Source organism: Etheostoma cragini, chromosome 16, assembly GCF_013103735.1.
Source record: "Etheostoma cragini isolate CJK2018 chromosome 16, CSU_Ecrag_1.0, whole genome shotgun sequence".
Classification (NCBI taxonomy): domain Eukaryota; kingdom Metazoa; phylum Chordata; class Actinopteri; order Perciformes; family Percidae; genus Etheostoma; species Etheostoma cragini.
In genome coordinates, this window is record NC_048422.1 from 17,438,643 (window position 1) to 17,510,731 (window position 72,089).

The 72,089-nt window shown below is 40.1% G+C and overlaps 3 protein-coding genes across 11 annotated transcripts in view; 2 read left to right on the plus strand and 1 right to left on the minus strand.

Moving 5' to 3' along the window:
• Positions 1-6,688: 6,688 nt before the first annotated feature.
• LOC117958898 (probable E3 ubiquitin-protein ligase HERC1) lies at positions 6,689-49,146 on the minus strand. Of its 7 annotated transcripts, none has more exons than XM_034895609.1 (80): positions 49,002-49,146; positions 45,199-46,201; positions 43,679-43,774; positions 43,390-43,572; positions 43,061-43,273; positions 42,633-42,731; positions 42,402-42,498; positions 42,141-42,284; positions 41,117-41,244; positions 40,784-40,928; positions 40,436-40,607; positions 40,079-40,213; positions 39,826-39,991; positions 39,443-39,568; positions 38,759-38,983; positions 38,116-38,268; positions 37,878-38,010; positions 37,170-37,373; positions 36,767-36,988; positions 36,220-36,393; positions 35,874-35,988; positions 35,619-35,736; positions 35,155-35,353; positions 34,668-34,962; positions 34,521-34,569; positions 34,399-34,444; positions 33,230-33,483; positions 32,895-33,092; positions 32,582-32,702; positions 32,209-32,449; positions 31,910-32,076; positions 31,600-31,752; positions 31,385-31,482; positions 31,157-31,252; positions 29,899-30,066; positions 29,566-29,805; positions 29,391-29,474; positions 28,913-29,138; positions 27,712-28,006; positions 26,653-27,365; positions 25,711-25,915; positions 24,851-25,020; positions 24,143-24,226; positions 23,298-23,484; positions 23,055-23,182; positions 22,629-22,852; positions 21,208-21,467; positions 21,011-21,063; positions 20,712-20,909; positions 19,470-19,635; positions 19,126-19,375; positions 18,260-18,488; positions 17,863-18,140; positions 17,449-17,576; positions 16,805-16,932; positions 16,371-16,598; positions 15,797-15,924; positions 15,435-15,634; positions 15,081-15,255; positions 14,810-14,941; positions 14,548-14,646; positions 14,099-14,272; positions 13,723-14,007; positions 13,537-13,602; positions 13,250-13,375; positions 12,995-13,133; positions 12,626-12,807; positions 12,351-12,506; positions 11,327-11,449; positions 11,022-11,124; positions 10,415-10,584; positions 10,027-10,165; positions 9,756-9,925; positions 9,409-9,572; positions 9,044-9,209; positions 8,860-8,936; positions 8,515-8,767; positions 8,099-8,251; positions 7,259-7,564; positions 6,689-7,155 (listed from the first exon to the last, which is right to left on the minus strand). In XM_034895609.1, exons 2-80 carry the CDS (start codon positions 46,168-46,170, stop codon positions 6,970-6,972), a joined length of 14,451 nt encoding a protein of 4,816 aa, XP_034751500.1. In that variant the 5' UTR covers positions 46,171-46,201; positions 49,002-49,146; the 3' UTR covers positions 6,689-6,969. The 7 variants fall into 7 exon arrangements, with proteins under 7 accessions (XP_034751500.1, XP_034751499.1, XP_034751502.1 ...); XM_034895608.1 differs by having other exon boundaries at positions 48,963-49,067; XM_034895611.1 differs by lacking the exon at positions 49,002-49,146 and having other exon boundaries at positions 22,629-22,834; positions 45,199-46,170.
• A 1,238-nt stretch (positions 49,147-50,384) lies between these two features.
• Positions 50,385-52,397, plus strand: esm1 (endothelial cell-specific molecule 1). Its single transcript, XM_034897156.1, has 3 exons — positions 50,385-51,001; positions 51,487-51,630; positions 51,779-52,397. The coding sequence occupies exons 1-3, from the start codon at positions 50,578-50,580 to the stop codon at positions 51,871-51,873; spliced, it is 663 nt and encodes a 220-aa protein (XP_034753047.1). The 5' UTR covers positions 50,385-50,577; the 3' UTR covers positions 51,874-52,397.
• A 6,127-nt stretch (positions 52,398-58,524) lies between these two features.
• arhgap24 (Rho GTPase activating protein 24) overlaps positions 58,525-72,089 on the plus strand; it is an 81,104-nt gene continuing 67,539 nt past the window's right edge. For 2 of the 3 annotated variants that reach the window (XM_034897129.1, XM_034897131.1), the window contains exon 1: positions 63,114-63,591. The gene's annotated coding sequence lies outside the window, so the exon portion shown is untranslated. Of the gene's footprint in view, positions 58,528-63,113; positions 63,592-72,089 lie in introns of those variants that run through there. The other variant, XM_034897130.1, reaches the window with a different exon arrangement.

Genomic DNA, 72,089 nt, shown 5'->3' on the forward strand with positions numbered 1-72,089 from the left:
TGTGACTTTGATACCGGTTTTTAAATGAGGCAAATTTTTTAAAACTAAAATAAACAAATCGTTTTATTCATTTTGCAACTCCTACTACGTGAGCCCCACCTCTGTGCTTAACATAGAGTTGTTCCTGCCTGCCTCTAGGACGTGTGATGTTAGACAGCTAATCACCAGCATTATTAGATTAGAAGCATGCTGTGTGCTTATTGGCTCACTGATGCCAATGAGATCTGCTCCTTAAGTATTGAAATTGGGTTTTGAATGACGAGGAATTTTTCGTAGAACACTATTTTTGATATAGTTTTAGTAAGGCATCTGCCCGGGTTGGATTTTTCCTGCAAAGTCACAGAAAGTAGACGGCGCTACAGACTACAGATATTTGTGTGACAGATGAAGGAAGAATAATATATTGCATGATCTTTAATAAAAATGTATTTTAACACATGATAGTGTAACAGGGAGATCTTATTCTCACTTTCACGCAATAAAAACTACACCGCTACAACTACTTCTTCAATGCAGTGCACTAAATTATTATGTGAACCCCCCTCTCTCTCTCTCTCTCTCTCTCCACAGTGCAGCCCACTCTACAACAAACAGGTCATACTATACAAAGAATTGTTCCTTATGATGCAGGTCAGGGATCATCCTGCAGTCTTAGCTTCACTAAGCCAAATTTCTGGGATTTTTTAATGTATGAAAAAAGCTGGATAAATTAGGAAAAAAACATGTGTCTCTTTGAACTGAGCAAACACATTTTTTTGTAAATTGCACCTGGGTTAACACAAACTTCGTAGGCCTAGTTACAGTGGGAACACACAAGCAGTTCCTGCATTTAAAAAAAGAAGTTCATGATGCAAACTAAGGCCAGCTGCACATATTTGGTCATAACTAGAACATCGCAATCCAAAGACATGCGTGTGTCGCTGACTCAATGCTCTCAAGTCTTATAAGGTGTACTATAATTTTACCACATACAGTCTGTCATCACTTTGTACATCAAATGATCTCGCTGGGAGAAAAAAGGTGACAGACTTTAGCTGACAGTGATGCACATCATTAGTTATACTAGATCTGTGCGTCCGTGCGTCCGTGCGTGCGTGAATAATGTCTGCTTTTTCTTAATGCTCTCTTGAACTTGCTTTGTGCAGCTGTACATATATGTGCAACAACCAGACTGGCCTCCTGTGGTAATAGGAAGCATTACAAATTCATGATCAGGTCTGTTCCCCCTTTGATAATGAAATCTAAAGCCAGTCTTACATTATGTCAACAGTATTGAGCTGCCTATCCTAATAACTATATTGTAAAGGTTTTCCAGCTGCAGTAATATTAAATGTATACAAAAAAAGGCATTTAAAGTAATTAACTTATGTGATTAATGAAGTGCTGCAGAGATTATAAGATGTTTCCTATCTACAGTGTGCCAGCAATTTTGCAGTGAATCTGAATGGGAAAAAGAGATGCAAAGAGGATTTACTTTTGTTCAAGTAAGCTGCAATTTATTCCTGAAATGTAACCCATAGTTGGTCTTTGTTCTTTATAATCTAGGCTAGAAAAAGTAATAACAGTGAAAGCAGAGAATTTAAAATTTCCTTTCAGGGTTAGAGAATCCCCAAAAAGGTCTAAACCAGACAAAATAATGTTTTTTTTTAAGCATATAATTCCAGCCAGGATGTTTTTGTTTGTGGCTGTATTTGTTAGAATATAATAAATATTTGCTGGGGATGTTTAAGGATGACGTGGCCAAGGCAGTGTTGTTTATGGTTGCAACGACGCTGCGCTAAACACTAAATACGGAAAGTTACCAATTTTCAACCCTTCTGAACCGAGTCATCCAGCAAACTCAGACTTAACACACTCCTAAGCCTGGATCAGGATTGACCGGTCGGGGTGTAGCCGCACTCTAAAGCATGCCCTGCTTTATCATCCATTCTAAAATAAATGGAACCATTATTTTCAAAATAAGCATCATGCTGTATTGAAAAAGACTTGAAACTAGCAATTGAGACATCATAGACATCTATAGCTACAGACTTCTGTCTGTAACCAGTGGAGTCGCCCCCTGCTGGAAATGAGATAGAATGCACGTTTAAAGGCACTTCCGCATCGGCTTCACTTTGTAGTGCCGGAAGCTTTCACCATTAATTTGAAAGTCTGGTGTCTACACACATTTGCAATAGGACTTATTATATTGTAACAGAATTTACACCTGCAGCAAAGTAGCAATAACTAGAAGACTCCTGTATAATTCAGTTGTACAAAATGTTTGAAAAGAAATTTTCTGATATTTTTTCTACCTTGTACACACAATTTAGACAGGAAATTGTGTGTACTTTCTATGTTGATAAATGGAAGTTATATTTATACCAAGGGCTCTCATGAAAGCGCCTCCCTCTCTCAGTTGCAGGGCTGCTGACTGCAGGTTGAATTCTGCGTTAGTGGCCACACAACACACAGGGAAACAGATGGGTAATAAGGTCACAGCAGACGTACCTCTCAGTAGCACAGACAAATTGCAGACACACCAGCTGCATGGACTCAGGACAACATTAGACTCTGGGGAATTGAATTAAGATCTCTTTTGTAATAGAAGAAGTAGATGTGTGTAAATAGAAATATAACAAAGAATGCCCTGAAAACATGTTTCCTCAATCAGCTTCTTTAATATGAAAGCAGCTTTTCAACATAAACACACTATTTTCTTCCAAAGTTAAACAACGTTTTTGTCAGAGAGGTGAAAGTGAACGTTTTCTCTTATTGAGTGAAGCATCTACTTGATGGATTGGCACCAAATGGTGTACAGACATCCATTGCTCCAGTCCCATCAAATACATTCTAATATTTCAACTAAACTAAAATGGGGAAAATGTTGCTGCCACACTTCCTAGCATCCTAGCATTATCATAGTGCATATGTTAGCATGGTCCCATTAGCATTTAGCTCAACGCATAGCAGTGTTTTAGATGATAGCATAGCTATAGACTCTTGTTGGCAAGACAATGTCTTAGCACATAATGTTAATAATGCAACATTCCTGAACAAAGGAGCATCTTCATTTTCTTTGAGACCTTTCTTTCCAATGTGTTTCTTCAACCAAATATCAACCAAATTTTTTCGTGTGTGGTACTTTTAGGTCATGTTAAGCACATAATCCCACATAGCTATACCTTTTCCGATAATTTTCCCTCACAAATTAGTGACTGCATCATATTTATCCTGAGGGGGCCTAATTTACTCTGGATGGTAGCTGAGAGATCTCGCGAGAGATGGCAGCTGATGAGGTCACGCGAGAATCGCGGGATCACATAATCCTCATCAACTTTGGGCATTGTAATAGGCTCATTCAAGATAAACTGCGTCTCGGCTGTAAAGTGGACGAGAGCAGGTGGCAGAAGCCCGGAGCGGGGACAAAAATGCGCTTGGAAACAGTTTCCAGCTGTTTCCAAGCAGCCTTCAGGCTGAACAGGAAGTCCCAGAAACACTTGCATCCGAGTCCAATTTATTAAAATGTTATCAGACCCATCACACAACTGGAGACACAGTCTCCAGTTGTTTTTAATATGACAGAGTGGCTGTCGAAATGCTCTACATGCAATCTGTTGCGGTCTTGCAGTCGGTGAAAAGCAACTTTGCTGCCTGCGTCTCAAACCCGCGTCCGCTTTGATCTCGTGAGGATCTATTTCGACCTCACTCAGACCATCACCAAGATCTTACCTTGAAGGATGCCATTCTTCAACCTATCCTCGAGACAATATGTCAACAAAGTCATGTGACTGACCAGGTGGCCACGCCTCTTCCTCTTGCCTGGGACGCCTCGACCGTTCTGAGCGACAAGAGATAGTGACGGTCATAGTTATGGTCATAACTTAGTACGTTCCCATTGCCCGCGTGTGCATGACGTCAGAGTAAGTAAGGATCAAGTCAGACACAAATCTAACCAGCATGCATTGGACGGCGATCGCCGGTGATTGATTCTGCACAGACCTAGGTCATCTCGAACAAGCCTATTTATTGGAAGTTGACTGACCACAACATCAGAAATAAGATTTCTAATTAGGTTTCTGCTCTTACTATAGACTTTGAACAGCACTTTCTGTAGTAAACGGTGGTGGATAATGGTACTCTAATCCTGTTAAAAAAGGTCTGCATTTTTGTCAGTGCTGAAAGCTATTTCACAAAAACTAGATAGCAGATTAAGCCGGGATTTCCCAGTTATCCTGGATGAGATAAACCTTGAATCAGTTTCACAAAAGCAGAGGCTCCTAAATTACCATGGAGAGTTATTCTTTGCAGCTATCATTGGTGCTTTTATATTAGTGTTAGAAGTTTTGGTGATTAGGCTATGGCAGTTGTTAATATTATTGTTAATTATGGTAGACAATTAGAAAAGGCTAATAAAGTTGCAAATATGTTTTAAATGAAGTCTGTGATGAAAGGGCTATAAATAAAGTGCTATGCAAATGTGTTTCTTGGTGGTTTTAATAATGGCTGACTGGTCAGAGACCAATACATCTTCTAAAATTATTTATCTTTTAATCAACAATAAATAATCACGTAGGCCCATGTAATTTTCCCATGGCCATTTTATTTGCCATTCTTAGCACCTTATGTGTGTTCTCTCCGGTGAACTGGGACAATAATTTGAGAGGATTGCACAATTATAAAAACCTATAATAATAGTAATGTTAGTTCACTGGACCAGTAAAGCGTATACTGTACATACATTCACCCAATCAATCATCCACTGACGCTTTCGATGACAGCATAAGTCAGTTCCGTTGTTAAGTGCTACCCTGCTCAGCCCACACTTCTGATCTGATAGTTCCTCACTTTGAGCATCCGCGCAGTTTAGTGTCCCACATTCCACTATGGCCACGCCAAGACTATGGCCAAGACCCACTCTACGTAGCTGCTTCGTAGAGTGGGTTACGTAGATGTGGTTACGTTACGGGGATTCGGGGACACTAAACTGCGCGTGTACCCGCACTTTGTATTGACATCTGGTTTTATTTGAATGAATGAGCTATATTTGACCTGCAACATATTGTAGGCACATATGTTGCTACAATATATTGCAGGTCAAGCGTTATGTGCATGATATCACACACTGATAGGGTGGGCACATTCACATCTATCGCGTGATTAGATGCGACAACAACTACTTTGGACAGATGCGAAACAAGAAAATTACACACGTGATGCAATATTTATACGCCACACAGTTTACAGGTAATAAGTTGACTGGGCACATACCTGTTGTCCTTGTCCCCATTTGTGTGTACTGTCAGTTTGTGTATGTTAGCTCTGCTGAGCAACCCCACTTTAATGCATTTCCTGCGGCTTTCATGTTTAATAATCCTCTCAGAAAGATACTTCTTGACCAGGCAGGTCCCACCGTGTTATTATGGAACCCACGCAAACTCCGAATAACACACAAGCTAACGTTAGCTGTTAGCCATTTAGCCTTCGGAGAACTTCTGTGCCCAACAGAGGTGGGACACTGTTTATACGTGACAAAACGTGGGCAAAGAGATGGTTAATCTTAACTATTTTTCTTCAACAGGTACCCTTTCACATTGAATTCTGTTGAAGATAATCCACAAAGCGCCCGTGGCGACCACTATCTTGTCTACCACTGTAGCTAACTTCTGACAACTACGAACAAGTAGGCATTCGTGGCAAACAGCCAATCAGATGGCAGCGTTGCAAAAGCAATCGGCCCTCACGTTGCATCGAATTGAAGGCTTTGAGCACGAATAGGCTGTTGTTGTTTTTCCACACTTTGGGCACGTGACATTGGGATCCACACGGCCTCGGCCATCATTTAAAAACTAGTATATCCTTAAAATTAGAGCTGGGAAATTTATCAATGTTGTCCTATGAGACTAGACATCATCTTAGATTTTGGATATCGTTATATGGCATACGTGTTGTCTTTTCTTGATTTTAAAGGCTGCATTACAGTGAAGTAATGTAATTTTCTTAACTTTACAGACTGTTGTACCTGTTCTGTAAGTTGCCTTTGCCCATTTAGTTATTATATCCACGTTACTGATGATTATTTATCAAAAATCTCATTGTAAATGTTTTGTGAAAGCAACATTAGGTAACACTACAATGTTGTTGTGGTATTGGTATCAAAGTATTTGTTGAAAAATACTATATTTGATTGTTTTCATATCGTCCAGCAATACTCAAAATTGTAGAATAATGATGAATAACAGCAGCAACCGAGGATATTTTATGTCATGCATTAATGCAGAATTATTATTTACTTTGTCCCACAAAAAACACGCTTATTTATGCTGCCAGAAGGTCGGGCTTTATTTAAAGTCATTAACACTTACGTTTCACGTTTTTTTAAGCTGCTCTACAGTATATGCCATATATGTCTATACCATAGACAGTCAATAATACACGGTCTATGGTCTATACCCAATATAGTTGGGTCTTGTATATGAAATTCCATCCATAAGACATGCACGCTTTTGTATTCACTTACTTAAAAAGATATTTACTTAATTAATAATCTGAATGCATGTACTTCTTGTGGTATATATTTTCAGAAAGACATGAATGCAGAGATTACACAATACTCCAAAATCCTTAGTTAAACACTCTTTTATTTTACAATAATACTGCCTGTGAGGGACAGGTCATTAAATTATTACATTTTTTTCAAACAAACAGGCACATTAACTCCTTTATTGTGGCTTATTAACTTATATATATTTTATTTAAAAATCTTTTTCTGTATACCAGTAGTTTGGATTCAGAGTAAGCACTGCAATAATTACAACACCTTGCACATTTGGAAAACTATAACTACACATATCTTTAAATCAACCAACATATAAACAGTACACTACCTTTTACACAGGTTTGGCAAATACAAATCTGTGTTCAGTGCATAATGTGCATGGCATGGGAGAGAAGATACATTCATCACCAGGTTGACCACAGCCGGCCTCTTCAGTCCTCGGTGTCAGAGCTGTCTGCTGGGTCGGTGTTGTGGTTCAGCATGTAGTTGTCCATGTCGATGGAGGGGCAGTTGTGGATGGAGTAACGCAGACGCTCTGCAAGGATGGCCTGGCTCGTGTACGGGGGCAGACGAAACAGGAAAAAGCAGGTCTGAGCAGTAGGAAGGCCATTGACAGGCTGAAGGAATTGATAAGGGGAAAAGAGAAAGAGTTTATTGTTTGTACTGTTATTTTGTTTGTCTTTGTGAACAGGCTTGGTTATTCGTTAGTGATGACCTCACCCTATCAACCTTGATGATTTGAAACTTCTGAGTGATATCAGCTGGGTTGGAAGGCAACCTGGACCGGCCAGACACAAAACGTAGGAACAGCACTCGCTCCTCATTGGTGAACTCCTCCAAGCTCTGCCAAAACCAACCAATAAGCTGGTGGCTCTCGGTGATGTCACGGTAACGCACCAGCTTCTTCAGCATCTCAACAGAGACCTCTGGGAGGCCACAGATCAGCTGCTCCAGCTGCTGTGCTGTCAGCAGGGAGAGGAGGGGCACAGGGATGATAGTGGACATGCCCTCTCTGACTGCTGCCACCTGGACACAACAGAACAACATCAGCTTTGATACTTCTGAAGACAAGATAAAGGGAACAAACACAGCACAACAAACAGTGTTGTCTGTATTGTCTAATAAGCACTAATGGAAACTGTAGGGCAGACTGGGTGTTTAAAATGGGTGAGTTTCAGATACAGTCGAGAGAAATCCACACCAATGTTTTTATTTTATAAAAATGCAGCAGTCCTACTTTTCTGTCTTCTCCTGGAAAAGAAGGAGACAAGGTTTGTAACTGGAGAACGGGAATGGAGAGATATTTCCTTCTTTATAGAGCTGTGTAGACTAAATTATTACTTTGTTCTCACTATTATTATTACTTCAACTATGTGTGGGTCAGGTCAGTTTGGTAAATTTAGTTGAAAGAAATGTATTTAGAAGTGTGTTTTTTTTAAACCAGGCACTTTTGTGTATCCTAAAGAAATCCATTGTAGCAGTTTGCATGTTTACAGGTTACATTCAAAAAGGTCTGCGAAATACACAGAAATCATTCTCCAACAGTTCAACCCTTCAAACCTGTGAATCTATTTCATGCAGCCTGTAGTCCAGAGCTCTCTCCACATATTCAGTCCGGTTGGCAAAAGTCAGGGAGATGTTTTGACCTCCAGGAACTATAGGTACCAGCCTTCCATCTGCACTGTGGGCCATAAACGAGTCTAGTGGAATCATCTTTAGACGGAGACACAGTATGACAAGAGTAAAAAAAGTTAGAAGAAGACATAATTTATCAATCCTCCATGTGGAAATTACATTTTACACTCTGTTGTTACACACATTACACACAGGCCTGAAATACACACACATGCCCAGGACCTATACATGTATATATACTAACTGGAGAGCTGTAAAAGTGCATAGCATAGAAAAAAGAACTGAGAGGTTGAAAACAGAGAATGAAAAAGAAGTTTAAGAAAATTTGCATAGCATCTCACCACATGGAAGTTATCCTCTGTGATTCCACTGTTATCCAAGTGAAGGATGCCTTGGAGGGTGCGGTAGGTGAGCAGGTCCACCTCCTCTAGGTCAGGCCCTCCCAATGGCATCGAGCACAGCTGTTTCCACACCCAAGGAGCCAGGTGTAAGTCCAGAGGTTTCTTAGTGCGGATAGCCACAGCCATGAGGATGCCCAGGAAGCGAAACTGGACTATGTGATCTTCTGAGAGTGCTGCTGGGTTCAAAAGGAACCTGTGAGGGTACAATGTTAGAGGTTTGTTATGCTTTGGGTAGAGGTACTGGTTCTGTTGGTGAATCTTAAAAGATAACAACAACAATCGCACCTATCAGTGTTACTGCCCACATCTGCAAAGCTGTTGGGAGTATGAATCAGAAGATCCACCACACCAGACTGCAGCTCCTGGTGAATACACATTGTAATTTGTCAATTTACAAATAAAGAGAATATTCCAGGCTGCATTCTTAGCTATATCTCTGTAGAGCTTCTCTATGTGGTTTCCATCCTACCTGGCACATCTCAGTGATGGTGTCATCAAACACCCCTCCGGCATCGTCAGCTCCCTCTCCGACAAGCTTGACCTTCCAGGCTCGGGATGGAAGCCGCAGCTCCAGAGGATTCAGGGACACCACTTGCTTTGCGATCTGCACAAAGATGGGCTTGCTCGAACGCCCTCTGTGGGAGTGTAAGGGAGGGGACATCAATCAAAGTTTTGATGAACAAATACTATCAGATACTGTATAAAGCAACCAAGGTGCCAGACAAGTCCTAAAATGGAAATAAGGCCTGCTGGCTTCTGGGCTGTTTTTCCACCAGCTGACCCCTGAAGAAATACAGATTATGCCAACGGCTTGTACATCATGGTCATCCTTACTTTGTGGAAATTCGTTTTACAGTGATCTGTGGCCCATATGTTTTGCCCTGGGTCATTGTTCTGCCAATGGAGCGTACTAGAGGCAGAGTGTTGACCTTGGGTGATAGAAGACCTCTGAGATCACCCCGGAGGATGGCTGTCGTCCCTGAACTATAGCGTGACACCTGGATAGGAAATGAAATAGGACGAAGTAAATGAGGCATCACGAAGAAAAAAATTACTGTGAGGCACAGAGAGAACTAACATGCAGCCGGGGCATTATTATTAGCAAGAATTCAACTGCTGTTTTCCTAGCATTTTGTTCTCTGAACATATCAAAAAGGGAAGAAATTAGGATCAAAATTTACCGGATTCTTGGCATCCAGGTTGAGCAGCCTCCAGGACTTGTACATGAGATCAGAAAAGTGGTAGAGTACCCTGAGGCGCATGCTGAGGACCTTGGGACTGCAGTCTTTCAGAGTGTTGTACTGGGGAGGAACAGACTGGGGAAGTCCTAGCTGGAAACTTCCAGAGCCACCTGGAGAAAAAGATGAGAATTGGGAGTCCCAAGTGTATTCTCTTTCATGGATCAGAGGGACAAAGAGTATTTGCATCTGTAGGTTGTGTGTGTGTGTGTACCTGAGTTTTTCATCGAGGTAGAGGGGGTGGTCCATGCTGAACTGTGGCAGCGGCCTGCAGAGATCTGTCTGATGTTTTTCCCCTGGAGGGTTGTTATGAGCGTGGGCTCCTTGACTGGGTTGGAGTGTCCAAGGCCAAGCTGGAACACACACACACACACGCACACGCACACGCACACCCACACGCACGCACACACACACACGCACACACGCACACACGCAAACACGCAAACACGCCCACACGCGACAACACGCGACAACACACGCAACAACACACGCAACAACACACGCAACAACACACGCAACAACACACGCAACAACAATAGTGTTTCTGATGTGAAATAAAAGCAAATTGCAGTGTAAACTTTGTTCTAGAGGCTGTTGGTTACCTGTCCCTCGCTGTTGCAGCCCCAGGCATAAACATCTCCAGTGGAAGACAGGGCGAGCACATGTTCACAGCCCACGGCAATGTCTTCTATAAACAGCCCCTCCAATGACGGTACCACCTGGGGGCAGGATTTATTCTTCAGCATAGAGTCCGGCAGGCCGATCAGACGCTCTGAGTGATGAAAAAGAGGATTTAACACATCGGCACATTTAAACGATGTTTTTGTGTAGTATTTCTGCATGCAGCTTTCATTTTGCCAAGTAAGTTGGTGAACTGATTTAGAAAGATTTTGAAGCAAACATTCCCTCCGTCTCACTCGCATCAACACGTTTTTGTGAGGTAGTTAGCATATACTCCAGAAATGTTACACATCATGACACATTTTCCAAAAGACCCAGAAAACTCTTTTTATATGTAATTACAAATCTTTGTGTGTTTGTGTTTTTTGGAGGGTCAGTTTAAGAATTTCCAATCAAATGATTTACACTTTAAAAAGTTAAACAAACTTATTATGACATAAGTAAGGAACGTTGTAGGTGTTTCAAAAACCAAATGGATATACACAGTACAACAACATCTTTACAATCCACTTCCACAATAAAACGTACCTTGTCCAAATGTGTAAACATGTCCATCAGAGGCCAATGCCACAGAGAACTGAGTTCCACAACTGACCTTCTTAATTCCCTTGTTGCAAAGCTGCTCTACTTTCTGAAAATAGCAACAACAAATATGTTTCATCTATCTAAAAGCATTCAATTAAAATTAAACTAAGTGAATAAAGCAATTGATACAAAAGAACAATAATAATGACTGGTATTCACCATAACCAGGTACACAACATAAATGTGAACCCATGTTTGTTTGTTTTTTTAGGACTCCTGAATTTCGGGTTTAGTCACTGTTAACTTACCTGAGGGTAGTATTTTGCTGTAGAGGAACCTGTTCCCAATTTGCCATAATCCCCATCTCCAAAAGCCCACACAACCATGCCATCGAGGGATAGCACTAGTGTGTGGTTGAGACCACAGGACACCTGAAAAAGGGAACCAAGTCAGCTTTGTTGAGTTATATCTTAGTGCTGTCAAACGATTCAAATATTTTATTGCAATTAATCACATTAATGTCATAGTTGACTCGCAATTATTTTTGTCTCGTTTTAATGCTCTTAACATGGAAAAGTGGATAGGCTTGCTTTGTGCAAACGTTTGAAATTACTAAATGTTATATGCCAATGTTGTTATGAAAACAACATTGGCATATAGTCTACTGTAGTGTTCATTTTCACACGTACCATTCTCACTTGGAGCAGTCATTCACACTTGGAGCAAATAATCTCTAACACAATGTAACACTGTCCATCAATAAAAGGGTGAAAATAATACTCTGACAAGGGGGTTGAGAATTCGCATCAGCTGTGTGCTTGGCCATCAAGTGGTATTTCAGACTGGACGTGCTGCAATGATCGCTCAGTTCACAACGACAAAACACACAGATCACTTTGGTCTTGTCAATGGAACCATTTAGCAGCTTTTAAAAAGTAAACTGTCCATTCAGAATGTTGTAGGCATTAATTTCGGGATCTCGCGCTCACCATCCACTCAAAACTAACTTTACTACTCTTCGACTGGCTCACAAGCCCAAACAATTGTGTGCGGCGTGCCTGTTATGTTTCCGGTCTAGCTAGGCCCGGTGTGGTGTTGTAGTTTTCCTAACATTACTAGTTGTTGCAACAGAATATAAAAAGAACTACAAAGTTTGCTAGGCCAAAAAGCACATTAATCTAGCAATAAAAAAAATTGATGCTGTTAAAATGGGTTTGCGTTACCGCCATTAATAACGTGTTTAACTGACAGCACTATTATTAACTTTTCTTATTTCACTGTTGAGACTCTACAACCGTCTGAATTAAAACAAACACAGTCCATTTCTCTTACCTGTCCCACATGATACCCCTCTAGAGTAGTCACCCTTTCAGGCAATGTCTTGTTGGATGTTGACCTTTGACCCAGACGACCAGATTCCCCACTGCCAAAGGTGAACAGTTTCCCATCTGCTGTTACCACAGCTGAGTGTCGGAAACCACAAGCAAGCTGGGAGGAGAAGGAAAAGCCATAAAAAAAGAAGCCAAAAAAGAGTTAAAATTGATTTGTCAATGTCAAACCTTTTTCCTATACCATACTCTAAGAGTTCAAAGCAGGTTTATCTCTACCTGAATGATGTCCTCTCCTTGGAAGGCCTCTATCTGTTTAGGTCTCCTTTGCCTTTCACTGTTGCCATGGCCCAGTTTTCCAAAATCTCCATCTCCCCAACTGAACACCTCCCCAGTCTCAGTCAGGGCCATGGAGTGTCCATCGGATCCACAGGACGTCACCAGCTGAGTCACCACATACCCTGCCCAAAGACGACAGAGTCAATAAAGCTCAACGTCTAAGAATGCGGAGAAAAAATAATTAACAATTCGGCTGAAGTAGAAACTACCATATCAAATAGCAATATTGCAACGGAAATGTGTTCTTTTTTTCCTGCTCTGAAAATTCATCACAACATACAAGCTCTGGTCCCTGGATGAATACTGTACCTTGAAAAGCAGAGATGATAGTGGGGACATAGAGATCATCAGAATTCCCCTGGCCCAGTCTGCCATACTGTCCTTCCCCTACAGCCAGTACTGTCCCATTGGACTGAACCAGGAAGGAACAGTTCTGTCCACACACAACCTGAGTGACAACAATACACCCACAAAGAAAGAGAAAAGTTAGAAAACAGTAACAATCAAATCTGAGATGTCAAAGGGCTGAGGCAAAGTCTGTGTCTTACGTGAAAAAGTTACTACCTGTTGCGTCTGTAAGAGAGAGGGTGCAAGAGTAGGCATCATGAGATTGGTTCCCATTCCTGCCAACTGTCCGTAACGTCCGTTCCCCCACAAGTACACCTCACTCTTTCCCCCTAGTTGCCAGTCCTAGGAAACCCAACAGGTGAAATAGAAATTGCAACATATAACTTTTCAGGTAAAGGAAATTACTATCTAATTGTACAAACAGACAGTAAATTAAAGATAAATGAAGTTTACAGAATTCATATTTATTGTGTGTACTGTTTCAGGATGGCTAAACTGTGTACCTCTGGTCTGGTGGTGGCCCATGACATCAGTTGTTCATCCATCCTAAAGCTCCACTTACTATTGTCCTAGAAGACAGAGAAATCTCTAAATAAATACCTACATTGGGTAAACTTGTGTATATTGGAGTCAATTCAGATTCCTGGAACATATTCAACAATAGCACAAACACTTTTGTCACCACTCACAAGTGCCTTGGTGATTTCAGTGACGTCCCCCTCCTGAAACTCTGAAAGATTGAAGGATTCTGGGAAGGCAGTACCACTGGAAATAGCCTCAGCGCTCTGGACAGTGGTGGCATAAGTGGAAAGCCAGCTCCACTCTGACGGGCAGGAGTGGGCATCAGAACTGATGTGGTGTGGAGGGCGTGGGTAACGGCACAGGTGTTTCTCTAAGGACAAACCAACAGTCAAGGAGGCCAGGCTCTGCAGAAAGGCACTGTGGACTAGCTGGTCACCGGCTGCCACATGGGTCTGCATGAAAAGACAAAATTCAAAATTACGTCCCAGCTGAAACCCACAAACAACATAAAAAACATCTTTAAAAAGTAGCATAAGTAATGACCCGCTCATAGTTGTATTGCTCCTGCAACAGCATGGGCAGTCTTTCCAGAAAGACAGCTAAACAAGGGGCCCGATTTAGACCCAGGATGTTCTGGCTTCTGAGGACCATACGACAGGAAGCTAGCACATGATTTTGACTGATCCAGTCAGGGGTGCAGCAGATCAACAAAACATCCTGGAAGAAACAAATACAGAACAGAACTGTAAAGCGACATCTGCAAAAATGTGGGCACTTTTTTAAATATGGCTATTAAATACAGAACTTAACCGTAGTATAGAATAGTATGAAGAAAAGCACTGTGATATTTGGCTCAATATTCTGGGAAATAAGATTTATTGTCATAGAATGATGTCATAGATGAGAAGATTGATCCCACTCTCATGTCCATATGCTGAATATGAAGTTAAAGCCAGGTGACAATTAAAAAAGTTATAAGTGATCCAAAATACCTTTGACCTCCCAAAGCAGGCGGCCACACCCAAGTTTGGTATCCAGGTAGTATTGACAACTGAACCCAAACCTGTAACAGTCTGCAAAACTGAACCATCCTGTAAGATGCATAGAGAAGACGGAGGATTGAGACCCCTGACAGATGTTACAGTAATACACAATTATAGTTAAATTCTTTGGTAATTTCATGAAGTTGATTGTTAAGTAAGGGCTTTTTGCACTGAGTTCAGGTCAAGCAAACTGTGAATGGGTTTTTCTAACCTGTAAGGACCAGATGTTGAGCAGACCTCCTATCCCTCCAGAGACCAGAGCCAATCCACTGGAGCAAAATGACAAGGACTTCACTGCTGTAATGTGGCCATGAAGTACAAACACACGCTTTGTATGCTCTTGCTGTAAAATGAAACAGAGCTGAATGATTACATGAGCTCCAATCAGAAGGGACAGTCGCAAACACCATGGGTCAAAATAAAATAAAATGAACATAAACGTTTAATAACATAAAATCCTGGTAAGGTTTTATCATACCAACATTTAAAGTTTTTAGTATAATCATAGCTGCAAAAAGGAACTCCAACAGCAGATCCAAACTGACCTTAACATCAGTGCTTTTAGCCTGGCCCTGGGTGTTCAATATGTTGGGCAAAGACACAAAAGTACCCCCCTGTGGCAGTGTCCAGACATGCACAGAGCCATTCTGACAACCTCTATAGAAACATGGAGAGAATTTATTGAGAATCTACAACATACTTAGATAAACATATTGAATAGATTTTCTCTGACTACTTCCATTTCTTTGTATTGTATCATTGTTACTTCTTTAAGGGTAAAATTAAGAAATCGGAAGATTATTTAACAAAGAAAGAAAGAAAAATTAATTACTCACACAGCCACCATGAGCCTGGGATCCGGTGCTCTGCCGGCAAGTGGGCACCATTCAGCTATGTTCACGGTGCTGATGTGAATGAGGGAGTGTAGGGTCACCCAAGTGGCCCCAGAGCGTTCCAGTATCTTTACTACCTCTGACCTACCCAAACAGAGCAGTAAGTGTCCTGTGGGGTCCCATTTTAGAGAACTTACACCCTCCTGTGAAGTAAAGAATAGGAGTGTGGTGTGGTCAATAAGAGAAGAGTGGAAAATGGTTCAATGTAAATTCTATGACACAACATGTAAACAGCGAAGTCACATATGCCGACTGACTTGGTTTGTCTTTTTGGTTGTGCTCTGGAGTGCATTTTGCAAACAAACCTGGAAGACAGACAGCAATACGGGCTGCTCATTCTCATAGACCGCAGTTGAGGCTAAAAGGATCTTTCCATTGGAGTAGCCCACTGCGAAAGGCTTGTCCTCACTGTGCCAGGCAACACACTGGGGAGCTAGAAGAAATCAGAGGAAAAGATCAATCTCTTTCTATCTCTGAAAGTAGAGGAAAACAGCTAACCTGGCACTATCCAAACCCGAAGGAAGTCACTGCATCTAGCCAAGAAATAGTTCCAGGATGTAATTGCCTGTAAATCTAGAATGTGTTGTTGTCTAGAAATTTCTGTTAGTGTACATTTGTACATAGTAAACAAGCAAAAGATAATTTGTTAAAATGAGAGTGTTTTAGACGTGATGGTAGGTGTATTTTGAACCTTTGCTTATAGACTGTATACTAAGCTGAGCTAATTATCGTCAGGCTGTACTGCGGCTTTATATTTACTGTATAGATGTGAGAGTGGTATCAATTTTTTTATTTTATTAAAAAGATGCAAAGGTTTATACATGTAAATGTGTGTGTGTGTGTGTGAGTGTGTGTGTGTGTGTGTGTCAGTCCCCTTACCCTCTTTTCTGTGGCAATGGGTGAGTTCGGTGCTCTTTACATTCAGGTCTATTTGCTGCATCGTGACCTGCAGCCAGCAGAGGGAGCCATCCAGCCGTCCTACCAACAGGCTCTCAGCAGGTCTGTTCTTACAGGCCACTGACTGGTCAAGAGTCCACAAGCTGAAGGTCTGAGCCCAGCAGAGGGCTGTGACCCGAGACAACTGAGCCTCCACATGACAGTGAGATCCTGTAATGTAACAGAAAATTTCAAATTGTGGAAACTGTTCTCATTATTACAATTAATAGGATTGAATTTAATTAGAAATATTACAAGTGAGTTAGTGAGTTGTTATGCAGCAATAATGTACAACCGAAATGTTTCATTACAAACCTGAGGCCAAGCAGGGTCCTGCCATGATAGTAGATGGATAGTAAAAAAAAAGCCGGACTTACCCCTGATGTTCATGATGTTGATGTGTTTGTTCTCTGGGGCGGCCAAAAAGTTTCCTCCTGTACTCCAGTATACAGGAGACATGTGATGAGATCTAGCAGCCCTCTCACTGCTTGATCGGTCCGTCTTACTGGAGCGAGAGAGAGAGTCAGAGAAAGGAACTAACAGTAATCCCAGTTCTTTGATAGAATTGCAACCCCCTCTGTTAGATCTTACGGTTGTTGCTTCATCTACAAGACCCAAGAAACGTCCCATTAACTTTTTAAAATATGCATTAGGCTAAAATGATATGAGACTTGCTAAATTACATATTGTCAGACTTAACCGTGGATAAAATTAACAGTTAGTTGACAGTCACTAACCTTACCTTAGTGGCATTAGAGGTGATTGTCATATAATCTATCAAGGTCTAAACTTTAATTTTTTTAAACAATTATTACAAGCTAGTGCACAGAAAGTGTGATGGCCAAAAATATCAAGTTCAAGAACCTTACACATAAATGTAATTTTATTTAAAAAGTCAATTTTTATTTAAAAGTGACCTTCAATTAAGTCTATATAAATACATATGGATATTCTTTTGAAATTAGCATGAAACTGTAAAACTCTCTCTGGACAAAACACTACGGAAACAAGCAGACAAAACCTGGTAATGCAGGAGAAGGTGGTCTGTAACTCCACAGTGTTCTGGCCGATGCTCCACAGTTGCACCACCTTGTCCTGAGAGCATGTAGCCAGCAAACATTGGTCGTTGTTCCAGGAGCAGCTGGTCACCTGAACAGAACAGAAATAATGGAAAGCTTCCTTTAACTTGTAAGTTGCAAAATTCCAGACCTGCCCCCGCTGTAACTGAAATGTGCCAGTGGATGGTTCTCCCTAGGTCCAAGGAGACTAAAATATTCACACCTGTCTAAGTCTCACATATTGTTTTTAAAAGGCTACCACTGAATAAACACAGTTTGGTCAATGAGGTTGCATCAAAAAAAGGATAAACAAAAACGAGATTTATCCTGTTTTAAAAAAACATGTTATTATGCAGATTACATTGTGAGTCCCTCACCTTGTTGTAATGTCCTTCCAGCCTCTTGAGAGGACTTTTGCGCAACTCGCCAGCCAGGTCGCTGTATGTTTGGGGCCTATTAGGACTGTCCCTTCCTGTGGCAGCCAAAGCCTGCACCAGCTGCTGTGCTGCCCAGCGGCGGTGTTTACTAGTCAGCCTGGCAGACAGGACACAAGCAGCCAACGCATTAGCCAGCTCCAGAGGGCCCACTCTGGCACTCAGGTGGGGTAAAGGGGAAGGAGGCAAGGACGAAGAAGACACCCCTTGGTTTCCTGTATCTAGGTCACATATGCAGAGGAGAGAGTTACAATGAACAACAAAATCTCAAGGTTTTAAACACTGTATTAAATAATTATACATACCAACACAACTACGTAAATGAACTACTTCCTCTCACCATTAGCCTCATGTTCTGCCTTATCTGGGCTGTAGCAGTGAACACCCTTTTCAGTGAGCAGGGACACCAGATTTTGTGTGACCAAGAATGTAGGGGGCGTCTGATCATTGTAAACCTTCGGTTGCTGGGCTCCCTGGGCTGCAGCTGTTAGACTGGAGTTCAGACAATCTCTCTGCTGCGGGTCACTGATGGCCCCAATATTCATCCCTGTAGCTGCTGAAATCAGGTCCTACAGGTAGTAATATTAAAAAGATATTTCCATCCGTTTAATAACAGTTACATGTGTTCACAATTCAATAATCCAGGATGAGCCTGGATAATTACATGATAACATTTGGCATCATTTCATTATGTATAATTAGTAGGGTGATCAACAAACCAAATGTATGAACTACTACGACTGTTAGGCTATTACCAACATAAAGTTACAATCTTTGAATTTTCAACCAGTCCAAAATATTAAACTGAAAACTGTAAATAATTTAGACAATTATATAAAAGAAAGCCAGCACAAATAAGGAAGTGTCATTTACTGATGTATGAAAATATGTTTATTTTATTGTTTTGAAAAACAAATGTAATGTGATATATTACTGATGTAGTGATATTGTAATTACCTCCATCAAGGAGGATTGTCTGTCTGTTTGTCTGTCTGCAGGATTATAGAAAAACGATTGACCCAATTTTTTATGAAACTTAGTGGGACTTTACTTTTGTTTAAACTGCGATATAAGGCATACCTTGGCAGAGGTCTGCGCTCTCTGAGTGCCCTTCTAGTTGTGATTTATATTTTAGATCATATCTCCTGGCCGTATAATTACCATAGAAAATATTTATAATTAGTGCATTAACTGAAGAAAACTGACCTGAGTGCATATTTCCACTAGCTGCCTGTAAGCAGTGGGGCTTTGGGTCACCACACTGCCGATGGCTGAGGTAAGGAAGCTGAGGCACGTGGAGTTGTTGCCCTCTTTTGCCAACCCCTTCAAACCGGACTGTCTGTCTACGCAGGAGTGAGCCCTGCCCCCTGCTGCTAGAGTCATTAAACGAACCAGGATGCGGATATCCGCCAGACCCAAGGACTCTAGTCCGTTAGAGTGGCTGCAAACTGATGCACTGGAGAGGAAGATAAAAGAAGACTCTTAATGAAACCACATTGAATTGGTGAAAAAAATGTACATCATAAACTGTATATTCTGGTCAAACATACCTGGAGGCAGTCTGAGACAGTGCTCTCATCACCATGCTGTAAGCTAGCAAGATCTGGGCTGTTGAGGTGACTCTCCTTAAAGCTTTTAGTCTATCATGAGAGTCCCTCAGTGATACTGCCTGCTGTCCAAGGCTCAGAGAGGTCTTCTGCTCAACAAGGGCATTCCCTAGTGAGGGAAAACACATTTAAAATAGCGTTATATTATGGTAAATCATTATGGAATCCCTGATACATCTTGCTAAACTCACATTTTTACACACCATCGGGTGCAGGCCGGCAAAACAGTCAAAATACTGGATCAAATGTGACAAATGTGAGTACTTTATGTCTGCTTCAGATGCCCAACTATGATAAATGAGTGATGTGTAACTTGACGTCAGCACTTTTGACTTTGGTTGGATTCTCCTCCTGCCAACAAGTACAGAGGGAATGTGGGTGTGTGTTTCAAATTGGCAATGTTTTATCAGAGATAGAGTTACGAAAAACATTCACTGCAACATGAACAAGAGGTCAACAGTTAGCTAAGGAGTAATTGCTCCGTATATGACCAGGTGGTATGGTATGGTCTTGTCAAACAAACGTTTGTTTTATAGATATTTTGGGACTATTATTTTGTGACCTTAACTGAACCTACAAATTCACAACACCTTAATAAATTAAAGCTAGCTGGTCTGACGTTATGCCCCTTAAGTCTTCCACCATCCAAGTGGATCACTGACCCGGAGTGCCCGGTTATTTCTTACCCAAACCTCGATACATATTTGATTACATCACCAGCTTGTACCAGACTACACTGTAGCAGCCTCCCACTCAAGCTAACGGTAGCGATTCATTAGTAGTAACAGTTGCCACCAGCCTTATTTAGCAATTTACTACAGTGAATATTCATGTATCTTTAGTGCCTCACATCTGATATGGATTCTTCCATTTTTGTGTTTCACAACTTGCAACATTATAGCGTTTTAGCATTTTCCTCCTTTCCCCCATAACGGGGTGCGGCCATGGCAAATGCCTCTTGATGACGCAATGCCGGTCTGGTCTATTGTCAGCCACTGCTCTTCTATTTAAACAGGATAATGTATGTCTGTTGCCTAATGAAGAGATTTGCGTGGATCTGTTTTTTTTCCCCCTTTATTTTTTTCATACTCCACTCGTATATATATCATATATCGTCTCCAAAAGTGACTAAAATGCATTCAGCCGATGACAGGACTGGGGTCTTTTTATATCAAAACACAATACCTTTGGTAGCTCCTGCTCTTGTATGGTCAGCTGAGCTGTAAACCAGGGCTCCAAGGGGATCTGGCTCAGTGAAGGCAATGGGGTCTGGCACCAGCTTATTTTCAGTCAGCCCAAGTGGTCTCAGCAAAAGCCCAAAGTCCTCCAGTCCTGTCAGCTTGTCTGTGTCACACTCATCTTGGTGGCTCATTTCCCAATCATCTGAACAAACACCATTCATATTGTAAAATTCATTGTAAAATCATTGTTCAAATGAAAATCGTTCTGCTTTACAAGTTTAATTTCCGTGATCTCCATCTTACCATCAGAAGTGCTGTCTAATTGGCCAATCAAATCAGATGTCAGACCTTTAATCCTGAAGCAAAAGAAAGAGAACAGTGCTGAATAACCAGGAAATAACCAGTTTAGTAAGTCTTTATAAAAGTATAAGAAAAACAAACAGTCTAGAAGGCTGATTATTGGTTCATTCATCCATTATTTCCTGTATTATCTACTATACCTTTCGTATTTAGAACTTGAGTCGCTCAGGTTTGCAGCCAGATACTTTTCTCTGCAGGAGCTGCAGAGAAGGTAGAAGGGGAAGTTGGAGCCACACTCCCCTTTGAACCAGACATCCACATAGGCCCCGGTGCTGTCGTAACCCTTACGTGCAGCACTCTGACCGCAACCTGGGTGACGGCGCTTTATGTGATTGTTAAATTGCAGGGTGAAGGTGTTGCACAGCTCACACTTCACCATCTGACTATGTTCTTCTCCGACCTAAAAGAAGGGTAAGATTCATCAGGATATTTCTAGTAAGGAACAATGAAAGAAAAAAAAAAAGGCATTCATTTATGTTTCAAACAAACCATTAAATGAAAAGGCAACATCAGGCCTACAAGCAACACAGTGTGTCTTTGTTTTTTTGTATTTTGAATTGCTTGAATATTTGAAGTAACCACAAATTGTACTTTTGTTTTGTTTATGTCATGCAGCCTTGGTGACAGAGTGTATATGTGTCTGACAGACAGGAAGCAGCAGGTAAAAGTCCACTTTACTCTCTCTGAGACTTTGAACATAAGTACAGGTGCCCCTAAAGGCTGTGTAAGCTCTTCATTACTTTTTATAACATACACTAATGATTGCAGACACATCACTAGAAATAACCACATTATTCAATTTTCAGATGATATGGCCATACTTAGTCTACTTATAAAAGACTCAGACATTGCTATCAATGAACAGGAGACAGAGGAGGTAGTGAAGTGGTTCAACAGGCAAAACCCGCCACTTAATGTAAATAAAACCAAAGAAATGATTTTTGACCCCAGGTCTATACAAGATCATCGCACATTCAAAATTGAAGGTGTACTTGTTGAGCAGGTAACAACATTTAAGTATTTAGGCATACAATTAGAATGTCAGTTGCAGTGGTCCCATCAAGTGGAGCATGTTTGCTCAAAGATACGTCAGCGTCTATACTTTTTTAAGATGACTTAGAGTTCATGGAGTTGACAAAGATATCATGCTACTGTTTTTCAAGGCAACCACTGAATCTATTGTTTGTTTTGGCATTATGGCTTGGTTTGGTAACCTGTCCGTTAAATTAAAATCCCAGCACAAAAACTTGATAAAAAGGACTGGGAAAATAATTGGCCAAATGCCACCAACTCCATTACGTGCAATACGAGGGGGAAGATGTATTGTGTGTTCTCTACTGTTCTTCTGTGAATGTGAGGAAAGGGGGGGGGGGGGGTGTATTGTGTGTGGTTATTAGATGTTCATTGAAGCATTGGATGAGATAAAGCATGATTATGTTCTATGTAGGTTAACTGTATGTTTATTGTGAGTGTTTGTGCGCGATGTGTTGTCGTTTGTTTCTCTTGAACGCCCAAGACAAATTTCTCCTTTAGGAGACAATAAAGGCTCATCTTATCCTACCTCCACTATCTGGAGCGCGTCTCTCTCCAAGCTGAAGAATGAAGGGGTGAGCAGGTCCTCATAAGTTTCTTCATTGTATGGGTCATCCATGTATCCCAACTCTGACTCCTCAGCAGAGAAGGGATGAAACTCCACCTGCTCTGGCCAGTCGCTGACCGATGTGTGCTGCTGGTACAGCTGCGGGAGGGGGTTGGGTGATGGCAAGTCTGAAAAGATGGTGTTTGCTTCACATGAAAATGAAAAAAAAAATGTGTAGTAAGGTTTTTATTCCGAGTCACAGCACAGGTTAATCTCAATATTTAATTTTTTTAATTTTGTTTAAATTTTTATTGATTTTTTTTGTTTTTTTTTTACAATGTCGCCTTTTACTAACACATGAGCTTTTATAAGCACATCGTATTTCTGGTTCAAAGCAGTAACTCTGACCTGCCCTTCGGAAAGAGGTCCTTTGACTTGGGCCTGAGCGCCGCCGCCGTGCTGGAGGAGGTCTGTTCCTAGTGAGGTGGACATCCAAGAAGTTTTCTCTCTCTATCCAGTCAAGCCCAGGCAACAGACTATAAACAAAACAACATATATAACGTATACATATAACGTATATATAACAACTACAATACTATAATGCCAGTACCAATTTAATAAAAATGTCTGTATGTTATTCAAATCCCTGACCTTTCATTGGGTTGACTGGTGGATCGCTCAGGACATTGCACTGTCTCTGGCCCATCTGACGACGGGGTGTCAGGAGCACCCTCGGGTCTAACTGCCTCAGCTGCCTGCTGCTCCTCTGTCAGGGGGTGCTCCAGCATCCAGCTGGCCAACACCTCAATGGTTTGAGAGTCCAAGTGACCTGCTACATCTGGAAAGGACCACAGGGAAGTTGAACTGAGTTCAAAAAGAAAATATGGATCATGGAGTGTTGCATTTCTAATTCGTGTTGGACATCACCACCAGATGACCATGCTTCTGTGTACTGTCTGAGGTCAGACTGGCACATTTGTTCTGATGATATGGAGTGTGTGACACGGTTTAATTTGTTTAAAAAAAATTAAAAATTAAAAATTTAAAAATTAAATTAAATACGTGAGGGAAGGCCTACAACTTTAACAATGTAGGGAGTTTGTGATTAAAATGGGTGATGCTGAAAACCTTACAATGTATTCTGGTAAATAGTCACCTGTCAATAATAGCACACATACTACTGCTACATGCCATGCGTGAGCAAAAAATCTTAATTTGTTCACCTTTACCATGTGGTGAAATTGCAGTCCTAGAAGCAGATATATTCCGTATATTCTACGAAATATTTGTAAAAATTGGATTTGCGTTTGTTCCTTTTTACCATGAGAAGTGGGTCAAATCTGAAAATTATCAAATTATTTTTTTAATTAAAAAACTACACTTTTCTGTATGCCAAATACTTCAAAAAGGCTGCAGCCCACATTGAAGGCCAGTTTATAATAGAAAACCGATGAAGCCAAGTATTTAGTGATATTAGACACTCCACAAAGCAGTACCTGCTCTCTCCATGGCCCAGTAGATATGTCTCATAGAGAATCCCATTTCTAGCAACCGACTGGTGACAAACATTTGTGTCCGTTCTGGTGGTTGAGGAGAAAAGAAAAAGTACACAAAAAACAGAAAACAAAAACAAGCCCAAAGCTCCATTTATAAATGTTCATACATGTAAATTTGTCAAAATAATAAATTATTTTCACATTTTGTTTTATTTTTCCCTCCCCTAAGTTTTTGCTTTGCTTTATCAGTTTACAGACCACAAAAATCACAAAATAAAACAACACCAACATAACTGATGATGAAAAAAATGGTGCCATTCAAGCATGTGAGAGCACAAATTGTGTCATGCATGCATTTCATATTTTAAATATCATATCAGTCCAATTGCAAAGCAAAACACGTGCAATTAGCTTAACATATAAGACCATGCAAGAGAGTTTCCACTGAGTAATCATGAATCCACTCCTTTTAATATAACATTGAAATTATATTAGTAGCCTGTTTGAATATGAAGCCAGCATGGGGAAAAAGTTTGTTTAAAAATGAACTGACCTGCAGGACTGCAACAATTAGCAGAGCTATTCTCTTTAACACAGGATGTCCTTGGTCACTAATTTTAAATTAGGAGAGACATTTTTTTCTTTTCTTGTCTATGTATTGATGTCTGACAGCTTTTCCCCCATTAAAGTCTCTGCGCTTGTTCTTACCCAGGCTGCTTCTGGCCTGTGTGCTGCAGGGACCTGGTTCCATGAAGCTAGTCTGCTGCTCTGTAAAGGCATCGCAAGAAGCAGAGCTGGCCAGGCTGAAGCAAGGGTGCAGCACGGGGGGAGCGCTAACCAGGCCGGTAAGCGTGGGGAACCGAGTTAAGACCATGTGCCTGGAGGGAGTGAAGATAAAGTATATACAGTAATAACACAGTGCAAGTGGCGCTTCACTGCCAGTGTTCCGTCCTGACCAAATATTTGAGATATAATGTATCTAAGGGAATAAGGTGAGTGTTATTCAACCTGATTTTACATTTGGAGATGCCTAAACATTACAATAAACCAGGTATGTATCCTTATATCCAACATTGTGCTCAAGCCTGGTACTTGTTTTATTGACTCTCATTCACAGAAGCAGGCCCAGTACAATACGGAATTTGTACGATGAGTACTGTGCAGTACTATTCTTGTCAAAACTCTCCTCGCTGGAGGGCTTTGATTTGATTTACTGTTTAATTATGTAGCAAAGAGGTTGTTTTCTGCCGTGCTAAAGCAGGGATAATACTGACACTATGGTCAGCTGGCTGGGTTAGGAGAAGAACAAGAAAGCAGAACTGCAGCTGAGGTTACAGACAGTGCAGGCAAAATCCTCACTCTCTTTTTTCATTGTCATCCTAACTCACCCATTCCCTGGACTTCAGAAAAGCTGCTGCTGCCATGAGATACAGGTCTGTAGCAATCAGTAACAACATGAGGGTTGAAGATAACTCTAGTTATTGTGTTTGTGTGCATAGTATGAATTACTCAACCGTTAACAGTTAAATCAAATGAAATAATTCAAGATTAACCCATTATATACTCACTGGAGAAGGCTGATGGGAAAGAAAGGGTTGAAATTATCAAGGCCATCCGCCTGCAGGTGTGTTGGCAGAGAGGATGCCAAGTCAGTGTTAGAGGATGAGGCAGAGGCTCTGCTTGATTGGCCAAAGATGGCAGTGCCTTCTGAACCCGCGCTGTACAAGGACACGGAGCTGGAGGACTTAGAAATAGGCTGAGTGTGGCCAGATTCTGCATGACAAAGAGGAGAGGAAGTTTAGATCACACTCGGTACTTATTATTATACTATACTTTTTATGCAGTTTTTAAGTCTGTCAGTCCCACTCTCTAGTCTTTCAGGACAAGTCTGGTCAAAAGTCTTTATAAGCAAATTGCAAGCCATGATGCAAGTATTTTAAGGTTTGAATTGTGATTATTACAGTGTCGTATAATTTCAACATTTTTAAAGCTGTTTATAGTGATTTTTACCAAAGAACTAGAGCTGAAAAGATTAGTTGATCCACAGAAAGCAAAAGCGCTAATCTGACAATTGATTGTTCCACCTTCTTTAAGGTATTGAAGCTTTTGTTTGTCTTTAAATGAAATAATAAAATATTTGTGTTGTCTGCTGTCACCTTAGGCTCTGGGATATAGAGTTTGACATTTATTATCACTTAAGATGTTTTGTAGACCAAACAATTAAGAAAATTATCAACAAATTGTTAGTTGCAGTCCTAACTCTTTACAAGTCCTTTCACTGCAAAGGCCATAATGAAATAATCATGCTGTGTGGCTAAGCAAGACCTTCATGTCAATATCTTATTAATTCCGTAATAGTTTCCCAACTTTAGAAGTCCAAGTCCTTAGTCCTCGTCTTTGTAAGTCCAGCCTGACAAAAGTCAAGTTTCAAACCTACAGCTCTCTAACACAGTATAACAAGTTAAAATAACTACAAAAGTATCTGCAATCTTATTCATAAATCTAAATACCTTTGTGTTCTTTTTCCTCCTGCAGTCTGCTAAGGGCACCTTTGTAGATCATGATCTGAGCCCTTTCCAGGTCTACAAGAGACACGCCCTGTTTGATGGGGCAAGGCCTGACTGCCCACTTCACCATGCTCTGCACCACATACTGCAGCACCGATCTCAGCTCAGCACTCTCATCCCACTGTTTGCTGCTCGCCTTTGCCTGGTCAGGGTTTGGGCTAGACATCGGACTAATTGAGGAGTTGGGAGGGTATAGTTTAGGCACTAAGAGCAAATCTGACAGCTTCTCACAACTAAAAATGACAGTCAGGGATTTCAAAGCTCCAATAAGAAGGTATGAAACCCTAACTGCTCTCAGTTCATGTGCAAAAACATCCACTTTAGAGGTTTGGGATGTCTGGGAAGGTTGGGGAAAACAGGTCAACTCATGATGGTCACCGATCTTTGTGGCATCTTTGGTTGAGGAAGGTGATGGGAAGGGGTCTGGCTCGACCATCTCACTCTCTTCAATGTTCTCCTCTGAGTTTTCGCTTTTAGGGTTTGAGGCTGGATGAGCCCCCAGCCATCCCTGCTCCTCCAGCAGCCCCATCAAATAAATCAGGTCTAACAACACTGTGGGTTTGAGGCGTCCAAGTGGGGTGACATCGCAGCAGGATATGTCACAGGGCTCCAATGAGATGATCGGCGTGTCGCTGGGTGACCAAGAATTCATGGAGCTTAGTTATTGGAAAGGATGGGAGGAACCCACAGATACAGCATGGAGTGACACCAGGATGGATTCAACAGAGGGTTAATGGATTTAAGAATGAGGAAAAAGCAAGAAGAAAGTAAGATCAGGGGGGCAAATGATGGAAATAAAGATGTTAGACAGATTGCAGAGGAGGAAAAATAAAGACTAACAGAAAATAATTACACACAGTAATAAACATGCTGAAAGGACCAAGACAAGAAAATTATAAGAATTGTTTAATGGAAGTTAATGAGACTCATCGTTTAAGAAACATATGCAAAAATATATCATAAATAATTTGGCATATATATGCCAATATTTTTTTGTAATACCTGACAGAGAGATCCGCCTCCTCCCACTGAAGCTTGGCCAGGGAGCTTCCTTCTTTCAGGACTCCCAGCAGAATGGCCCTGCGCCCACTGGGCTTGTGCAGGCACAGACCTCCAGCACGGAGACCACTGTCCACTCCTCCAATCAGAGCCAGTACCGGCCACACTTCAGTGCAAAGTGCAGCTAGCTTGGCCTCTGAGAGGGGCCGCCGATGTGCCAACAATTCCCCTGTGTCATCAACAGCAACGTCTGGGTCTCTTTCATTCTCTTTCTTCTCAAAGTGTGTGGGACTAAGGCCTGTAGAAGAATGTGAGACAGTAAGAACAAATCAAAGTGTAATTTTATATGAATAAAATGCTTTATAAGGATGGTACATTTTTATAAATATGTTACGTCATTCATTGCCTTTGATATTGATTTTCAAATACTAGATACTCAACAGCGGTCAGATGCTCAAGCCGAAGATCAAACACTGCTTGTTTTCATCCAGCTGTTTGTAACACCAGCTGTCCATTGCTAGGTGCACTGTAGCCAATTTGTGATTGACAGGGATCGCTAATTTCATTTTAGTTTCACATAATTAAAAGATAATGTGAAGCTGAGTGAATTAAACCAACCTCAGGGTGTATAGTGTTTCTATTGTAATAGACAGGCCAGTCTTAAGGGAGTAATATTACACAAACCTGACTCTCAAGTAAGTTCATTCAAGCCTGGCGAATTTAGGTGGCTGCACTACAGAGTAACCCGAAGAATTGAAGTGTAAACTGCCAGAATGGCCAGCAACTCTTAATTTAGCATTAGCAGGATCAAAATACCTAGCAGTACCTAGCAGGTCAGGTATAGGCTCTCTCCTGGGACAAGTACATCTGAACAATAAGGGTGCAAATTGAAAAGAATGGCCTAAGAAGTTAAGACAATGAGGCGCAACTTCCTTGGTTTGAATCAGGTCGGAGACCTTTGTTGCTTCTCTCTCTCCCTCTTTTCCTGTCATCTGTCCATTATCACTATTTAAAAAATAATGCAGCGGTGCATGTCTAAGAATAATTGTTGTTTGTAAAAATAATATTCAGAAACTAATAAGGGACATTATTATTTGTACCTAATGGTTGAAGATATAAAAGATTCCTGTGCTAGCAACGTTTATAAAATTAAACCAAAGCAAGGTCTAATAACAAAGTGCAGTCGAAACATGCCGTTTCTGACCTGGATTGAAGCTTCCTAAGTCATCTTCTTTCAGCAGGGGACCAATGAGCTCCAGGTGGGTGTGGATGTGTTGGTTGATGTGCGAGGCCCACTGGTCACATTGATGGAGCCGACGGAGAAGGTGCACCGTTGACTCCAGCAGCACCGTGGTCCGAGGACTGCAGAGAGGCTCCCCGGGAAGAAGATTACTGGGCATGCCTCGCATCTGGAGGTCACGTAGTGCCACCTGTGAGAAATACAGAAGCACAATTTTGTTGCACCACAAAATGCACCTAAAATAAAATCTATGTGAAATTTCAAGATATTTCCTGGAATAGCCAAGAAAACTCATCTTCCTTTGCTTTACACATTCACGCTGCAGTCATTTCACTGTAAACCTAACTAAAATGTTTAGGGGAAAAAATACACCAATACCTACACAGGATTCAAAGATGGGAAGTAATTGCCTATAGTACAGTATGTACAGTATATCAAGTACCTTCTCTCCAGGATTACTGCTGTAGAACAACACACAGGGGTAAAGTTCAGAGGCAACCACACCTTCAAAAGCCAACTTTGGCTCCTAGCAGAAAAACACAAAGACGCAGAGATTGCGGAAAAACAGGCAAAAAGACTAAAATCCCTGAATACTGATTGTGAACATTTGGTCAGACCTTGTCATTCTTAGCAAATGATATGGTGTGAGCCTCCATGTCCAGGATACAGGTGATGGTGTCACCCTGGGTAAATGAAGGAAGTGTGCGGACCAGTTCCCCCCCATGGTACAGGTTGCCACTATAGGCACGATACAGCCACATGTCACTGGTGGTGTGATGGTTGTGATCTCTGATTGGCCAGCGTGACACGCCAATACATGTTCCCTCATTGCCTCTATTTTCTTTGGTAATGTAGAACTGAGGAGAGACGTTTTGGTCAGTTTGTTTAACATGTTCTCTCAACACATTTCAGTTACATTTCTTTTTCTTTATGTAATTATGAGTCCCTACCTTCCAAATAAAACAGCCAGATGTGATGGCAGTGGTTGCCAAGCCGTAACCTTTCCCTCCTGAGCCATGAGATAGGATGTTCCCACTCTCCAAAGAACAACAGATTATCTTGTGTGGGTCAAAGGAAAAATCTCCAATGGGAATACATTCATCATGGCTGCCAGGGTTCTGCAAAGAATGATATTGGGGGGGGAGCACAGTTAACCAGCAATGTTCATCAACTGAATAAATAAATAAATAAATAAATAAATACATGTTGCAAGGTGTAATAGAAATGGGTAAATGTACATAAAATAGAAACATAAAGTCATACAACGACATGACACTTTGTGATTAACTATGAAATACAGAGATCATTAAATTCACAATAAATGTGTTATTTTCCTGTCCTCTGCCACCTCTCATTCCATCCCCACCATGGAGAACAGGCCCATCTGTTCTATCAAGAAGCCCTGCTGTTTTCAATTTCATTACTGCCAGGAGTGATTTTCACTTCTTTTTAAACACAGCATTGTCTGAGTCTTAGATTACTGCATTCATTCACAATTGTCAAAAGAAAACATCAACTCCTTTTCTGACATTGTTATGAGTGTTATGATGAGGCTGATTATTTGGAAACGTTTTGATCAAATTGTGTATAAGCTGAGACAGTCTTTTTTTTTATAAAAAAAGGAACAAAACGCTTAGGCTAGCAATTTATTTATACCTTAAAATGGCGCTTGCAATAATTTATTAAAATCAAATAAACAGGATGACTTAATAGGAACACACAACTTAATTTAAAGGATTTTCAGTGGAGCATTTTGTGAAATTTTAGAAAGTTTAGAGTTGCAATAGCACAAACCTTCAAAATGTTAACTATAAATAGTTTGTAAAACAGATACCTCATGAAAAAAGAGATTTACTGCCCTATTATTTATGTAGAGTACATTGGGCAACTAACCAATTTTTGCCACATTTTGTTTTTTAGACAGCAGATCTATAGCTACAATGTGAGTAAACACTTAACACGTAGGGAGATCATTAGGCAAGACACGTCATAGAACTTTAAGGACAATGTGTTTTGAATTATAACACACTGAAATTATACTTCCTATATAGCAGTATTATATAGCAGGAGGTATAGTATAGTGAGAAGTACACAAGTCTAAGTACATAGTATTATTATTTTTTTTTTAAACTTATGAACCAATGGAGATCAGTTCATAGCAGGGAATCTAGAAGCATTTTCCATATCTATGTAGTACAAATGTATTACCCCCTTTTCTTTTTCAGCCATCTCCTCGTGGTTCTTCTCAGCCAGTGGTTCCTTCCACATATAAACAGACATGAGCTGAAAGAGCTGTTTTACAATCTACGAGAAAAAAGAGAAAAGGAATAGATGTAATGGATAACGCCTTCATTATCACATTTACAGTTTCAAACTCAAATGTTGAATGCATTAATATCTTCACTTGCATGTTGCATTTTCTATTTTACATCATACCTGTTGAATTTGAACAGTTTCAGAACAAGCGGGTAACAGTCTTTCTAAAACATGGAAGGCCAAAAGCTTAGTGCGAAGGTTCTGGAAGCATGGAGATCCTAAAAGAGGATGGTAGAGGGGAACAGGGAATTAAAAAGAAAAAGTAAACTGTTCTATACTGTAACCATAATTAATTAAATTAAATTAAATTAAATTATTGTTTCAAATAGTCTTACCTGAAGAGCACTTGTGTGAAATTATTGTCAAGAGTGGATCACTCCATTTGACAAAAGTAGAAAGCCTTTTCATTACTCTTAATGACAGTACACGCCTCAGAAACACCAAGAAATCTGCAAGCTGAGATTCAACCACTTTGCTGCTTTCCACTCCTAAAACATCAAAACAAAAGGAAAACTGTACTCAAAAACAAATGGGCTATTACAAAAGGACTTACAAAAGCAAAATCTGTCCTTAAAAAACATATTTCAATGTGCTATCTGTAAGAAAATACTTCTGTGAAGTTTAAAAGGGCTAAATATGCAACACCAATTTGATTTGCGCTCTTGCTGCTGGAGTCCAGATCTGTTCTCTCAGCTGTTCCTCTCTCTGCTATCTGCTGTTGGTGGAAAGTATACACGATATTTTGTAGCTGCTCACACATGACTTCCATCAGAGCATGGGATATATCCATAGGCAGCAAATCCTCACAGGAGCTGGGAGCACAGGATAATTTGTTATGTAAATGTAAACACTAAAGTATATTTTCAGTTCTCAATTAATCAAAATAACTGGAGAAGAACTAATGCAAACTTTGTTGCAGCTGTTTAGAGTCTCTTTATTCTCACCTTGCAGCCACAGTCAATATCTGAAGCAGGCGGGCACAAGCTAGTCTAACAGCCCCACTTAGCAGCATGGACCCAGATTTGGGGGCTGCAAACCAACCCTGGTTCATCAGTGCACAGCTGTTGTTGGTCAGCATGGGAAGAATTTCCAGGATGCCACATTTGATGACCAACACCAAGTCCGCTGGTTGGTAGCAGAAATTTAATGCAAACATTGTAGCTAGGAGAAGGTGCTGGCAGGAACCTGGGTATAATCGAGACATCATCTTAATTACACGCAAAATAAAAATAAAAACTGCTGCAACAGAAAGTTGAACAAGGAAGTGCCAACGAAAGCATACTTTGTTAAAGACATGTGAAACATTAATGAACAAACCTGGATGTTCTCTTTCCAACAGGAATCTCTGTTTGAGGACACGCACTACCTGCTGGTAGAACATGTGGGCTGCGGATTGTAGTTCTCTTTGCGTATCCAGAGAAGCTGAATGCGTACCAGACTGGATTAGGATAAAAGGGATTGGAGGGTAATTTATACAAGAAAATGGTAATGTAGAACAAACATACCAAATTAATACAATATTCAGAGATTCTCCTCTCCCAATCTGGCTTGAATTAAATATTCATTCATGTCTTTACAGCTTTCATAAACATCTACACAAACATTGTTCTAGCATGATTACAAGATGTACCATGTAATGCTGCATCTCATAATTAGCTCCAGAGTGACAGCCAATTATTTGCGTTCCCAAAGCAAAGCATCCTGAGAGGAACTGAAGCTGCACGGACTGCAACAATGCAGGAAACCGAGGGGAGACAGTGAACCCACTGCTCTTTTCCTCGCTCTTAGACAGGAAGGATGACATGTGACACAAGGCCTCCAGACGCAGCTGAACACAACAAAGGGAATAGTTAGTAGTCAGTTCAGAACTTTTAAATGCCCCATGTTACGGGGTATTCTAATTCTTCAGCTGTAATAATTAACAATGTGCTTACAATATTGTGTAAAAGAGAAAAAGCTTATTACCTCAGCCCTCTGTTGCTGCTGGAGTATAGCACAAGTAATGGCCTTCGGATCTGCTTGACTAGAAGTCTGTCCACCCGGCAATGTTGGTGAGGGGGATGACACGTGGGTTAGGCCTCCACAGACAAAGTGGAACACCTGGTTAAGAATAGGCAACGTGTTGTTGCCATAGTGGGACATATTGGTGGTCGGGCTAATACACTGCCGCAGGCGATCCCAAGCGTCTTTCATGATGCCCAGAGAACACAGAGGTAAGCCTGGAACAAACAGACCTGAAGAATAAAGGCCAGTACTCTTTTCTGATATTAACTTCCAACACCTCTTACAGAGTTAATCATTCAATTTTAATTTCTGTATAAAAACAAACTTGGTGTGTTAATTTTTCTAACTGATAAAAATGAATCACATTAACGTCCAACCAAGTTGTGCGCAGAGCAGAAAGTACAAGATAATTGAAAAATGTTTATCTACATGCATTCATTCCGTCATGCTACAGTACGTTCCCCTGTAATAACTCAGACTTGAATTGCAACAATCTGTGCTGACCCAAAGAAACAACTCTAAGTTCAGTACACAATAAGACAATTCAAAAATGAACAGTACTGACACAATATTAAGAGTAATATTGGGACATTTTGGGAAATAAGTTTCTTCGCTTTCTTGGCAGGCTAGAGCCAGGCCTACCTGTTTCTCCCTTTTCCCAGTCCTTATGCTGATCTCATGGGTTGCTGACTGTAGCCCTATATAGTGGGTCTCAAAAGTTTGGGCACCCCAGGTAAAAATATTTATAATTGTGTATAAAGAAGCGAAGGAAAGATGGAAAAATCTCCAAAAGGCATCAAATGACAGATTAGATATTCATATAATATGTCACAAAAAGTTAGATTTTATTTCCATCATTTACACTTTCAAAATAACAGAAAACAAAAAAATGGCGTCTGCAAAAGTTTTTCCATCTTTTCTTGGCTTTTTTATGCACATTCATACAAATTTTTACCTGGGGTGCCCAAACTTTCGAGCCCTACTAAACATAGCACACAGATAAGAGAGTGGTATTGATCTTCTCATCTAATTCTCTGCTAAACTGTTCAATGCATGGCTGTAAGGTAAGATTTATCTGTTAAAAATGCCTTAATTGAAAAAATATTAAGGAGTATACATATTCCACCTACCCATTTTATTCTTGGAAGATCCCAATGAGTGTTTGGATTGGTCAGACTAAGTAAGACAGAGACAATACATTAGCACTGATAAAGAGGCATGGGGCCAAATCTTGATAAAGTATGAGACTCACCTGTTTTCGGTCATCAGCAGCCATCATTAGGAATTCTGTTGTTGATTTCCTAAAAGTGAGATAATGCAGACGGTTAGTGCAGAATTCACAACTGCATTTAAAAGCAAACATACCATAACACACATGGCTGCCTAACACAAAATCTACCTTGCTCCAGTAGCCTGACTGTTCTCATTTTCGCTGGGTTCCACACAAGCAGGCCTGACCCCCAGCAGGAGGAAGAGACAGCGTGACACCACCAGATGGCAGGCATCAGGGAAGCCTAAGCTTTCCTCAGATTCCCTTTGCTTCTCCCACTGCTGCTTGGGATCCAGCTCCCTCTCTGGGCTGACTGGGCTCTCCATGCTGCTGGGGAGGGTGGAAGTGCCAAAGGATTCATACACTGTCACGTTCTGCTGTACATTCATTGCCTCCCGGGTGGCCATGAACGATTCTAGGACTTCTGCAGAAACAGAAAAGTCATGTGAGGATCAGATGGGCCGTAATGATGATAATGAGTTGTGTGTGTGTATGTGTGTTTGTGTGTGTGTGTGTGTGTGTGTGTGTGTGTTTTTGTCTGGGTCTGTCTACCTTTAAGATACAAGAAAACATAATATCTGGAGAAAGGGCAGACATAGAGATATACATTTCTAACCTGACAGGTACATACGACTGTTTCCAAAGGTCTCCTCCTCTGCAACCTCTTCATGGTTGTGGTTTGCTGTGGGGGGTGGGGGCACCTGCACCTCCTGGCTGCACTGACCTAACTGCTGCTCAGGATGCTTTCCCTCCTGCAGCACTGAGGTTCCCGGCTCTTGTCTGTCTGCATCGGGACTTTGGGGAGATTGAGCGGTCTGGAATACAATACAAGTGTTAGATACACCTGCGTTCTTCTTTCTTTTTTTTTTCTTTTTTTTTTTTAAAATCTGATTATCTGAGTCCTTTTTAAATATGGAGGAAAAATAAACCGTTTCCCTATAATATTGACAGAACAATTATTAAACTATACATTGTTTATGAATCCCTCTGCTTTGTTCTATAATTGTTTAACTTTGTCAAAAATAATGGCGTTGCATAATGTTTGGTTCTGACAAAGTGGAGTCATTTAAGTAATGGTACCTGTTTGACTGCAGTCTGGACCTGTGACATCCTTGGCAAGTTTTTATGGGCCAACAGAGTGCTTCTGATTTTATAAACCGCTTCATAGACGTCTAATAGCGTCTCACAGGGCTCATATCTGGCTCAAGGTAGGTGGATAAATAAAGTAGGTGATTAGCATTGCTCTTCATTACAGTATGAATCTTACATAATTTCATTTTATTTTTGTATGCGCAGGAACAGGCATTTCAGTTATATTAAATTTGTGTTACTGACCTGTCCTGCCAACAGGCCTCATTCTGCAGTCCAGTGTGTTTCAGAAGAGCAGCCAGACTGCAGCGACAGACAGTCTGCAGCAAACAGTCGCCAGAAAAGCCTCCACTCTCCCATTCTGCTCTCACAGCAAAACAACACAGCTCAATTACAACAAAGTCACACACAAAAAAAAGACCAAACCTGAGGACCAGAATTTAATATACTGTGTATATGGGATGTAATATGCAGCCATTATCACAGCAAGTACATGCATACAGATGCATATTCATAAAATATTACTTATAATTTACATTATACACTTTAAACCACAGGCATACACACAAACAAACATGTGAAATCGCATTACCTTTGCTGTGAGCATACTCCTCCATATTTCGCCACAGGCCACCTGCAGGTCCTCTGGAGGTTCCCAGGGCCAGTTCCAGTAAAGTACTGGTTTCCTCATTCAGACTGAGCTCTGCCAGCCTGGTATCACTACTGCCCAGCAGCACCACCTCAGTCAGCCATGGCATGCTCGATTCTGACGGACAAACAACCATATGGGACAAAGGACAAGTGAACAGATTATTTCCTCATTGCATAAGGTGCCCTTCAGTATTTATACATTATGAGGTACCCCTTCAATCTATCCCTGTGTTTTCTGTCTATATCTACTTTCAACTCCCTAACAGACAACAACAAAACATAAACATCACTCATTAGTAGTTTCCCTTACATCCTTTTTGCCAGTTGGCAAACAATGTGGTTTAATTATTAGTGGCCCCACACAGAATGTGGACACATTGGTGCAACATTATTCTGGGGATGAACATTGCATGCATTTGGTAACTATTTGCCAACACATTACATTGGCACATATGAAAGCATGAAGAGCAAGCAGTATGTTTTCCTACCCAGCTGTTCAAAATCCATCTCAAGCCCATTCCTGAGGAGGACATTTGATAGCCAGAACTCTGACGTTTTCTCCTGGAGTGAGGGCGGCGGCCCTTGCAGCATACCACCAAGGCAACGGCCGACTGCCAATGCAACAGACCGTTCTAGGTCCAACAGCCAGACCCACTTGCACTCCTCCTCCTGTTGCTGCTGTCCAAAGCATGTGTTTTCTTGACTTTTATCTGTAAGGAAGATCCCTTCTTATTGTTAAACCTTTCTATATTTTATCCTGTAAGAAGAATCTTTAGGATAAAAAATGTGACATCCTTTCAATTTAAAAATAAACCTGTGACACTGATGTTACAGTACCACTAACAACAACAATAAATCAATGGGTCAAGCGTTAATCAAACTTCCACTGACCAAAACAGGTTTTCTGAGCCTCTATCCCCAGTTCTTGTTGCTCCAGGAAGCCTTTCTCTGGCAGCAACCTGTTGAAATCATTGAGTTGTTCCAACAATGCCAGTAAATGGCTCAGGAGGGGTTGAACTGTGCCCAGGGGCAGCAGCAACAAGGAGTACATTACTTGGCACAGCAGGCCGCCAGCCACTGAGTTGTACAACACCACTGGGACAAGGGTTAAGACGAGAGATGGGGATTAGAGTGACTGATAAAAAGAACTGAGAAATACAGACAGATATATAAGGAAAGTAGAAGACTAAACCATGGATTTTAAGATATGTTTGTTGAATGTGTACATGTGCTTGTCCTCAGACCGACTAACACCTTAGAGTTGACTGACACAGCTTTTACATTACATTACATATAATTTAGCTGACGCTTTTGTCCAAAGCGACTTACAATTGCTATATACAGTGTGTCAGAGGTTACACGCCTTTGAAGCAACTAGGGGTTAAGTTTCTTGCTCAGGGACACATGTATAGATATATTTTTGAAACTTCCTTCCACTGGTCATTACATAATAAAAAAGAAAGAATTATCAAGGATATCAAGTTATTTTAATTGTATTTTGTTAATTAAAGCACTCTGTGCATAAGAACAGAAAATGTGTGGGACAGTAGAGTAACTGGGCTATCACAACACTCACTTCTTAACAGACATTATCCTTACCGTGCAGTTTCTTGATTAGTTGTTTATCCAGGGAACTCTCCTTCAACAGTTTGGTGGATCTCTGGAGTGTTTCAGCAGCACAGGGAAGAAGCAGGTAAAGATGCTCACGCAGCAGCTTGACACTGCTGTCATCCTACAGAACAGCAGAATTGTGTGAGCATAAATGCAACTTTATGACTACAGAGCTCTAGGTAACACATCAGTTATAATAAATAAATATATGTGAATAGGGGTGTACCTCAGGGCTGGAATGGATGTAGCAATGGCCAAGCAGGTGTCTGTGAAGTCCAGACAGCAGCTGATGGAAGTGACAGGGAGGATCAGTGTGTCCCTGGCTATCACTTGATAGCTGCTTGTCACTGTTTTTCTCTAGTTCCCCAAATGCCCTTTCCTGAGTGAATACAAAAAAATTAACAGAAAACAACATCAACTCTAATTCAGTGATATCCAGACACTAGATGGGTACACCAGAGAGCGCAGACCTTTGCCAGCACATGACATATCCACAAATTCCTGTGATTGCAGCACAAATGTCTCTTACAAGGTTGAAGAAAGTGACAAATAATTTGACTATGTGCCTGGTGGCATATGCTCCAAAATGTAATGGGTTCTTCCTTGGCTCATGCTACACCCTTCCACCAAATTTCATGAAAACCAGGTCTGTAGTTTTTCCATAATCCTGCTAACAAACAAAAAAAACAAAAAGACAAACCTGAAAACGTAACGTAACCTCCTTAATGGAGGTGAAAATAGGAACATTTGTGAAAACAGTTAACCCAATTTAACAGAGAAAACAATGCACTACATTTTCCTAAAAGTTAAAGCGTAAATGTATCCCACTTTGACACACATACAAATGCACAGGGTGGTCCGTTCCATACCGTGTAAAAGCCTATGCTGAGGAGCAGGGTTCTGAGCAGCACCTCTGCTAAGTGCAGAGGGTCGTACGCCAAAACAGAGCTGGATGTGGAGGGTGGGCCGACAGACATAGCGGGTGTCAAAGGGGGTACCAGGGCTGTCACCTCCCCAAAATTGCTGTAACCTAGTAGAGAAGCTATATGGCTCTGATCCTGAAGGCTGCTGAGGACCATGTCTAACTGCAGACGCTTTGAAAGATACAGAGGAAAGAAGAAAAGAAAATTGTTTGTTATTTGATCATTTAAATGTGAGGTTTCCAGAGCCTCTCTGTGTAGAAGAGGTTCTTTTTTCTCTCACAAAATTCAATTCTTTAACACATATTGCCTAGCAACGCTCCAAGTTGGAGCTGTCATTTGGACAAACACGGTGTTTGCTAGCTTTATCCATGCATTTTATAGCCAACTATGCAGATCAGAGTTATACTGAAAATGAGAAAAAGCCATGCAGCAAAGGAAAAAAACATGTTCAGCAAAGTAGTTTGAATGTAATTGTATAAGTGTGTTCTGTATTTACGCCAACAATTTCTATAAAAAAACATTCCTGCCTGATAATGTATTGAAGCACAAATGCACGAAAAACACATTTGGTCATAATAACCAGCACTACTATAGGCAATGTTTAAAATGGCACAAAATAGCTCTAATTACCTGTCCTTTGGAGAGGACATTCAAGCTCTGAGGGCCCTGAGGAAGGAGGGACAGAAGCAGTTCTGTCCTTTCCCTTAGTGGAGGAAGTAGCAGGGATGCACCAATGGACAGTGTGTTCAAAACGGCCTAAGGATGGAAAGAAATGTCAACACAACATGGGAAGACACTTGGATATAAATGTTTAACATTTACTGCAAGCTATAAATATTATAACATTATATATACAGTCTCTAACAACCCACTTCACAATTTAATTTAGACAGAAAACATTTCTTAATATCTTGCTTGTTACAGCTGCAGACAACAATAACAAGTCCTCATGTCATAAAACTGCATAAGCATATAATGAAAATAATCTAGTTAGAGACAGACTGTTAGTTTACCTGTTGTATGGAGTCTGGCATATTGGTATCTATAAGCCGGAAGAGAAGGTTTCTGAGGGGCCTGCCCTGAGCCCCCAAAACCATGGCACCAGTGCCCCCAGCATGAGCCAAGGACAAGTGGATGGACAACAGCTTCATGCACAGCAAAAGAAACTGATGGTGGTCCCTGAGTAATGCATGCAGAGAGCATTAGGAGTTATTTTTTAAAACAGCAAAGGAACATTTAGCGTGCTGTGTTTATTCAATTTCATACCTTTTAGATAAGAATGGGGCAGGGGGTGTGTCATCCCCGATGCCATCACAGTAACTTTCTAAGAAGTTACGTAGGTAGGTGAATGTGCTCTCTTCCAAATCAACACAAAAAGGCCTGTGCCACGCTACCAGTTGCCTGAAAAAGACAGAGTCACTAAACGTATAAACGTGTCAGAAATAAGAACACAGAACCACAGATTTGACAGAGGATAAGAAAACAACAGGGCAGCAGTATAAAACAATGCTGACCACTCAATGGAAATGTTGCAACATAGAGAAAACATTCTGATGTATTTGGTGTAATCACTTAGGTGAATGGTATATATCTTTGCTAAAATCAAGGAAACCCAACCTTTACCTGTCAGTTGGAACTGCGGTCCAAGCTAGGCTGTGAGAAGTGCCAGCAGTAATTTGCTGGATCGATACCCCCTCTAGACCAATGACCTTCTTGGGTTTGGTAATTGGTGTTGAAGTGTGGCCTTGCCCACACTGACCCATGGTGTTGTTCCCCCAGGCATACACTTCATTCTCTGATGAAAGCGGAACATTTCAGTCGGAGCACATTAACACTTTTAATATCCCATTAAAAAGAACTATTAAAAATGATCTTTTTTTTACCCAAATTAAAAAAAAAAAATTCTGAAAACAAGGTTGTTCTTTACACTAATCATCTGAAGAACTGAATAAACTGTTGTAAGTCTCTTACCGTGTGTCAGAGCCAGACAGTGGCTGTCTCCACAGGATATATCAATGATCTTGGTGATACTCAGGTCTTCTATGAACCTAGGTCTCAGAGAGGTTGTCTCAGAGGAACCACATCCTAAACATGAGCCACAGCCCCATGCAAACACCTAAAAAACACACAATATCAGTCTTTGTATTCAATCCTTGTATTTAGGATGTAAAAAAAAAAAATACATTGTTTGAACCTAACAGAAGCAGTTGTTAAGGAGAATATAGGAAAAAAACTCTTTCTACATTCTCCTTGTTGAAAGGTTTTATTTTGAGTTGAAAGTTGACCCACAATGCTGCATCTCACCTGTCCTGCAGAGGTAAGGGCCAGAGATGACTGGCTGCCAGCACACACTTTCCTGATGATGAATCCATGCAGGGCCTCTATCACCTTGGGGCGATACACACGATTGGTGTCTCCATGACCTAGTTTACCTGAAAAGGGTGAGTAATGTCATAGTACCAGCATTATTTCACACCAGCTCTCTTAAAGTGCCCATATTATGAAAAACACTTTTTCTGGGATTTGAGGTGTTATTTTGTGTTTCTGGTGCTTCTACACACATAAACTTGGGAAAAAATTATATCCATGCTGTTTTGAGTGAGATACATGTTTTGGTTAGTCTCCGGGTGATCTGCTCAAAATCTCCACAACTTTCTACGTAACTAGCCGAGATGAGGTGGCTAACCGTAGCATGCTAGCATGCTAGCTCGTTCTCAATGGCAAAACACTGCTACAACACACATTAGTTCACCATAACCTACAAAAGAACTACTAACATGTCCCTGTTCTGCAAGTATTTAGTACACAAGTACGTCCTCGTTTAGAAGTCTACCAGCTAATCCTGCCTTGTACTGACCAAATTTTGAAAACAGTAGCTAGCTGATGTTAACATTACCTAACTACCGAGCATTTGCGACTCCCAACTCCCAAGATAGTAAAGAAGTGAGATGTCAGTGAGATTTCACACTCTGAAGCTAAAATAGAAACCCAAACACACAATGTGAAAAGAGGATCTGCAGCAATGTGAAGTACAACCAAAATATGGTGGTTTTTGAAAATTAAATCAGATAAACCTATTCTGGTACAACCTAAAAATACAATTATGAACCTATAAATTAGCATAATACGGGTGCTTTAAGACAAACCAAAAAGGATAATACTATGGTCTTTAGGATTAAAAAAAAATGACATATTGGGTGTTATTTTTCAAGCATCTTTTATATTCTGTATAAAAATGAAAACCTCCCACTCAACGTGTGATTTACACCACTTAACACAAAACTGCATTATGGGTTTAAATCAAACTGTATGTAAACTTTCAACATACCATTGTCCCCTCCACCAAAGGACCACACAGTGCGTCCATCCTGCGCCACAGCAATGGTGTGGGAGCTGCCACAGGCCACCTGCCCAACACCACTAATGTCCTTCACCAGTGTGGGCATGTTCCGACTCTGACTGTCACTGTGACCTGCTCAGGGGAGAAACACAGGACAACAGAGTCTGTTGCTGACATACCAGAGGGGGGGAATCAATGGAATTGTTGAGACAAAACAAGCACAATCAACTTGAGAAATAAATGTTGTACCAAGTCTGCCAAAGTCGCCTTCTCCCCAGGTATAAAGCTCTCCATCATTTGTCACAGCAGCACTGTGTCTGTAGCCAGCAGACACACAAACAACGACCTGGCAGAGAAACCATAATACATGAAAGATTGTGTTAAATCACACGGCTTCTCAAATTCACATTTAAGAATAAATGTAGCTCTAAATTCCCCATCCATCTTTTTCCCAACAAGCAGTGTTTTCTGCGAGCTTACTTTGCCAAACAGTGGCCCTTGTATGATTTTGGGGTATTTCTGTGTAGCGCTGTTGCCATGGCCCAGTTTCCCATATTCTCCATCACCCCAGCTAAACACCTGAAAGAAATATTTTGAAAATTGAAAGAAGCTGAAGAATTGTATCTGTCGATTAAAATATCACTAACACCTACGGAAGAATTAGACCTAAAAAAAAAAGAAAAGAAAGTGTATATCACCAAATTTGTTGTTACTTTGACTGATTCTACACTGTTTTTTCACTGTCAAGAATTTACTGTTAAATAGTTCTTCAAAACGTTTGGGAGAAACACTTCTTTAAAGTATTTTGTGACAACAACAAAAAGAGTATTGAAAAAATCTCAATTTTTTTTTGTTGCAGATTTGTAAAATATATATATCAGTACAGTAGTTGTTTTATCATCATATACCTCTCCCTCTATAGTGATGGCCAAAGTGTGCCCATCGGAGCCCTTAGAGGAGGACACCTTCTTCATGTTCCTATGTGGCTCCAGCACAAGTTTCTTGGGCATGGACTGGTTGTTGGAGTCCCCTAGGCCAAGACGGCCATAGCTGCCTTTTCCACATGCTTTCACTGAACCATCTGCTGATACTGAAAATGTACAGTACTGGCCTGCCTCAATCTAAAGAAAAAAAAAGACATTGTGGATAAACGTAAGGACATGGGAAGAATAACATTATGGATTAATATTATTTTACATGGAAAGATGTAAGTCCTGTCCATATGGGTAGCCAATACCATTTGGGCATCACTGAAGCCCTGTGTGAGCTTTGGCAGCAGGATTTTCTCCAGAGTTCCCTCTGCTAGCTGGTGGCTGCTGTTGCTGCCCCACACATACACCATGACTGTGTCACTCTCTGAACCAGGAGCTGCTGTATCAGTGCTGCAGGAGCACAGGCAGTAGGATGCTAGGTTACAAATCTGCCAAAAGGGAGGAGGGTGAGGGCCATAAGGTTAGGTACTGAAAACTATAACAGTTCTAAAAAGTGCATGTATGTTTTAGTATGTGTCTTAACGCTTTCCTTACCTCCTCAAACAGGCAGAGAGCTGCCTGTGAGAGTCGACAAAGTCCATCTGCATCCTTCTTCAGCACCTGAGTGTTGACTGTGTCCCCACGGAAACCCTGAGGGGGGAGGGGATTTCTGCTTAGCCTTAACCAGTGTCTGATTTTACTAAAACCTATGACTCACTGTGTGTAAATATTATTCAGTTTCATTTCATTCCTAAATTGCCATTTCTATAAGCACATTCTTTCTAAACCAGAAGTATTAATCACAACACAAAAAGCCTCTTTTCCCAAGAACAGCCACATGTCACTGCATGATTTGGCAGCAGGCAAAATCCAGACAGACAAAGAGGGAAAATGTGAGATCCCAGTCCTTAGACGCAGATCTTAAATTTGTTTTATGTTGTATAATCCCTTTGGATTTTCTTTAGCTTTTGCAGAGCTCCAAATTATGTGTAGGACAGGCAAAATCAATCATGAGGTTTTAATGCAATTCCCAGCCCTTGTTGTCCTTTGTCCAGAAATATTACAAAGCTGATTAGCCTGCTAAAGATTAACTCTTTACGCACCCAGAGAGGGGGCAAGAAGAATGAATATAAAAAGGATGAATCTTAATCTTCATTTGCACACTAATGCATCACTCCAAGATTTATATGAGAAAGATACTCAAATTTAAAAAAAAAAAACATGCTGCTGGGTGGTACGTGGCAGTCAAGAGCAACTGTCCAGCTTTATCAGTATGTTCATAAATGTGCATGAAAGTTACCTCATAGAACTTGTAAAATAACCACAATACATTAATGTAAAACTACTTTTTACTGATAATAAAGTAAGAAAGCAGAAGAAACATAGACAATTTTAGATAGTTAGAGATGTCAATACATTCCTTCTGCAGTCTACTGTTTGCCTCTCTTAATAATGACTCCAAATTAGAGAACAAGTTCTTTTAATAATTAAAAATGTTGCCATGCAATCAGAACTGGGTTGATTACTCCAGGTTATCCCATGTCTTGAAAAATAATAAATCCAAATGAATGTGATGTCTGGACAAACTCATTTTAAATGAGCCTTGATAAATTAGTGTATAACACAGACACCAATGTAGAGCTGAGTGATATGAAGAAAACCAGATATCACAATATTTTTGACAAAATACCTCATTGTTGATATTGCAACGATATTGTAGGGTTGAGTTTTGGAGCTTTAACAAAATATCTCAACAATTAGATTTTAGATTAATTATGATCAATAATGTGGATATAATGACTAAGTGGTTGAAGGCAAATAATAGTTAGAAAAGTTTGGGACTTATCATATTACAATATCCAAAATCCAAGACAATATCTAGTCTTATTTCACAATGTCAGTATAATATCTATATAAATCACCCTGCCCTACACCAATGATGTTGGTGTAGGGCAGTAATAAAAGTAGGCATGTAATTACATTTAAACAGTAAAAGGAAGATTACTCCAAAAACATCAGAAAAGACCAGAAGGCAAAAACAGACAAAAAACAAAGGTCCAAATTTGAAAACATACCGAATATAGCTTCATTTGGAGAAGCGTTTGATGGATGACATCGAAGCCCACACCAGCTGGGTGCTGGGAGCTCAGTGAGGAGGAGGAAGACAGTGTAGAGGTGGATGAGGACACAGAAGCCGCCAAGGCTACCTCCACCCACTCCAGCAGAAACTTTAGAGAGCCTCTCTGCATGGCCAGACCAAGCAGTAGCTCCAGCGCTAACCTCCGACCGGTGGGGTCGGCCCCACCTGTCCCGCTGCTCACTGATGTTTTCTTCAGAAAGTCTGCCACCTGTGCCAGGCAGTCAAGCCCCACTGATGGGATCTTATTCTCATTGGCCAGAGATAGTGGTGGTAGAGAAGTCAGCACAGAGGACGCTGTGGCAAGCACGTCATTGCAAAGCACCGACTCCGGATGCACGGAGGCTGCGTATCTCCAGTTCTGCTGCAGCAACGAGAAGAGCAGACTTAAACCTGTCCTCACGCCCATTTCTATCAGAACATCTGTACCCGACTTGACTTTGGATGCTCCCCCTGGCAGGCAGGGCTCTGAGGCCAGCTCAAGTTGCCCACTTTCGGTGCCACTGTCTGTGGACTGGGAGGGCAGCTGCACACGAAATTTGTCATGGTATTTGCTGTGAAGTGCATAGTAGATCCTCTGGAGAACTACCAGCCTTTGGTGGAGGCCCAAGGTGTAGGAGGTTTGTGACAGCATCCGATGAGCCAGCCATCGTTGGCTGTGAAGCAAGGATGACAGGTACTCTTCCTTCTCCGCTGAGGCACTGGACTCGCACTCGAAGTCTGGCAGGTGTGGGCCGATGAGTTCTTGAACAGGTTGGGCCAGAGTCACCACTTCCTTGTTGTGAAGGAGCTTATTGTAGAGCACAGCAGCCCCATGCCTCCTGGCTGTCTGTACACTGTCTTCTGCTGCCCAGGAGCTATTGAAGTGCTCCTGCCACTTCCGCAACACATGGGTCTGACAAGGCACCATGTCTGGGCATTATCTACACTCTGATCTAGACCTGAAAAACAGAGGGAAAATGGGATTGAAAGAGTCCAATGTCAGATTTATAACATTCCCACATATCATTTCCACACACTTGATAAACATAATGAAATGTATTTTTATTTAATAATAATAATAATTTAATAATCTCTGTCATAAATTTACAAGCAACATTTGTCGCTAAAAAGCCTATGTTATAATGAGTTTTCCTGCCAAGTAAATTCAAGGAAAGGTGTCAGGTTTCTCCTTGAAGTTGGAACTTTTCCATCATAGAGTACATCCAGGCTAATGGCAAAGGCCCAGTGGGTATCACTGAAATAGGTCAGCTCAACCAATGATAACAGCTAAGCACCACACCCACACTAATGAGACGACTTTTATCCAACAAGCCGTTATGCTACACAATACAAAGGGATGGTTTATTTAATAGCACTGAATAGTAATTGTTTCTTATTATGGTCAGTCAATGAAATAACACTGCTTTGAGAGATTAGGCAGATGAATGATAACAATCTGATTCTTCTTCCAATTAATTCCTATTCTCAATGCAGATAACAAAGTCATTGTCATTCGTCTCCAAGTTTGTCAACTAATGTTTTGAAATACAATACCATGCGAAGACCAATGGAGCGCTACATAACCCCCAGTCTATCTGCATTTTTTGTCTGTTTTCTAAACAATTAGAGTGTGTTGCTGCTGTTGAGTGGAGATTATACAGTATTCACAGGAACAGATTTCCCGAAACAAAGAAATGCACACACCAGTGCAGATTGGGGTTTTTCCATCTTGCATTTTAGTAAGGATATTCATACGAGGTTTTGTGAAGTGGACTCAACCCCTTAAAAGTCATGCAATCCATAATGGAGGTTTAAAAAGTTAGGATTATTTCACTGTTTTTTTCTTACTTGCATATATCTGTGTCTTTGTTGCTTTTGTGTATGTGTGTATGTGTGTAATTTTGGGTTAGCACCTTGGGCCTGGAAAATGATATTTTGTTTTCAAACACCTACAATTGACAAAAAAACTATAAAACCAATTAAATCAGCTGTTGAATTGTACATAAACCTCAAAACACTTGGGTCATGGCTGAAACGCCTTCTATGATTAAAACTTGTACAAAAACCTGAACCAGTATGAGGGACAGAATGCTGGTTACAGGCTGCTAAACATGAGCATACCGCCACAGTCCACAGTCATCTCTCTTGCCTTGCTCGAGGCCTGTGGGGCTATACGGTTTCCACTCCGGACAAAAATAACAGCAAGCAGTGATATAGTAATGGGCTCCTCGGGTGAGACAACCACCAGCAAGCAACCACCAGCAATGTGGCGCAACCATCACTGATTACAAACTATCTGGACTTTAACTTTGTGCACACCTCTTAAGTTTCCCTCTCTCTTCCATCCAAACCGTCTGATACAGAGATATTTAATTAACAATGAAAACAGCCAGCTCTGAAAAGTCTTAACCCTCAGATATGTTGATTTAATATTGAGAATATAATGTGGAGATAAGCCTATATGTTTCTGCAGGACAGCTGGCGTCAATCTACAAGAGAGTAAACTCAGCTATTGCTTCCCTTTGATTCAAGTGGCTTAATCAAGGTGATTCAGGGGTTTGAAAGGCATTCAGAATAAACTGGAGGAAGTTGCAGGGCCAAAGTATGTACAGGTGGCTCTGTTGCCATGACAACCGTAACCACGATAAGCATTACGACAATGGATGCATTAATGGCTACTACAGTAATCGCGAACCTTGCTAATGTGTGTTCACCACAAGCTAGCCTGCTGTATGTACTGTAATTTCTGACGGCAATTTAATTATTCTTTATTAAACGTTGTGGACAGACAGACAATCAGCAGGTCGTTGACATTATGTTATCCTACACATTTAAAGATCCCAGTGTAAAAAAACAACAACATTAGCAAATGAAATATGAAAAAGTCAATCACGTATAAAACAGGTGTAAAAAGGTGTAACAAGAATAAAAGGTATCTAAACATTATAAACAATGACATCAATAAGTAACTTGGGGCTACGAAAAATATGTTAACTACTATTAGTAGTTTTTTGAATCCTCATATAAGAGTTAATGTCATTATAACTGCAAATTAAATTCGACCATGGTTTGTAAGTGACAATTCACCAACTAACGGTACAGGTATAAGATGTTTCGTGCAACTCAAAAGTGTATTACTATATTAGAATTTAGGGTTAATTTCTTTAGGCATTGTTGTTTTTAAGTGCAGTCTGGTCTAATTATATTAAAATGTTGGGGGAAAGGCAGTGCTAAAACACCGTTGTCATATTATCAGAAGTTAACGGTAGGCATTCAAGCTAAGGGCATTAGCCGACAGAATAATTTAATAACAGTACAATGAACGACAATATCCAGCCTTGCTGGCTTCTTACTTTGAACCGTAACATTTTGTAGCATTGTTTTTCATATCTGGCGTTAGTTAACGTTACGTGTAACACTGTACGTTCGTTTTTCGCTACACCGACTACAGCCAAATATTGAATATGAAACGTAGTCTTCGCCGTGTCATTGACAAATACCGGGTGACATTATTACCGTATTGCATCTGCGGTGACAGCTGAGCTAACTGGCTGCAGTGCAGATGCTAGTCTGGTCCATGGCTGTCAAAACCGACCAAGCCCCTCCGCTTGTTGGCTGACAGCTCTCAGCAAAACACTCCCGCAGCTCATTATCGCCGTCTTATAATATTTACCTGGGTGTTATACATACAATAGGCTACACCACAGACATGTTAGTTACCTTGACAGTAAACCCCCGCAGATAACTGGTTTGCGTTACCTGTCCCGTCCCGTTGAGGTCTCCCTTGGACGTGAATATCATATAAACCTTCTCCTCTTTCTACTTCTTCTTCGTTTGCCGGAGTTTTCACCACTGATGGCAAACTCTGTTGGATGACCGCCACCTCGTGTCTCGGAGAAGGGATAACATCGTCATAATCATGTTTTTATTCACCTATTTTTCTTATATCTTGCCTAGACTGTATAGAATAGATATTTCCCATCCAGCCTGCTCAACACAATCCGGTGTTTTTTCTTCATTGATACAAATATGAAAGCAGTAGCCTGTAATATTTTTTTATTCACTTATTTTACACGTAGTCAGTTTGTGAAAAAGATGCACATTGTCCTTCCATTGTGGTTCAGGAAGGAGCTTTGTCAAGTATGGGAAATTAACATTGATGACGTTGCATTACGGGAAATGTAGGATCCAATGTTTTTCTGACTAAAAGTGAGAATATCTTATGATTATTAATTTGACCATAGCCTACTCTTTTTAATCTCGTCCCCCACTTTATGGAATTGCATTAGACTTCTAAATGGGAAGTGCACTTTTAAAGAATCTCACATTTGTAATCGGTTATGTGTAGCCTATGTGTGTGTGTGTGTGTGTGTGTGTGTGTGTGTGTGTGTGTGTGTGTGTGTGTGTGTGTATGTGTGTTTGTGTGTGTGTGTGTGTGTGTGTGTGTGTGTGTGTATGTGTGTGTGTGCTTGCGTGCTTGCGTGTGTGCGTGCGTGTGTTATCTAGTCTAATCATTTGGCTACTTGTCTCCTGTATGCCCTAATAACATTAGGCTTTTACCAATCAATTGATTAAAAATAGAAATAAACTTAAACACTTAAACACAATATTTAAAACAAAAATAGGAAAGGTGATTACCTACATGAGTAACATAACATAACATGAGTAGGATACAACACAATCGCTTCTTAATTTTTTTAACACTCCAAATTCAAATGCTTTTAACTGCCGTTAGCTATACATGGTACATTTGATGGCATGTTTTATTTTAGCCAGTTCCTTATTTTTACACGTAGGCTACAGTAGAAAGAATTATTTGATAAACAAGTTGGCAGCTTCGTAAACCGTTGGACTATTGCCAAGCTATTGTATTGTAATATCATCGTTTTTTGTGTAAATTATGTTAAATAGCCTAAACGTAGTTTAATTTTTAAGAAATTCACCTCGGGAATTCTTATGTGAACTTATAATATTTAATTGAGCTAAAAGTGATTTATCTGGTTAAATATTGTCAGTATAGCCTATGATTTCGAATCATAGGATGTTGTGACTAAAACACATCCTAACATCAAATGTGATTCTACATAGCCGAGGTATAGTCACGATGTTGGGGGGGCGTCATTCACACAAAAACAAACCAAAGATAACTTGTGACATCAGGTCACACGCATTTCAATTCCTGGATGGCGGTCCAGAGTTAATCCCACTTCCATGCCGGATTTCTAAAAAGGGGGCTGACTGGCAAAAAAAGGACGACAACACCGGAATGAGGAAATTGACGAGGGCAAGCAACGTGCAAAACAAAGTTGTCCATCGCTGATAACCATACAACCTGATGAACCAGAGGTCACTCCGCTCAAGTCCGCCAGAGCTGGTCCGCTTCTCTGTCTCCTCTTCCCGAGACATCCAAAAGACAGCAGCCCTTTCACGAGCACGCTACCTGCACCCAGGGATGTCTTTTCTCCTCATCACAGTGCTGTCTTCACTCATAGTGCAAGATGCTGAGGCGTGGGGCGCCAATGTCAAGTACGCTGTGAACTGCCCCGACAGATGCAACGTGGAGCGGTGTGGCGGGACACAGCGGTGCGCACGGACGGTCCTGGATGACTGCGGCTGTTGCCAGGTCTGTGCCGCCGGCAGAGGGGAGCACTGCTATCGCACAGTGTCGGGCATGCACGGGGTGAAGTGCGGACCGGGATTATTCTGCGAGTTCTACAAGGATGAGGACGATTATGGAGACGAATATGGGATTTGCAGAGGTAGCCTACATTCACATTCATCATTGTAATGTGCCCTGGTGTGCTGTTTCTGTACGTAAGCTGCGTTTTGAATAGCCTATGTGATGCTCTGCTGCACCAAATGCAGTAGCCTATCCCATTATGGTATCACAGTATTTTTACACATTATTTCACAATGGATAGCACCGTTGCCATATAAGCATTGGTTATAGAGGCACACGTGCAGACTTGCGCATCCTTGCTTCAAATAAGAATTGGATATTAAACTTGATGATTAGCTCATTAGAGGCTTGGAGTTTAGACATTCAAACAGCAATGATCCCGCAACTACCTGCAGTTTCTTTTAGTCTATGGCTCTTTTTTTCTTGTAAGTGATCACAATTATGTTGACTGTGAATATGAGCCTGTATCACTATAGAATATGATTCCATTTCAGATACATATATTTTTTCCCTGTTTGTTCTGCAAGACATGCTGCTCTAAAATAATGTTTTGTTTCTTTACAGACTGCCTGTATGGAACCTATGGGGTTGAGTGCCGCAAGACATGCAACTGCAAAGGTAGCATATGTGACAGGGAGACAGGAGCTTGTCTCACCCTCAAATTCTTTTCCAAAATCGCCAGCAAACTCAAGACTGAGCCTCAAGCAGGTAAAAACTCCTTAGAAAAAAGATTTTTTTTTTTTGCTGTTGTTGTTTTTTAGAGTGTAAATCTTCAAATGGACTAAAAAACAATGTCTGAAAAGACATGTCATGTGTGAAGTGAAGGATTAATGAATTCTTTCATTTGTACTTTTAGAGGGAGAGTTGGGCTCAGGAGAGGTCAGCACCCCCCAGAACACAGATCAACACACGGAAAGATCCGCTGCTCCAAAGCGGCTCAACCCTCGCTGACAAGTGCTGACAAGACTGAATCAATTCAGTGTAAATGTAGCATTAACTTATAAATGAACTGAAAGATATATTTTATTATGTTAAACGATGTACAACTTTTTTACAGCAGTTTGGAACTTTTGTTTGGTTGGTTTGATCCTTGTTTTGACACAAGCATCTTTTTCTAATGAAATAAGCAGACTATGTTTTTCGCTTCAAATTCTCTAATCCTTTGTTGTTGTTCATCTTCTGTTCCTCAAGATGATCCTGCAGTCTGTTCCCATCTGACTGTCTCATCAGGTGTGCTCTCACAAATACAGTATGGTTGAAAACATGTGAGTTAATGTCACAAGAAAAGAACCTTGCATTTATTTTCAAACTGGACACAGCAATATCATCGATTCATTGTAGTCCATCAAATGTTTTGAGGTTTTCCAAAATGATATTTTATTTGTACTGTATAGATGAAAAGCGGACATGGAAAATATCATGTATATGGATGGCATCAGCCAATGTAATAGAACACTCAATTAAACCAAAGTTATCCCTACCTGTTGTCATTTAATTGCTTAATTTACCTGTGATTGTGTTATCTAAAATCCTTGAGTGGTTTTATTATGAGGTAATCAGGTAATAAAACTAAGTAGTAGAATATTTATATTTCAGGCTAAAGTTGATAGCATCTAAATGAGTGGATTCTATCCATGAATGCCATTCATGCTGTACATGTCTGAAGCGAAACAAATAAAAGTGATTTCAAATTAAAGACACAACAAGCAATCACTGGAAGGGAAAGACAAATAATGCTCAAATTACCAATCATGGGAACATGTATAAAGTCAGTTGCATCTGCATAAGTGAATAAGAGTTTTGAAGGGGGAAAAAGCAAGTTGAAAGCATTTAGAGACTTGTAGCAAAGCACTTACAGCATTGTCTTGGTGGAATACTTTAGGTTATTAAAAGAGAGATCTTACATCAATCAGAGGTTTGCCGTTGCTGGGGTTTTTCATCAGATACATCCCTCCATCCATCTTCAACCGCTTATCTGTAAAGGTTTTTCATCAGATAAAACATCAAAATTCAACACTGAAGAAATCCTTTTCCTAATACTCTGAGTATTTTTAAGATGCTTTGCTCCGCTCGAGCCTTTACTGTATAGGCCTAGTTGTATGAATGCTGCGTGAACTGAAACAGGTTCTCTCTCTCTACAAAGGAACTTCATTCATTTCCTTTATAACAATAATAATAATAATAATAATACATTTTATTTAAAGACGCCTTTCTTGGCACTCAAGGACGCCGCACAGGGAATTCATAAATTAAGAACAGCAAAACAAATACTATACAACAGAAAAACAAATACTATGCAACAGCAAAACAAATACTATACAACAGAAAAACAAATACTATACAACAGCAAAACAAATACTATACAACAAAACAAAACCAATACTATACAACAACAAAACAAATACTATACAACAGAAAAACAAATACTATACAACAGAAAAACAAATACTATACAGCAAAACAAATACCAATACTATACAATAGCAAAACAAATACTATACAGCAAAACAAATACTATACAGCAAAGCAACAGAAAAGGCAGAGCAACAGACATTTAGGTGGAATAGGCAGTTATAAACAGATGTGTTTTTAGTTGTGATTTGAAATGGGGGAATGAATCAATGTTTCTGAGTTGGGGGGGTAGTGAGTTTCAGAGACGGGGAGCAGAGCGGCTAAATGCTCTATTTATAACGTTACATTTCCATCATTGGTATACTGGAGAGCTGAATTTATATGGCAGGCGAGAGTGTGTTTGGGGAAGTCAAAAAGTATTTGTAATTACATGTCATGCTAACATGTTTCACATTGCATGGTTTGCATCTGTCTTTTAACATATTGGGACCATTTTGAACGGGAATGTTCTTCCTTAAACAAGTTATCCAATGGTTTGATTGATCCATAAATAAGTAACATCAAATCCAATGCTGGTTGACTTTGAGTAAGGAGACTAAAGAGGATCTCTGACATATGCACTCAGTACAGTATTTCTAGAAGAATTTGACATCTACATGTTGCAGAGACACCTACTGTAACACATTTGAAAACATGATTAGCCCAGAAACTAAGGCAAACAAAGTTCTGAATAGGAGTTCTTTGAAAAAAGAGGAGGATATATTGATTTTCTCAAGATTACATTAGAGGGATTTATTTATGGGAGCTGTGAAAAGCTTCTGTGAACAGTATAAAAAATGCTAAAATGTCTGGATTGAAATATAATGCATCTTCTGAGTAGAAGAAATTCTTGTTTCCCATGATGATGTGAAGTGGGACATCCAAACTCCAGAGCAGAGAGTGCTGTGAACTTTTTAGGCATCCTTGACTCTTAAGCCTTGGAATGGCCTACTTTCTCGACTTCCACGAATGGCAAGACATTCTTTGTTCCCATGCAGAAAAACAATTTTATCAGAAATGAAAAAGAAAAAAAATCAACACTTATAGCATGAGAAGAACAGATTAGCAAATACTGGGTTTACTGGGTTTACAAAAGAGCAGACAAAAGAGAATTTGGGGAAGTTTCTCTGCAGCTACATGGATAAGCTTCTCAACAGCTTTGCCTCTGAAGCTGTACAAAAATACAGCAAATTCAGACAGGACTTTCATTAGTCAAAACGCGAAATTCAATCAAGTTGTTCACCTTGTCTCTCAGCCCAACTGAGTTTCAACTTATAGTACAACTGAAATAAATCATTTTCCTAAGCGAGACTAATTTTCTCCATATTGTAAATGAGTGGCATGCCAGTATTCAATGTGACTTTACCCAGGGAAAGTAACAAGTACTTGCCTGTTTATAAAGAATAAAGAACCTTCACATATGTGATAAAGCTTTGAATTTATAGCAATCACAGACTGTTAAGTAGGTTTTATGTGAATGTAAATGTGTAGCAAGTTGTATTACAATAAATATATTAATCAATGATGCCTTTAGCAATAAGTTCTTTAGAAATCTTTCTGTGATACATTACCTGAGTTTATAGCACATTTCGTGAATGGATTAAACAATGATCATTTTTAGGTATACCTTTAAAAAATTAAATGGATTCAGACATATCTATAAGTCCCAAATGCCATAAATTACATTGATTCAAGTAAGTGCATATCATCTTTGTGATTTTGATATTTTTGAAAAGCTTACAATGAAACCTTGGGTCATTCAAGATCAAACACGATGACATGAGCGCTCTTTAATATGATACCAGACAATATTAAAGTGCAAACCATCTAATAATCAATCACTTTAGCAGAAGGTGCAAAATAATCCTGTACCAGTTAAAAATATGCCTTATTAGCCTCACCTCGGACTCTTACTGGTACAAAAATGTCTTCCCGTAGTCAGCCTGTTTATTTCCTGTGCTTCCTGACACCTGTGAAAATGGCCCTTCTTCCTGTTGTTGTTGTGTCTGCCCAGGGCAGGAATTTAAAAGCAGGGGACACTCTTGAAAAAGCTTGGAATTTATTAGTGACACACAACTGAACAGCCACTGTCCTCTTCCCACTTTATTCAGTTATTATTGAAATGAAAGCTCATCACCTTAAAGCATTACTCTCACCAAAATGCAACCTAGGGTCTTTTTGTGAATGTACCCAAGTCAAAATTTTGTTCAAAAGCATATAGAGAAAGGAAGTGGCACGTTTAAGATTTACTTTAGGCTCATTTTTTTGCTGAAATTACCTTTTGAATGGGAGTGCTAGGGATACTTTTATGTCAGCCTCAAAATAGTTACTTTTTAAAACAATAAGAAGACTCAACACAACATTAAACTTTGCTCGAATTGTCACCAGGGGCTTGGCACATGAACTCCAGCATCGAGAATAGTGTTTGTGTTCTCAGAGTTTACTAAAAAGAAAGGTTTTGAACAACTCACCGTAGCTCTTAGGGAGGAGAGTAAAGATGGAAAGCTCCTGTAGCGTAGTTCAATATACATGCACGGATAATTCATTGTTTTGTCCTTAGTGAAACACAATGTTGACCTTGTAGTTGAAAAAGGAACCTCATATAAGAATGAACTTTCCTCCTATGGTGTCTGTCATTTGCATTCGGAGATCACCTGTTTGACTTGGAAAATGGCAGATATCGTAAAAACAACAACTGCTAACGTGAGTTGCTCAAACAATGTTCCCAATGCTTCATTCATGTGTAGTCCCCCTGGTGATACTTTGAGCAAAGTTTCATGTTGTGTTGAACCTTCTTTGTGTTTTAAAAATAGTGATTTTGAGGCTAGCATAAAAGTGCCCCTGGCTCTCCCATGGAAAAGGTCATTTGAACAAAAAACTAAATAAATAATAATAACTAAATATGCTTTTGAGCAAAAATTTGACTCGGCTAGATTCACAAAAAGACCCCAGGTTCCATTTTTGCAAAAGTTAGGCTTTAACGTACTTATAAATACAATACATATGAGTGACAAAATGTTATTCTATAACTATGATCCACGCTAAATTTTCAACTCAAATAAAGTGGGAAATGAAGAACACATTTTCTTTGCTTTAAGACTACAAAATCTGTCCGTTGAAACTGCAGCATCAAACTTTAATGCATGCAATTTCATTCTTCTCATTCTGAAGTTTAATCACAATGATTATGAATTAAAACCGGAGCATTATTTTATATCAATCCATGGACAAGGTGACACACACACGCACAAACACGCGTGCGCACACACACACACACACACACACACACACACACACACACACACACACACAGGTATGGGAGCAGCCTGTGTGCAGGAGTGTTCGTAAGTGCTCTGGGCTTGAACGTTCCTCTCATTCCCTTGAGAACAGACAGGCCGAGGCCTCGAACCAAACAAAGGACCCTGGAAAAAAACAGGAAAGCGTTGGTGAGAAATACCCTTTATCTGACTCCCTGAACACGTCACTGCCGCCTCTGCAGAAACAAAGGTGCGTGAACGGAGTAGTAAATAACCCTGATTTACTGCAAATAGATGTTCTGGTATTTACAGTTTGGCCCTGCCTCAACAGGTTGTTTATTGTAGCTGTAGAATGACAAGGCTCAATGGAGACAACACGTAAACACTGTGCAAAAGGAAATTGAAGGATGAGATTGATTACACTGATAGCAGATATCACAACTGAGCCTTATGAAATGTAACAAGAAGCCCTTTAACTCACACGCTGTCATGTCAAAATTAGACACATTCTGATCAATTATCTCTTTAGCTGCTTTAATCCAAGAGTCCCTCCTTCTTTTTTTAACAGTTCTCAGGAACATCTGGCAGTTAAGAGCCTTGACCTCAGCGACCTAATAGATTTATGACACTCCGGACGGTTGTCTTATTTCTTGTCAGCGTGACGTGAGGGCTGGGGAACATTTCCCAACTTTAGGTTTATTAATACACATCACATTTACAGAGAGAGTACAGGTGGCCAGTCAAAAATAAAATGGTAAATTGGATAGTGTCTTCATGTGATCGTTCTACTTTAAGTGTTTCCTGTAAAATGTTGGTGGAGTTACATTTTGATCATTGATTAGTTGGAGCATTGTGTCTGTGTTTAAGGTTCCACCACGCTCTCTGTGACTTTATCCTTGTCTCCTTGTCCATCTGCTTCACTCTCTGCATCAGAAATAGCACAGATACTTTTCTTTTTGTCACCACATCCTCTTGTTTGCACTATGTACAAAATACAACCAGAACAAACACTGAGCCCATTACAATCTGTTTGAGACTAAGACTGAGTGTACAATATTATCATGTGCACGTGAGTCAAATTATAACTTCTGATTCTTATGAGATCAAATCTATTATGAGAGGATGTTTTTTTTTTTGAATGATCCAATACAGTACATTTAGAGAAAAATGAGATAACAAATAAATTTGTCATAATTTGGATTGAATTGCAAACTTCACACTTGTAGAGCATTGTTGCATTTGTTCAGTATATCATGAGCAAATACTCATGGGATGAGTAAGACATCTGCATATTCCAGGCAGTTTTATTGAAGAGGGTGTGAAGAAAAATCAGCATTTATGATGTAGCTGGTGAACTGATTTTAAACTGTATTGTAATGTTTAAATATATAAATGTTTAACTTTTCTTTTTCTCCTTAATGCAATATGTAACCTATATTTGGTATACATTGTATGTACTGTAGCACAGTTATCAAAGTTTGAAGAATGTTTTTTAGCACTTGCAAACTTTTAAATTATACATACATACATCATAAAATCATAAAGCAAATTAGCCTTTTGAACATGTAACACAGGGTTTTAATCCAGAAGAGGTTTTTGTTGTGAAAATCCTTCTTGAGTGCCCTTTGTGCTGTGACACACAGACCTCTGGTGGCTCCTTGATGGTAGTGTACCACATACAGTAGATCATTTGCATTTATTAGCAATTCAGCTTGTCTTGAAGCTCTGACAAATACTGCAATAGGAAATGTTACTTTGCTTATTTTTATTTGGGGGTGTGTCTGTCTATTTGTCAGAAGTCTGATAAGAATTTTAAAGGATTGAACCATTGTTAAGTAAAGGCTACTGTCATTTTGACATCCACCATAATTCAAATTAAAAAAAAAAGAAAGTCAAGCTTTGAGTGTCAATATGTGCGCAGATCTTTAAAGATAAATAAAAACAGTAAAGGAAGATGGTTCAATTCCTGATCCAGAAGTCTTTAAAGTCACCACCAGAGAGCAATGTTGCATCAAGAAAAAAGGAGATAGGAGTTTTGGGGTGGAGGAAACTTCTGAGGAAAAGCTCATCTTTATTAATCTCTAGATTATTGCAGTAGGAAATAATAGACTAACTAAGAACAAAATAAATCAAATAAGGACTGAAAATAAATAACCAAGACCATGCCGATATCTGTTTGTAGTTCATTCATGGACCTTTGTGTTGACATATTTGGAGGTTAGATAGACTAAGAGTTGTTTGCTGAACAGGATTTTAATGCCGACAAGAGGAAGGAAGAAAGTTGTGTGTGTTTTCAGTGACGTTTTAAAACCACTGTCAGCAAGTAAAGAAGAGAAGCTGCAACCTACTATATGTTTGGTCTCCAGTGAGGTCAGGAGGAGAATGAAACAAGCAGTGATGTGTGTAAAGCAATGGGGTGTCAAGTTACTTTATTTGTCCCCCAGTTAGGCATTTTGTTGTGCAGCAGATAGTAAAGTACAAATCACAAACAATCATACACACAATGCAGAGATTGTTAAAAACAATAAAATGCAGTAAACCGTTCAGTAAATAGTGAGTCAATCAATTATCTGTGGTTCTTTGTAGAATTGTACTGTTCTCCCTCACACAGAATCTTACCATTAACAATCTCACTTATTGGAGGAGATGTTGATGGCCTCTCAATTCTTATAGTTGTTTTTACAAGACACATTTATGTATGTATATATATACATACACACACTGTATATATCGTTTTAATTTAGAGATTAGAGAGTCACCATTAGAGAGTTGACAGAAAATGAGGGAAGAGAGAGAGATGGGGTGATATGCAACAAAGGTACCAACAACACGTTAAAACTAGGCCACCAGGGGGCCTCTAGTCTATATCCACATCTGGGATTGTTATTTTTCTGCTGGAAATTCCACCAGATTTCACTTTTTTTTTTGGACTTCCATTTTCAAATGTCCTGTTACCTTCCTCTTTTTCTGTGTTGTTTAAATTCCGGTGGATTTATGGGGACTGCGGTTAACTGCTCCTCAGATCTCTGCAGGGTAATTCAAGACGGCTAGCTAGATTATTTGACCAATTGGAATTGTCTGTTTAGGATTAAAACAACCTTTGAACATAACCTGTGTGGACCAGCCGGACCTTCCTGCGCGGTGCTGGAGAGGGAGGTCTGTCAATGTGAGACTAGGGTGCCTCCAACATTAGATTTTCATAATGAACCTGTAATAACTAATTTTGGCCACCCGGGGGAATAGGAAACAAACACATTTTACATATTATCACCTAATTGAGTTTGTATGCGGAACTTGTTAGTAAAACAGTGACCTATTGAAACATCCAGCAGATATGGAGAAAACTTTACACTCATTTGAAGTTCTGTTTGTGTCCACCTGATGATTTGGAGTCAAGTATTCACTTTTCTGTTGGCTCTGGTTTGCTCGCCACCAACTCCTGTGGGAAATAATTCTCTTCAGCTGCTAAATGTTCCACCAATGGTCACCAACTAGTTGCTTACTTTGTCTATGTGCTGTTTGCGGTACTGGGCAGGTAATGTACAATGGGTTTTTAAAGCTTATCACTTGTCTCTGCAGTGTCCAACCAGAACTTTATGGGTTGTTTCAGCTAATTGTTTTGGTTTTAGGGCCCATAGTTATTGTTTTGCTTCACTTCCATTGCTCTCATCAGCATTATCGATGAAACACTGTTGATTCAACACTACGAACGTCCCCTTTCACATAGATATATGTGATACATTGTTAATTGTGCATTCACAATACGACTATTAATGCCACGCCACACACTAGAACTAGGCTGTATAAAGAATTTACAGCAGTGAGGGACAAATGTGAGTGCCTCATGTAATCAAAGTGAATTAGTTCCAAAGTATTACCAGTCCACTGGGAAAGGCTTCTTTTCTGTCTGCTGCAGGCCTGCAAAGATTTTCATTATCTTCCAGGAAGTCACCAACTGTCCAAAACCTCTGACTGCAAGGCCATGAGAACAGCAGACCCATTGAGAACATTTTAAATCCCAGAGGCTTCCTCTGTGAAGATTCATCCATTCTGATCTTCTGAGTTATCTTCTATCGGATAAGGTCCCCCCAGAGTATCTCATGCAGCTCCAGTTTGTTTAGAGATGGCTGCTTCTTACGTCACAAGGTCACAGTGTTTCATGTTCGGCATTCCACGTCCTGCAAATATAATTAAACATGCTGAAGGAAGGCTGTGGACAGATGGCTCAGAGCCTACTGTTCTTAACATCTCATTTAATCTTTGTTCAATCTAATGAGGCTTTTCATAACACCTAGAAAACTCATCTGGCTGTATGGAGATTAGATTTTATTGAGGGGGGAATGGATTTTACTGTGTTCTCACAGTTGACTGTTGAATATAAATATCTTTTCACAGCTAAAATTAAAAATAAGATTTACTCTTTTAACAACATGCCATTCAATTTCATAAAAACTTGTACATAGGGTAACAATAGTAACAAAGAGAAGTCTGGAGCAAAGACTATTCTACTAACTATCTTAATGGTTACTGTGCATGAGTGCATGAGCAAATATGCATAACAGTAGTTGTACCAAAGTCACAGTCCAAAATGGATCAATTTTAGCTCTGCTTAAGCAACATTGAATAGCAGTAACAAATGAATAGCTACATGGTTACAAATAACCAGTGCTACCTTGTAAGTTACATTTGGCGTGCATGGTCTAAAAATGGTGGCTGAAGAAGACATGAACATTGACCTGAGTTATTGCCAGGATTATTGCTATAAAAAACGTTTCACAAATGCTATTGCTGCAGATGCAAATATGCCTTCAAAGCAAGATGTGAGATCTGGAATACATATTTGAGGTAGCCCTGCACTAGAGACCTAGTTGAATGTCGGAGACAAAGTGGAACGAGGTTATCTTGCCGACATTTCATTATGGTATGTGCACTCAGAAAAGTGTCGGTTTTGAAGCTCTTGACAGATTCGTGCTGTTGCCTCTTTGATAAATCATGTCACAGATGATGATAGAAGGTCCATATGTAATGTTGACCTCACACCGGCCTCACTGCTTAGAGTCTGCCTATTGATCAAACAGATCAATAGATAATGTTCAGTCTGACCCAACACTTGAACCTCTAACACCTCAATAGCCCAACCAGGATCACGCTTGTTGAATCAGATCACAATACACACACTACCCAAATCACATTTGCACCCACTTCTCATTTACTGTACTGTATGAGAGAATGAACTAATTCTCATCCTGATTTGATTTTGAGGAAGTCCTTATTGTTGACACATCCGCCACCTCCCATATAGATTGGAATGTCCCTCCCTTGTTAGTAATGACAACATTTTCCAGGACCATGGGATGTAGCCGACAGGTGACTGAGATACACATGTAAATGTTCTGCATCTGTCTTGATAATATACATTGTAGCCTGCATGTTGCCCATTTCCGTATAGATAGAGAAATAATCTTCTATTGGTGGTGAATATAACTTTTTTGTTTTGTTTTTGTCTGTACATGTCTTTTTTTTTTAAACATAGAAAGCCTTCTTCTTCCATTCTTGATTATCTGCACTGAAGTTTCTTCCAACCTTTTAATTTTATTTACAGTTAATGCATTAGCTGTTCTCCAGTAGACATGAACGTGTATAATTAAATATAATCACGTTATTTTTATTTGTCTGGCTTGCATGACACCATACGCTGGAATCTGTAAGATAGTAACGTCTTTTCATTACGTTTTGCCCGATCTCATGAATCAATAACCTATGTCTTGTAATGAGGCGAGAAGTCAATAAGGAGCTTAATTATTGCATGAGTGAGCTTCGGATTGTCAGAATTCCATTAAAGCAGCCAGTTACTGCATGTGCTGAAACGGCAAAGGTCTCACATCCGTGAATACTGTATAAAGGCTACACCTATAATATCATCGCAATTTATTGTACACATTCATCACTGTTATTTCTGTAGATTAGATCCAAATTTAAAATTGCTCTTCTTCAGAATGAACCACTGTGGGACTATGGAATAGAAAGACATTTTAGACCACTCCCAGGTAAACAACATGCACTTTCCACTGTTGTGTATACAGCTGGGCTTGCACCAAAGTGAGGATAATGTCACTGAATAAATGTTTATCGAGCTGCACGCACGCAATCGTTTGTATATGTCATCTTAAAGAAGCTTAAAAACTGGGGCAGCTTTTCAGTGTTTGCATGCTGAATTACTCACAGATGATAAATGGGGAACTCAGGGTTTGTATTCCACATAAGGTTTGGTCATTTCTTGGTTGCTAATATTTTGAGAAGAGTGAAACACATTGTGAGACTTTAAAAAGTGCCAGTTCCTGTACAAATACAGAGTATTTGAAAAGAGAAAGTGAGCTGCACTGCTGGAGCACTGCTCAGTCAGCACTCATCTTCAGACTTCCTAAAACATGTTCTCTCACACACACACACACACACACACACACACACACACACACGAACACTCTCTATCTTCTCCCTCCTCCTCTCTGTAACCAACAAATTCATACACAGCCTTCTCAGACTGTGTGAGTGTCTCACCAGCCGGGATCACTGGAGGAGTTAGGGCTGCATAGGCTGCAGCGTTAGGGGAAAGAGAGTGTGTTTGTGCGTGTGTGAGTGAGTGAGTGAGTGAGTGAGTGAGTGAGTGAGTGCATGTGTCTGGACGGACTCCCGCTGTAATGCTGCCCCATGTGTGACTGAGCTGACCGCAACAGCCATCCTGTTCACAGCAAAGACTTTCTCAGCATGCAGATGGTGTGAGCAGTCAGGGGAAAAGTTTACAACAGCTCGTCTGAGCCCTCAGCTAACTCAATCCACTCTGCACACACTGAGTTAGTTCAGGAGGGGAGCAGCAGCGGCTGAGCTGAAGTATAACTTCAGCTCGTCTCAGTCCGGGATCTCTATTGGTGTTGATTGATTACCTGTCATTGGATTGAATGCAACAGTGGTGCATCACTAGACATCAGCGCTGAGGAATTCAACAAGGCTGTTTATTTGAAAGGTGAGTCTGCTCTTTGAGTTAAAGCATGTTTTTGCCTCTGAGGTATTGTTACATATTGTGGATTTTGTCCCTATTGTTCTAGACATCGCCACTCACTTTAGGCATGTAATAGGAATGTTAAGATGCTGAAGACTAATGGTTCGACTAACTGTTCCAGTATCGGAGAGGTTGCCTGACTCTTTATGTTATGTGATTTATATTACAAGCGGTTATAACTGGAGCTAAACTGTATTTAAAATTACAGAAGTAACAGCGCATTCTCGAGCACAACAGTATATGGTAGTTGACATTTGGTGGTGTTCTGTTTAATATTTTGCATGTGTTTAATTTACTTGCAACACATATGAACCAAGACCATAAGCTGAGGAGGTCAGCATGTGTCTTCAATTTGTTGAACACTGAGATTAGGTACGATTCATCCATAGTTTTTGTAAGAAGCTTTTTAAACCTCAGTCACCGATTCAACAATGTTCTGACGGATTTGAACACTAATGGTTCATTAATGTGATGTATTCAAACTGTGTTAAACATCAGTAGTGACAACTCATCCAGCTGTGTCACCAGCAGTTAGCATCATATTCAGATTGAAGTAGAGATGCACAAAAGGAAATAAGTGCACCCCTTTCGTCATATAAAGATGCCTGCTGAAAATAACTGGGTGCTACAATCTTTATCTAAAGTATTTTACTGAAGCTTCATTCTAAGCCTGTTACAGTATAACTGAAACGTTTACTGTGAGTCACCACAGCAATGACTATTGGACAGCTGGAAAGCATCAATTGTCTGTTTTCATGTAGGTTTTAGCCATGTTTTACCTGGTGCACGTATTGCACTGTCGCTCTGATAGACCAGTATTTGTGCAGGGGCTGGTTAACTCTGGTGCAGGACATACAGATGGTGAGGCCATTGCATCTGCCAATCCAAAACACTGTCTGTCTGGCTGTTGGCTGTCCAAAACAGAGAAGGGAACTTAATTATATCTGGATTAATGTGCCTGTTATGCAACATGTACAAGGCGGTCGCTGACTGCAACTATTCCCAGCACAATGGGAAAAGGAGGCAGAAAATGAGAATGATAAAAGATTTTAAAAAAATAGGAATGAAAGGATGAGAAGGAAAGGACAAGGTGGGTAAGTATTGAAAAAGGACACATCTCTGTGTGCCAGGAATGTCTGCAGTGCACAAGCTGTGCTGCTGGAAAGCCCAGGGATCAGGTTCCTCGTGTCAGCTGCTGCACTCAACTGTTCCCAGGTCTAACTCTGTGATATTGGTTTATTGAGATTCAGAGAGAGCGAGAGAGAGAGACATGGAAACAAGGAGGAAAGCAAATCTGTGCTGAAGGCTGTGATCAAATTAGAAAGGATAGTTTGACATTTTGAGAATTACTTGTATTTGCATTCTGGCAGACTGATGAGAAAATAGATACCACTCCAATTTCTGCCTAGAGAACTACACAGTGTCATTCTGCTAAATAAAACATGACACAAAATATCACATTAATAAAATTTAAACAAATTGCATACCCAAATACAATACCCATTTTATATCCTCAGTCTGCCACTTTAACAAAAGAAAACAATTCCAGTACTAGTTCCATTGTATCAGAATTCTGGAAAGTCATCATGGAAACATATTGAAAGCAGTCTAGCCCAGTGGATTCCCCCCCCCCCTCCTCCTGCTGCTGCTGACAGCAACATCTTCCCAAAAATTCCATCAGAATAAATAAGTGTGAAAATGTCAAACTACTCCTTTAACATCTGCTAGGTCACCCAGAGAATCTACAATAATGGGACATTTATGAAGGTTAAAATGCAGAGTCAGCTTTCCCCAAACTGCAAACAACTCGGGGGGAAATGACTATGATCACAGGTGTCATATTCAGTTTGCCCTCTCCCTTTCGGACTGTAGCATCGTATCTTATTTCGTCAGGAAAATATTCCCTTTTATTTAACAAAGGATAGCCACATCAACAGTATCATTCATTCAGTGATAACAGTGTGTCAGACACATGCCATTGGGCAATGTGAAGTCTTCGCCCTTGTTTCTCCACAGAGCTGCTGCTCAGTTTCCCGGACATACTGTGACACATGGCGTGAAGGAAAATGGAGAGGGAGGGGCGGCGATGCTAGTGATGGGGTAGCGAGTATATCATACCAAAAGGGCTGCATTGTAGACTATGAAGGGGGCCACATATGGCGTCTAAATCAGTGTGTAGACAAAACAGACACCGACTCATCACATTGAATCATACAGAAAAGCCAGGGAATTTATTTGGCGTTTCAGCAGAGGGAACAAAAAGGAAATGTATCTCCAAGAACCAATCCTCATGTGTTTGTGATACATTATATTGCCCACCCTTACCATCTTTCCTCTGTTTATGCTTTCATCCACCTACCCTTTCTCTCGGTGATTCACAATGGGTTGTGTGGGTACCCCGTAATGTAGGATAGCTTCTCAGATTGCGACCTGACTTCAACCCCAATCATAATAGACCTGACTTGTGTATGTGTTTAGGAATGGATTATGTCTTATTTTTTTTCATGTGTGCTAGTACTTCCATCTGTCAACACTCTGAAAACCCTTCCTCTTTCACATCCTATTTAACTATTAGCACGCAAACTGCACAGCAAGAAACATGCCGGCCTCTCACCTCTTTGACTTTTCAACAGAAACAGACTGCTCCCGAAAGTAGCAGCTTTGGTAGGAGAGGGTTATATTTGTCTTTGACACATGTGGGTCATGGAGGGCCTACTGTGCAGACTTTAAGGAGGAAGGTTGCTTCGGGATATTTAAAGGGTTGACGACATTGACTGGCAATTAGAAGTTCATGTTTCCTCTTTTGCATGTTTTAAGATGTTAGCAGGGTACAGTACTGGGCACATACCCAACCAAATGAGACTCAGTCTTTAAGTGAAAATGGACTTTGTCAGATCTATTGGATTTGATCTGAATAAGCCTTAGAGAAATGGTAGCTAACAAAACACAGACAGAGTTTAAGTTATTGCCAGGTGGATTCAATCAGCTGTCAAACACGCTGCATTGCATTACAAAGAAGTCGACACATCCCGTTTATCACATTTTTCTGGCAACTCTGTGGTGGTGTACTGGAGAAAATAGACGTGTTGAGTTCATGCATCAAAGTCAGAGAGAAAAATAGTTTGTTTCTTGACAGACAGAGATGAAAGAACAAACACAAAGTTGTCAAAAGAAATATAACCAGAATTGATAAAACTAATTTATAGTAGTAATGCTTTCCCCGTCCATGGGGACCTTTCTGCTTAATGCACCGTTGACCTTTGCATCATCCTGGGAAAGTTGTTCCAGTCTTCCCTGGCAAGCACTAGCACTAATGCAGAGTACAGCAGCTGCTGAAACTACAAAAACTGCAGACTTAAGACAGATGGATGGTAATAGCACTGTCTGCCAAATGTTGAAGGACATGAATAAATGTCTGCCGTTTATGAGTGAATCATTAAGGCTAAAGGCTGGAGATTATTTTCATCATTGTGATTGTTAATAAAATTTAATATGAACACACATTGCACATTACTACTATGAGTTTTCATCAACATGTTATGAAAAGATTTGATTTATTGAAAGTCTGTGGCAAGGGTTTGCTAAACCCCTCCGCCGAAAAGCTTTTGTCCACTCGTAACATAGCAACCGTAGATCGCTGCCCGTCAAGTTTTTGGATTTCTCCACATGATGAAGAGGTGTGCATGTAAAGAAAAAAACTGTATCAGTGTGTTTAATAACTCAATATCCAGTTTACTAACTACAGTAGTATGAACAATACTTCCAAAGCCCAAATGATTGAATTGCATTGAGAGGTTACAGGTAACGTTAAAAAAAGCCCTATTCAAAACTAGCACGTTCATTGTGTTAAAGTCGTACCAGGATGCTTTCAGAGTTTAAGCTAACGTTATAGCACGCCTGTCCTGCTCCTTGTTAAATTTGAGGAAGTTTACATCCCCAAAACCCCAGCCACACTTGTTACCCATGATAGCATAGCATTATGACAACCAAACACATTGGTTAGTCTTCATCCTAAAATCGTTTTTGTAACATTTAAAAACGAACGCAACTGTATGCAAACATGAACAAGCCTGTAAGCTGAGCAGCCAGGCTATTAGAATGAGTCAGTTGGAGAGATTATTAAATAATTTAATAGTCAGTCATAAACCGAATTTACAACCAACTCCTGAGGCTCACCTTAGCTTAATTAGCTATGGATCACAAATCTGCCAGTGAATGTTGTCATTTAAGCAATGGACTGCCTGAAAGGACACTTTGTTTCAAAGACTACTAAAAGTGTGGTACATGATGTCTGTAAAATGCACTTAGCACAGTCATTTAACCATTTTGGCATGTGATGCTTTATATCAGGCCTGCCCAATTTGGGCCACACGATCTGGTCAGAATATCGTTCTGTCTCAACTTTGGTCCGTGCTCTGGTCAGAAGTTCTATTAACTCAAAAACGGGCAGCAGTTCACTATCTGGCCACAGATTAACATTGGCTAGATGGTGTGACAGGGAGGCGTTATTTAGTTTCTGTCAGCGCATTTCTTTATTGTGACAAGAGCGAAGAAGAGGGCCGAGGAGAAGCTAGTAACTAATGTGAATTGTCTCAGGCATTGGCACACTGACAAGAGAAAGTTTAAAAATAGTTTGCAACACAAGTATTGTATTACTGAAATTGAGTCTACAGCAGCATGTCTTATCTGTAAACAAAAGGCGTCTGTCTTAAAGAGTATGATCTCGGTCTTCATTATCAACACTGACTGGAAGCTGTTCCTTATAAGATTTTAAATTAAATGTGTAAAAATCCAAATTATTTCAGACTTTAAATCAAAGTGCTGTTTTGGTTTGAGTTCACTTCACATTTGTCCTATCTACAAATTATAAAATACAGTATTGTTCAAAACAGATCAGCATCAAGATCAATACTGAGATTTTCAAAAAGGAGAAAAAGAAAATAGGGATACAGCAGGACATGTTCTGTCTGCTGGTGTCTTTGGTTCAGTGAATCTAATGAGGATACAGAACACTTTTGCACAGTAATCACAAGGTGTGAAGTTTTGTTTTGCAAATAAATGAATAATTTACAGTTACAATGGTGACTGTATGTCACAGGGGCATGTTGTTCTGCCCTGAATGGGTTGTAATGATTAATCAAAACTATTTCTATCAATAAATAATGCTTTTCTTTACCAATGAAAATATGTTTTATTATTTCTTAATATGTGTTCAACTTCAAATTTATGCAAATATGCAAAATATTTCAATTTATAAAGGTCTACAACTTGAGCATTTAGTTTTTACCCGCAGCCCTCCACCTTGATTCATGTTTGGCCCTTGATAGGGAAGCATTTGGGCACCACTGCTTTATAGCAATCGCATGATGGGGAAGTCCGTAGATCCAGGTTTGTTGAGTCCACATTCTCTTGACAGAGTGCTCCCTGAAGTTTTTCTGCCACTGTCCCCACCTAACACCAACAATTTTAATAGTTTGGCCAACAGTCCGTAAAGATCCAATAATGGGAATTGAATGCTCATCTTTTTGCAGCCCAAAATGTATGATTGAACTGTTGAAAATCTTCCAGAGCACAACTTTAATTTCCCAAAGGAGGACCCAGACTCAATATCCTTTCCCACAAAGCAGCTCAATTTAAACAAAGACATGTCAAACGGCAGTTCAGGTTTTCTGTGTGCTCTTAGCTTCAGTACTCTCTACATGGGGAACAAACACTCTGTGCAAACACAGACTACTAGCAACATCCTGATGCTGTGAGATGAGGACAAGGGCTGTAGTATCACATTTCTGATTTTTTACAATCTTATCAAACTTCCCATCTTGTTAAGACCTTAAGAATTTTTTTTCCTTCTGTGTAATGGTATAATGTTAATCATGAAGCTGTTGCTTCTGACACCATTTACACATGAGGAAAGTACTTCATTAATCTGTAAAGGTTGTTATTTGATAGATTGATTTTTTCAAACCAACAACAAGGTGTCCCTAATGCTAAGATGGCCTGGCTTAGCATCCATTTAACTGATGGAGACAGACCGAGAATATTAATACCTGTGCTGAATTGGAGACACAGGCTAATGGTGGTTTAAAGGATTTGTACCGCTCTTAAAAAAGTCAATCCATCCATTTTTTATTTTACTTGCAGAATGTATTTTTTTTATTTGACTGCCGCAGAGCAACAACTGCATTACATTCTGCTGAAATAAATTAAAGTGCATGCCACAAAACCTTAGTGTGCTTATTCGTGCCTATCTTTGTGTTGTTCTCCTTTTTTGTGGGACATGTAAGTTCTTGTGTGTGTTGTATACTGAGCTGTTGTTATTTTACAGTGAAGGTCAGGGTGTCTCTTTCCACTGACTTCTAAGTGTTGTCAAAGTCCTCAGACGTGCTGTGAGAAAAATCTGGGATATTCTTAAACTCAAAAGACAGTATCAAGTGTTACCAGACATGAGTAGATGGTAATGGTGAGCTTTAATTGCCGCTTTGAAAATGAAATGCTTCATCATACTGCCACATTCATTATTCTAGAGATCACCAAACGGAGGAATTGAAAAGAGGAAAATTAGCCTTCATGTCAGTCTTTAACTATGTCTTTTTTTCTGTGTGGTATATCAAAGTGTAATCACAAAATTAGTTCTTCTCCAGCAATTCTGAATACAAGTTTTCCAAAGGCCTCTGTTTTAAAATAGGTTGCACCTGAGAAACTATTTATATACCTATTTCTAGGTTCACAAATGAAATATGTATTTTTCTAAAAACTAATTTTCATAAAATGTTTTGCTTCCTGCCGCCTTGTAAAGTAGATACCATACTATTTATTTTAGATGTTCCTATTTTGTTGTTATGAGCAAAAAACATCAATACTATACTGTACTGTATATGTAGTTGCTTCTATTGGAGACTGGGGCTCAGAGGACAGAGACACTGGCACACACAAAGATATAGTATATCCACACACCTGTACACACAGGTGTTTTACAGGGCACCACTGAGAGGCTGTTTTCAATGTGCTGAGCAAACAAAACAGTCAGGTTGTGATGTGTTGCAGTTGCATCAGCATGTGCATGTAGCCACATTTAGCATTGTCAGGAGGTTCACTGGAGAATTGTTTACAAAAATTATGGCTACATATAAAATCGTGATTTGAAAACCAAGTCAGATATCTTGCCTTAAGTCTTTGTTAGGTTGTTGTTTCAACAAAATCCAGTATATTAACATAAAGCAATGTATTGGTATTGCTAACAAGCTCCTTGGCCTGGCAAAGCACCCGTGTTAATACTGTAAGAAGACAGTAATAGTTGTGCAGCCTACTGAACTATAAATAGTAAGAAAAAAGTCAAAGTGAGTCAGTGAGGAAGTGATCAGTTCCTTGTCAAATACAGTTCATCTACTCTGAGTTCACAGCTTTTCAAGCAGCCCTGAATCCACAATTCTTTGTATTTTTGAATGATTTTGGCAGCTAAATCTAGAAAAAACAATATCCAGCCTTCTTGCAAAACATATTACTAGTATACATGCAAAGTGGTTTGATAATTAAATATTTGATCAGCTGGCAACCACGAGTGTTATAGTTGCAATCTTGTAACCTCATGGTGGTCCTAAAGAAAAAGCCAGGGCATCACCAAAGTCATTATAATTCATGCTTGGGAAACATGGACAACTGTATGAAATTTAATGGCAAGCCAATTGTTGGTGAGACATTTCAGCCCGAGCCAAAGTGGTGGACCGTCTGACCCACACCACTAACGTGGACTTATCGTGTTCGTCATCATCCAATGTCAGCTTGAAAGCAGTTGCTTATTGAACCCACAAACTTAATAACAATTCAAATGAGAAACTGTCTGAATGTCCCAATTCATCAAGCAGTTCCTGCGTGAGCCAAAGAACCTCTAACTTTTCACTCATATTTTTCTATTTTTCTGTTGATTTATGAATATAGCAATGATTATGGCTTCTGTCCCTGTGTTGCAATTTATTATCACTGGACTGGACCACAGTGTAATGTAAATTTTAAATAGTGTTTCTTTTCTCTCAGCTAGCTCCAAGTTACTCAAATTATGAGTTATTTTCCATTTCACTTCGTAGCAGGAGGCATGCCATTGTGAAGGGGATGTGGCACCAGACTGGCAACACAGCAGGTGACTCCATCAACAGATGGGTGCATCAACCATGGTATCAACCCTACACTGTAATTTATGCTGTGTGTGTTCATGTGTGTTTGCTTACAGATTATTTAAACTAAGAATCAAGTGTGCGGGAAACTGCAGAGATATAGAAGTTATTCCCTCCAATATTACTGTCAAATGATCCCAAAAAAATGAAGAATTTTCCCTTACTCAGATGATAGCTTTCACCACTGTTGAAATATGAGCACTCCCCACTCCCCTCCGCCAAAGATCCAGCATTGAGGTGTAGCAAAGATAAAGTAGAGATGGACAAAACAAAATGTACATAGTAGGTTAAGGT

Bases quoted from the DNA above. Each gene is read 5' to 3' on its own strand.
- LOC117958898 (XM_034895609.1), bottom strand. From the start codon at position 46,170: ATGGTGCCTTGTCAGACCCATGTGTTGCGGAAGTGGCAGGAGCACTTC. The intron at 19,376-19,469 runs GTATGTTTGACC...CTTCCTCTCCAG, and splicing joins CTGTCTCAGACTGCCTCCAG to TGCATCAGTTTGCAGCCACT. The intron at 8,768-8,859 runs GTGCGATTGTTG...GTACCCTCACAG, and splicing joins GTGGGCAGTAACACTGATAG to GTTCCTTTTGAACCCAGCAG.
- esm1 (XM_034897156.1), top strand. From the start codon at position 50,578: ATGAACCAGAGGTCACTCCGCTCAAGTCCGCCAGAGCTGGTCCGCTTC. The intron at 51,002-51,486 runs GTAGCCTACATT...GTTTCTTTACAG, and splicing joins CGAATATGGGATTTGCAGAG to ACTGCCTGTATGGAACCTAT. The intron at 51,631-51,778 runs GTAAAAACTCCT...TTGTACTTTTAG, and splicing joins CAAGACTGAGCCTCAAGCAG to AGGGAGAGTTGGGCTCAGGA.